General features: G+C 38.7%; 1 pseudogene; it reads left to right on the forward strand.

Annotated features, from left to right (window-relative positions):
• Positions 1 to 33407: 33407 nt before the first annotated feature.
• LOC149184316 (glucan endo-1,3-beta-glucosidase pseudogene) lies at positions 33408 to 34338 on the forward strand (annotated as a pseudogene).
• Positions 34339 to 72089: the final 37751 nt, after the last annotated feature.

Raw genomic sequence — 72089 nt, forward strand, 5'->3', positions numbered from 1 at the left:
AATGCTAGGAGAAGCCACCAAAAAATAGGACTGCAGTGTGTATAAGCCCATGCATGGAGACCATGACAAAAATCACGATGACAGAGTAAGGCCATGAGCCCGAACGAAAGCCAACAACCAGTTCAACAAAAGCATAAGCCCTAAGAAAGTGGATGGCATAGGCCATTTGCAGAAGCAGGAGAAATCGATAACATGAATCCAAAGAAAAATGTGGCCACACCCTAATTCCAAGTGAGCATCAAGGAAGCCATAAGCCAAAATTCAACTCGTGAAAGCGATGAGGAAGGTAGTTGCAAGAAGGAGAGATGAATCTAGCTAAAATATAGAGCAAAAGCGACATTAGTAACAACATGAATCAAAAAAAAATTGGCCAGAAAAATCCAAGCCAACACACAGATGGTCAACAACAAGAATAAGCGGAAGAGCCACGACAACTCTAAAAGACAAAGAAGAACCAACAAAGGCACAAACCAGGGAGGTGGTAGCTAGAACCCTAGCCAGCCCTCCCACTCCCTCAACTCCTCCAACCCCTCCTCATTTCCCTCCTTGATTGATCCTTTATCCACATCTACCATCTAATGCATCTCTGTTATTAAATTATGTTATTTAGTTATTCATTTTTTTATTTTGGTTATATATATGTGTTATTTTTCCTTTTTAACTTTTATTTTTAAATGTTTTTTTTAAGGTTTGTGGAACTACATCTTCATCATGCCCAATATATCACCCTAATCAGGGTGGGGAATTGAACCGATAACTTTAGATCAAGGAGTTAATTAACAGAGCACCCGATCACCTACTTCCAAGACGTCGTGGACTATTTTTGACATATTATTATTTTTGGGTTATATTTTTTTTGGTTTTTTAAATTAATTTATTAATTTATGTCTTGCTATAGAGGTCGTGTCGATGTTCAACTAGCAACGCGACTCTAATATATGTCAATTTGATAGCTAATTTTTTAGTTTTCATTACAAGGAATCAAGTTCACCTCCATTATGTCTTGACTTGATGGTTGATTTTTAAGTTTTCATTACAATGGATCAAGCATGCCCCCACTACGTGTCAATTTGATGGTTGACTTTTAATTTTTGTTGCAATGTGCCAAGTTGTCTTAGGCTATGTTACACAGTAATTTGTCACCATTGGTCACCGTCCCTATCGTCCTGTTTCCATACATTGGAGGACGCATTCCGGGACCTGTGAGCAGTGACATAACCCAAAAACACTTGCATTATGTTCCCCTAAGTATGTACTTCATGTTCCCTGAAGACACCTTCTGCAAATTCTCCCTGAAAAGTACTCTTTTTCCATTGGCGCAGGTCCACAAGTATCTTACCCGCGCCAATCACTGAGATCCTCAAAAGGCGGCGCGACCATGGGCACTGTCACAGAACAACACCCGCGCCAGCCCAGTTTGTTAATGATTTTTGCTAAACGCACGCCCATCTGTTTTTTCCCTTCAGATCACGAAGTCTTTTGAGGGAAAAATCCAGCTGATAGAGGTCGAGAGTCATCATCTATCCTTGATATCTATCCACAATGGCTTTTCAGAGATAATGCCAATCCACAATGGGTGTCCCGGTTCATCGAATCTTTCTCCCTTCTCCATCTATAAATATATGTCCTCATGCATTAGACAAGCTAGTTTTTAATTCTTGGAGGAATGCTAGTTGTGATTATGCTTGTCGTGAGTGATAGTGAAGCATAGAGAGGTTATTCTGCCGGAGAGGAGGTACATTACAAGACACATATAGTTGCTTGCCCAGCCAGAGGAGAGGTTCAACGTCAGAACCTTGGTTGTAACTTTTCCTGTCTATTATTTATTAATGAACGACTGCTATTATAGTTCCAATCTCATTGTCTATTATAGTGATGTTTGATTTATTTCCTTTCTGACTGAAATATAGTTGTGCCTTGGTGGATTTTATGCTTGTATTTTTTTCTTCCTTTGCATGTGCAGGTGTCCGTTTGCAAGGATCGCAAGGATTGTGACCTGCCGGAGCGAGGGAGCGAGAATACCAACTCTGCCTCGACTACAGCGTTGGATTCCAGGTTGGTCTTCTTAATTCACCTTTAATGTACAACTAGGAACTTGCGTGGCAGCGTGAATCGATTATGGCTAGTTCTGTTTTAGGCTAGTGGGATCGCCTCTGTCCGCAGAGGGGATTTACCTAACCAACAATTTGGCGACTCCACTGGGGAGAAGCTATTTGGAATTTGTCTTGCATGTTAATTTTCTCTTGCTTTCTTGAGTGAATGAGCTTTCTGGGTCAGTTTTGAGATTGTTATTTGTTGTTTGATCCATCTGAGCACTGTCGGCTCGACCTGGGGTCGTGTTATTTATTTTTTAGCCGGCAAGCTTAGTTGGTACGGTTTTTATTCTGACAGTCGTGCCAGTTGGCGCATGTTGCCCAACAGCAACTCGCGCCAATCTTTTGGTAGCGCAAGTTGCAGGCTGACAGTCGCGCCAGCCCTGTGAATTTTGCCTGTGTGTCGGTTGGAAGCTCTTTCGGCCCAGATTTTTATCTTTTTATATCTCTTACAACCTCTGGAAGTGTGTTGAACCTCTGTTTGACTGGTTTTGGCCTTTATCCTTCAGTTGTTTGATGATTTCTATTGATTTTCGTCTCATCCCTAGAACATCTAGTGGCTTCGCATGTCTAGCCTTCTGTGGGAAGTTTCGGTCTTTTGATTTTCTAGTCAACTTGTTTGTTGTGTTCTGCACCTATCTAGTGATTGTTAAAGCTTGGTCTTCTATGCTTTGGGTGATTCACTTCTAGCTTCTCTGGATTTTGCTCGACTTCATTTGAACTTAGATTACATGGTTCATTAAAAGTCTTTGTGTTTCTCCTTGCTTGGATAGTTCATCTTGGTGTTTCAGAATTGGTTCCATTTCATCAAGTGAACTTGGTTTGTTTATACTTGTGAATATCTCTTAAGATTTGTTTAAATGCATCATGCCATCTTAAAGGAAAGAAAAACAAAAGATCTTTTGCATCATATTAGTTAGCGTTTATTGTTATTTGTTGCTATTAAAAAGAAAAAGAAAAAATTCATTTCTTGTTATTAGCTGCATCAGGATCTTTGTTGTTTGCTGAGTGATCATTTCGTTTGTGTAAAGATCTCAACCCTCCTGTAGATAGAATTCATCGAATGAAATGGTATAGTTTTGGCATGTAGTTTGCATCTAAGAAGCTTTTGAGATATCACATGCGCTAGGACCAAAAAACTGAAACATAATTGAAGATAAACTTTAAAATAAACTCAATGAACATAACAACACATTGGAACCTAACGCAAACATTCTAGAGGTCTAGGTTAGAGACGTGTTCCGGCGTCTTTAAACCTGGTAGCTTACCGTTGAGTGGTTGGGTGATTCCTCCACGGTGAAACGATAGGTGCCAATACGGACTGAACTCCCACGTACCGTCGCGTATATACGGGAGACCCCACTAGGATATCATCCTTTATCCATAGGAAGCCGAGTCTGCCGCCTTACAAGCCGTAATGCACTAAACACAACATTCGGGAATATTGACTGCTGTACGGGAAGTCCTTGGTTTTCATCTGATTGCCAAGGTGTATAAGCAGTTTTACGGATTGTTTGGTAAGCCTCTTGCCTAGTTTTCCAGAGCAGTCACTTTTTATCCTTTTCGGACTCCCTAAAAGAAAAGGTGCCTGTGAGCGTCTTGTCACTTCGTGCTCATTAAATATTCGAAGGAGACTAGAGTCATCTTTTGTCCTTTTCTCGACTCTTAAAACATGAAAAGGTCAAGTCGTGTCTTTGCGTCTTAAAATTTATCTGGCTATGATAACATCTACCCAATTAGATTTTGTTTGCGATTAGCTTGAGTAGGATTATTTCTCGTTCAATGGAATCCTTCCCTGAGCCCACCGGCCAAGGTGTTCCCCTTGATGGAAACCCTCGTCCATTTCCTGCTGTTGGAAATGTCGGTGTTCAGTATATCGCAACTTTGTCTTTGCCTGGGTTAACCATCGGTTTGCCCGTGTGGTTGTTTTCAAACTCGGTGGTCTCGAGTGTGATAACTCCTGTTCCACCACCACCTCCTCCACCCGAACAACATCATGTTGATCCCAAGGTGGACCCCTTCCCTTCTTCGCCTATTGCTGCGTCCTCATCTTCTACTTCGCCTGGTGAAACTCTAGATTTAGGTAACCAGGTGGCTAAGAAGAAGAAGAAGAAGACCAAAAAGAAGAAGTCTCCCAAGGGAAAGGTTGCATCTACCCCGAGTATACCTCAAGTAAAGCCACCTTCTGCTCCTCCGCGGAAGGCTAAGTTTCCTTGCCAATTATGCAAGGAGGACCATTTTCTTACTGATTGTCCTGGTATTCCCAGGGTCCTAGATATATGGTCCCGTGACCTGACTCGCCCCTCGTCGTCGCAGATTGACGATACCTTATCAGCTGGTAAGGGAAAAGGGAAGGTTCGTTTCCCTTGTCGACTTTGTGAAGGTAATCATCTCCTTTGCCTTTGTCCACTTATGGATGAAGCCTCCCGTCTTTTGGAAAGTCTGTCAGCTCCCTTACCTCAACTACCTGCTGGACATCAGCGTCTTTTTGCAACTGCAGATCATCTCTCTGCTAACCAAGAGATCAAGCATGATTCCTCTTTGGTCCAGTCTTATCTTCCAGAACCTGGCTGTGCTCAGCCTGTTCCAGACCAGTCCCTGGTCGGAAAGAGTGTTGATTTACGTTCATCATCTATGCACCACTTTGTTCCGGGAGTGTTTATCATCAAGGATGAACCTTCTGAATCCAAACCAGACGAAAGTCCAAAGGTCCAGATGACAGTCGACCCGGTCTTTCAAGAGGTCTAGATGACAAGTGACCCGGTTTTGCCTTCAGAATCTGAATCCAAACCAGACGAAAGTCCAAAGGTCCAGATGACAAGTGACCCGGTCTTTCAAGAGGTCCAGATGACAAGTGACCCGGTTTTGCCTTCAGAAGTCCCATCCTCAGATGATATTATCACTGTAAAGAATGAAGACCACACCGCCCAAATTCTATTCATAAACACAGACTCTTATGATCAAGTGAGCATCCCTCTCATTCCTTCGCAACAGGAAGGAAATTCATCAGTCATATCCGGCCGTTTATCCGGTCCCACCTCCAAGCAACCTAGTTGTTTCCTTCAATTGGGATCAACTAGGCAATCCCCGGTTACCAGCTTCCATACCATTTCGAATTATAGTTCAAGTCTACCGAATGGTTATGGCCGGTACCATTATTGATGAGGGATCTCCTGTGAGCATCCTCTCTTCAACAGCTTGGGAAGCACTTGGTTCGCCACTGCTTCTACCTGAGATGAGAAACCTTACAGGTTTTCATCGAGAAACCATTCGACCTTTAGGAATTCTTCCCAATGTACCTATCACATTAGAAGGGAAGACCGTTCAAATGGGCATCATGGTAGTCCAAGGTCCGTTAGATTGCAATTTACTCCTTGGGTGAGACTATATTTATCGCATACGCACAATTGTGTCCTCACTCTTCAGAGTGATGTGTTTTCCGCACGAAGGAAGGACGATCAAGGTCGTAGACCAACTTTCGTTCCCCGGTTCACACTTCACATATAGTCATCTACCATTCCTAAATGGTCTTATTTCCACAGGGAATGCCTCAACATCCAGTCCGTCATCTTGATGATGGCAGCTGACCCGGGCGCGTGACTGAAGCCCGGGGGGCATGCATCCTCCTTTTTAAAATCGAGTCTTTCCAAGTGAACCTTCATTCCATCCACTCCGTGAATGCCATGAAGCTTGGGGGGCATGTACCTCGATTTGCATTATCATGCTGGGGGCATGCAAATTTTAGCAAGCATAGTTTTTTCGTTTCAAGCTTGTGTAAACATGAAACCGAATCCAAGCAAAGTTCTCCATGGTTCAAGCTTGTGTAAAAATGAACCCATACCTGATTTACATCCCGTGATTGCCTTTTATCTGCTAAATTCTGCTAGATGAGCCTTGGTTGTTTCATTCCATCGCCACCATCTCTTTGGCCGACCATATGCTTTCACTTGGTTGTTTATCCTTTCCTGAGGAACCGCAGCGATGAGTGGTTTTATTAGCCAGCCTCTTGACCATTACATGTTTTGAGCAGTTCCACCATTACCGGAACCAGTTGCTACTCTTTATACCACTCGTTCCTCTAGGACGAGTCTCCTTTAAGCTCTTTTCAGACTCGTAAAATATGAAAAGGTTGCCGAGTATTTTTCCTTTTGACTCGTTAAAGAGAATAAAAATGGAGGTCTGCTTTCAGCTCTTTTTCTGACCATTTAAAAAGGAAAAGATTGCTGAGTTACCCCTCTTGACTCGTTAAACGTTAATAAGGGGCGGTCGTTTTAAGTTCTTTTTGTCGACCGTTAAAACATAAAAAGATTACCGGGTTTTGTCGTTTCAAACTCGTTAATGGTCATGAAACGACGTGATTTCAACCGCTTTTTTACTTTTTTAGGTCGGAATCACTATTTATGAAAAGTACTCCTCGATCGTAATGGTCGGGCGGTTCTTTCGGGCATTATTTTATACTTTTTCGGGCCCGAGAGACACAACTTTACGAAAAAGGACACCCCTGGAGTTTCCTTTTCTGCTGTCTTTTCAAACTCTCTAAACATGAAAAGACGTCGATTTCTTCCTTTGTCAGACTCGTTAAAACCTGATGACATCGGATTTTGTCGAAATGACGTACCACAAGCATATGCTATCCCCATCAAGCTTGTTAAAAATAATTGGGGTACTCGCCAGAAATGGCAGGGGAAAAAAGGAACCATAGTTACCGTCGTGTCGGCAGTATGTCGCTCTTGAACATGGCACTTCTCTGCTTTCGTGTCCAGGGTGGGGATATCTCATCTCATATTTTTCACTTGCTTCCATGGACTTGGGTACCATATTTGACCTCTCATCTACTCATTGCCTCGTCATCATGACCTTTGATCCAACGATGTCAAATACTGCCAATTCCACTATCGTGCCGCCGATATGTTCAAGAGAAGTTGACCTCTAAAAAGAAACAACCTCCATCTGATAGTTCACATGATCTTGATTCACAACATTATCTCTTTGTCTCGTGTCGATGATGTGGGAAACATTATGGCCCACCTTCGATCAAGGTCACTTCCTGTCGACTTCAGCTCATTATCCAGGAAGCTGATCTAGAGACTCCCTTCTGGTGCCTTGGAGCCTGCATGCCTCAATGGCAGGTTCTTCGTGTTCGACGTGAGGTTTTCGTCATTGGCCTCCGATCGAATGATTCTACGGGTGTTCGACGCCAGCTCATTAATTCGCACGCCGTAGATTGTACCTATAGTACCTTGAGGGCCATTGTCATTATTGGTGGTACCTCTCGCGTCTGTTAACAGTTTCCACTATTGACTGGTAATCAGACGATGTTCATGCATGCTCGACTTCAGCTCATATATTCGCATGCTTGAACTTGTACTTTTGTTCGGGTCGAGATGGAGCGCAAGACCCTGGATTGTGTCTGTTGTAATCCAGGCGTGATTCTTGATACATGACTCATTCACTGGATGGCTGCGACCATACCTGAGTCAATTCATTGATCCTAACCAGATGGCTGCGTCCATACTATGGATCTAGATTATTTATGTACTCTCTTATGGATGGCTGCGACCATACCACGTACATCATGTAATTGAACTATCAGTCGTGTCTCTCAATGCAGAATCTCGGTGGCAGCTATATGTGTTCTTGTGTGTTCCTATAAAGCATTTCACCCCTCTCTCTCCCTCTCAGACTTCATGCTTTAGGGGGCATCTGTTACACAGTAATTTGTCACCATTGGTCACCATCCCTATCGCCCTGTTTCCATACATTGGAGGACGCATTCTGGGACCTGTGAGCAGTGACATAACCCAAAAACACTTGCATTATGTTCCCCTGAGTATGTACTTCATGTTCCCTGAAGACACCTTCTGCAAATTCTCCCTGAAAAGTACTCTTTTTCCATTGGCGCAGGTCCACAAGTATCTTACCCGCGCCAATCACTGAGATCCTCAAAAGAGGGCGCGACCATGGGCGCTCTGTCATAGAACAACACCCGCGCCAGCCCAGTTTGGTAATGATTTTTGCTAAACGCACGCCCATCTGTTTTTTCCCTTCAGATCACGAAGTCTTTTGAGGGAAAAATCCAGCTGATAGAGGTTGAGAGTCATCATCTATCCTTGATATCTATCCACAATGGCTTTTCAGAGATAATGTCAATCCACAATGGGTGTCCTGGTTCATCGAATCTTTCTCCCTTCTCCATCTATAAATATCTGTCCTCATGCATTAGACAAACTAGTTTTTAATTCTTGGAGGAATGCTAGTTGTGATTATGCTTGTCGTGAGTGATAGTGAAGCATAGAGAGGTTATTCTGCCGGAGAGGAGGTACATTGCAAGACACATATAGTTGCTCGCCCAGCCAGAGGAGAGGTTCAACGTCAGAACCTTGGTTGTAACTTTTCCTGTCTATTATTTATTAATGAACGACTGCTATTATAGTTCCAATCTCATTGTCTATTATAGTGATGTTTGATTTATTTCCTTTCTGACTGAAATATAGTTGTGCCTTGGTGGATTTTATGCTTGTATTTGTTTCTTCCTTTGCATGTGCAGGTGTTCGTTTGCAAGGATCACAAGGATTGTGACCTGCCGGAGCGAGGGAGCGGGAATACCAACTCTGCCTCGACTACAGCATTGGATTCCATGTTGGTCTTCTTAATTCACCTTTAATGTACAACTAGGAACTTGCGTGGCAGCGTGAATCGATTGTGGCTAGTTCTGTTTTAGGCTAGTGGGATCGCCTCTGTCCGCAGAGGGGATTTACCTAACCAACAGGCTAAGATTTTAAAAGAACTATATTTTTAGTATATGGTAGAAAGACCTTTTGATTTAGGTATTTATTATTAAGGTTTAATTTAGTCATGATATTTGATCTCGAAATATGTTGAAAATCTAAGGTTTGTTATAGCCATGATATTTATTTTAATTCCATGGATGAAAATGTTGAAATTTGAAGTTTTTTAGAGTCATGTAATTTTATCTCTAATGCCATGGTGGAAAAATTCCAAAGTTTTAACATTTTTCATATTCATGATATTTATCTTTGATGCCATGGTTGGAAATTGTTGGAATTTTTAGCTTTTATGGAGTCGTGATATTTTATCTTCACCGTATTGTTGAAACTACTGGGATTTTAATGAATTTTGAAGTCATGATATTTTATTTTTAATGTCAATTCTAACACATGTTGGAACTTTAGCCAAAAAAAAATTTGATGCCATATTTTGGTGTGACTTTTGATGTTTATTGCACAAAGATTTTAGTTTTTAATGTTATTGTTAACAAAATGAAATTTTAACCCAAAATAAAAGTGTTGATGCAATAAGTTGCAACCCAAAAGAGATGAGATTTTAACATCAAGTTACATCAACACTTTTCATTTTAGGGGGGTTTTGCATGTTTTTTGTGCAAAAAAAATGGTTTTTGCTTCCATTTTTAAGAAAATTGAAAATTTACCCTGAAGAAAGGAAACAAAAATTTTGTTCCAACATCAAAACTTTTTGTTTTCGAGCTCCTTTTTCATGTTTTTTGGGTTTCTTTGGCTAGAGTTCTCGTTTTTGGGTTTTAGTTCTCATTAAGTTGGTAACCTTGTTTTTGGTGCCCCTCGCCAAAAAAGGCCTTGTTGATGGTGCTGGATACCACCAATGATCCAGGATTTTAATGCTTATGGATGCATTGGAGTTAACATGAGTTACAACGCTTAAAAACCATAAAAACATAATTATGAAAAATGAAGACAAAGAGACATGATAAAAAAAATCATGACACAGAGATTTGATTACAGAGTTGTCCAATTTGTACTACATCTCCAATAATGGGGATGCCTTCTTTTATTAAGTTTCATGAAAAGATAGAAGTACAAGAAGATTTATACATAGCAATCCTTATACGTCCAATCTGGAAGATAGCTAGAAAATAGAGAGCCCATCTCTAGAAACATACAAAACCACTACGTTCTTAGAGAAAAATAGTGCAAAAATGCCTGTCTAAACACCCCATTCGGATAATCGGGCATTTTGTAGCCTACTCAGAACCTTTTGATCTCTGAGATAAGGTACCAACCACCTACTAGGAGTAGGTGCCACTACTATGCTCTTCAAACTTGCACTACTTTCTACTCTCCCCCCTTTCCTCAAACCTAAATAGTCATATTTATATGCTGGTGTGGTTGAATCCTTCATAACTTGGTAGTTTTAAAAACAAATGGCAAGTTTATCAAGTGGGATTGTCGGCAGACCAAGGATCTTGGGCTTGTATGATACAAGGTGACCAAACTCGAAAAAATGGTGAAAAACCCTTTTAACCATGCATACAACTCGATGGCAATACTTATTGGCCGAAAATTCTAGGTGTTTTAGATCCTCAACATACAAAAACCCATCGAGGAGCAATCCAATGGCCTATTTCTATTTTAGGCCTTAAACCGACAACCCTAACAAAGAATCAACATTCATTCAATCGGTGGACAGGGCAAGTCTAAAAAACAATACTCTGCACAATTAGCAATACACGATCCCGATGACTTTATCAAATGCAGTTCATAAAAATCCCACATCTAGCAGTCCATCACAATCAGCGCTTCCATCTGTGGATAGACCCAATTCTTCATAACACGGACCGACCGGGTTTTTTTTAATACAACTTATAAATATCACACTGGGCAGTCTTGTCGCAAATCGTAATCAATGATTACATTCAGACTGCTTCGTAAAAACAAATATTTTTATGCGATTGAAATATGCGATATGTATCACATCGCAACAAAGTCCTATTAGGGTTGATCCAAAACCTCTCCCAATATGCAATCACGATATGCGATATTGCATCACAACAGTGTACTTTCAAGGCTGATTTAGAACCTCCTATGATCTATGATTGTGATATGTGATATCACATCGCAAAAAAGTCTTGTCGGGGCTAATTTACCTTTCTGTTCTTCCTCCGTCCTATAATATGCGATATCACACTAGTAACCGGGAACGTGAGGGGCCGATTCTTACTTAAGCGCCCATCCTTTTAGTTGATAAGCGATATGTGGGGCTGAGTGGAACTACCACATGACGTGCCCTCATTCGTTGAAGCATTGCCATGTCATCTTCTTCTTTCCACTTGGACAACTCAAACTCAAACTTTGACTTTCTCTAAATTTTTCATTAGGACTCGAATTTGACTGTTGTTCATTGTGTTGGATTCAAGATGATGATCATTTCGATCCAGTGCTAAAACTACCTAGATTCTACCACTTTGAGTTTTGAGCCTCTTACCATGACACTGGTACTTTAGAGAGATCCCCTTTGATTAATTCTCTTGGATCCTCCTATATCAATCCTCCTCGATCAATCCTCCCCATTAAGAGAAGATTTTTTCCTCAAAAAGCATTAATTAATCTATAATTACTCTATACGTTGTCAGCACCACAAGTTTCCTAATAGGTCATCCTTCCTTCTACTTCACCTCTGTCCCTTGGAGCCATAAGCAATTAGCCAACAACTACATCCCCTGCAAACCTGTAGTACAATATCTTGCAAACTACATGTTTAGCTCTATGACCAAAATGAGACAAGCATTCCACAATTTCCATGAGTTTATAACATATACTCTATAGTCAAGTTTACATAAAAATGGAAACAATACTCCATATATCAAGACAAGGCCAAACATCATTGTTGATTCAACAAGTGATGGAAAACACATCATCATTGAACACATGATTTACACAAACAAGGCAAAACACTATTGTTGCTTCAACAAGTGATGGAAACAAATCATCACTTTCACAGTTCAAAAAGAAACACAAAATAAGTCCAAGCATCATTGTTGCTACAACAAATGATGGAAAACATATTATCACTTTTTCTATTTAAAATGAAACATAAGAAAAAATAAGGCCATGACATTCTACCACAACTAGAAGAACCATATCTCACTTATCAAAGTGAATGGATCATCTTCCCTGTGGCACATTCACTTGTCGAACAACTGTTTCTCCTGGTTTATGCTCAAATTCTCTTGTCCTTGTAATGTTGTTATGAATGGAGCCTCCAGCATGTGGCTATCTAATCACCACCTCTTTCAAAATGACTAAAATGAGCCTTCACCTTCGATATCTACTTGATCTTCTTCTTCTTTTCCTGTTGTTTAGAGGGTCTTCTACGCCTCACCCTTTTTTGCGTTGTAATAATATTCCAGCACTCAGCAAATAAATGGTTATGCAATCCACAAAAATTCCAAGTCCTCATGATCTACGTACATTATTAACAATGTGATTGTAATCAAAATGAACATTAAAATACTAAGACTGCTTATACCTTTTATTTCAGTCTCTGGTATGATCATGGGAATAAGAGCTTACCTCAGCCCTATCTATGCTACGCATACTGCCATATCTTGATGGTGATGTGTCCCCATCATCCTCTTTTCTCGACAGTATTAAAAATTTTGTGGAAGATTCTAAAATCTTTGAGCACTGTCCTTCAGTGCCCCCAAACCTTGTGAATCAAGGTCTTTGAACAACCTCCAATTGTTGAGTTATCCCTTGGCTGTTAACACCAAGTTCTTCTTCCTTATACCTCGTCCTGGTGAGTCTCACATTTGTCCCTAATATTTGTATCTCCACATCCAACAGAAATTAAACTATGTGGAGATGAAACTGAAGGTATTTTTACATACTTTACCTCCACTTTCGAGTTGGAAAGAACTGAGGAGGGATTCTCATCATCTATAATTGATGGTTCACTGGCAGTAATAGCGCATTTCTCAGCTTCCCTCTTGACATACCCAAGTCTTGTTCCACAACATAATTCTTCTTCTTTAATGCAATTTAAAATTCCTTGTCCATTAATGCCCAAGCCTTTTCATTCATATCCCATTCTATTCAACAGTTTGGAGCCAATTCATGTGGTATAATTTTCAAAAGCAGCAAATTCAGGATCAGGAATCGTTTTCAGTGTGGAAGAATTTACCTCACATGGATAATGTTGCAGCTTTTCGAAGGCTTCCTCCTTTGCTTGCAACAACCGTAGCAACCGATGTTACTCCTCTTTTTGTTGTTGTAGGACACCTTTTAATTCATCGAGCTCTCCATGAAGACTCTGGCCATTGTGCTTCAATTCCTCCAGGGCTTGATATGTGGTTCACAGCTGAAGTTGCAATCCCTGCCTCGCCTCACCTCTTTTCGTAGGAGCTTTCTTAACTCATCATTCTCCTCTTGAAGCCTCTGGTTAATTTCCCCATTCAATGAAGGTGATTATTGAAAAGAACTAGAAGAGGCAAATGATATATCACTCTCCAATCCTTGAGTCTCCTCCTCTTTACACCTCTCAGATGATGCATACATAATATCCACCATTTTGGACATACGTAGGAAAGCCTCACGCATTCTCTTGTCGCACTCCATGACTGCAGACTTAATCATTCATTCACAACTCTGTCATTCACACACACTCTAACAAAATTTCTATCGTATCTCTCACCCATGAGCCTCAATACTCGACATGTATCCCTTTTCTTTCTAAGATGATCATCCTTTGAAGTCTATCTTTGGTTAGTGCACTCATGCAATTCGCATCACTTAAGCCCTACTCTGATACCATCTTGATCCATGATTTTTCTGCTTATGGATGCATCAGAGTTAACATGAGTTACAACACTTAAAAACTATAAAAACTTAAGCATGAAAATTGAATACAAAGAGACACCATCACAAAATATCATCAAACATATATTTGATTACGGAGTTCGTCCAATTTGGACTACATCTCCGGACCCTGCTCAATGGTGGGGAGGCCTTCTTTTATTAGGTGGCATGAAAAGAAAGAAGTGCAAGCACATTTCTACATAACCATCCTTATACCTCAACTCTAGAAGATAGCTGGAAAATGGAGAGATGATCTCTAGAAACAGACAACACCACTTCCTTCCTGGTGAAAAACAGTGCAAAATCGCCTATCTGAACACCCCATTTCGATAATCGAGCCTTCTCCAACCTTCTCAAAACCCTTTTGTCTCTGAGATAAGGTCCTGACAACCTACCAGGAGCAGGTGTCACTGCTCTTCTCTACAAATCTACATTACTCTTTGCTCTTCCCCCTTTCTTCAAACCCAAATAGTTATATTTATATGCTAGTGTGGCCGAATCTTTCATAACTGGGTAGTTTTAAAATAAATCGACAATTTTATCAAGTGGGGTTGTCATGAGACCAAGGATCTTGGGCCTGTATGACACAAGGCAACTGATATTACAAAAATGACAAAAACCCCTTTTAATCATGGATACATCTCGATGGAAATACTTATCAGTGGACAACTCTCAGTGTTTTACATCCTCAACATAGTAAAACCCATTGGAGAGTATTCCAACAGCCTATCTCTGACATATGGTGATAGACACCTACCAAGAGCATGTGCCACTGGTCTTCTTTGCAAACCTGCGATGTGCTATGCTCTTCCCCCTTTCTTCAGACCCAAATAATCATATTTATATGCTGGTGTGGCTGAATCCTTCATAACTGGGCAATTTTAAAAAAATGGCAAGTTTATCAAGCGGAGTTGTCATGAGACCAATGATCTCATGCCTGTATGATACAAGCCAACTGACGTTACAAAAATGGTGAAAACCCCTTTTAATCATGCATACATCTCTACGTCAATAATTATTGGCGGACAACTCTCGGTGATTTACATCCTCAACATAGAAAAACCCATTGGAGAGAAGACCAATAGTCTATTCCTCTTTTAGGCCTTACGTTGGTGTCTCTAACAAAGAATCAATCTTCATTCCATCGGCGGATAGGCCAATTCTAAACAATAGCACTATGCGCAATTAATGATACAAAAACTCGACAACTTTATCAAGTGCAGTTCATAAAAATCTGGCATCAGGAAGTCCATCACAACTCACAATCGGTGGCTTCCATGGGTGGACAGAACCAAGTCTGCATAACATAGACTCATTGGGTTTATTGAATACAATTTATAAATATCGTGTCAAGACAGTCCTATCGCAAATCGCAATGATTACTACTGGATCCCTTCGCAAACACAAACCCTTTTACGCGATTGTGATATTCGATATGTATTGCATCACAACGAAGTCCTATCGGGTCGGCTCGAAAACCTCTCTTGATCTGGGATTGTGATATGCCATATTGCATCTCGATAGATTGCTACTAGGGTCGATTCAGAACGTCCTCCGATCTTTGATCGTGATATACAATATTGCATCGCAACAAAGTCCCGTTGGGGTTGATTTACCTTTCTATTCTTCCTTTGGCTTGTGATATGCAATATCACAATTGCAGCAGGGAACGTCGAGGGCTGGTTCTTCCTTAAGCACTCCTACGTTTTGCTGATAAGAAATATGTGGGGCCTAGTGGACCTACCATGTGGTGCACCCTCATTCACTAAAGCTTTGCTATGTCATCTTCTTCTTGCCACCTGGATAAGTCAAACTCAAATTTTTACTTATTCTAACTTTTTCATCTGTACTTGGATTTGAGTGTCATTTGGACCATTGGAATAAAGATGATGAGCACTTCAATATGATGCTAAGCCTTCCTAGATTTTTCCACTTTTAGTTTTCATCCTTTTACCATGCCACTGGTACTTTAGAGACATCCACCTGGATCAATCCTCCTGGGTCCTCCTGGATCAATCATCCCCACTAAGAGAAGTTTTTTGTCCTCCAAAAGCATTAATTAATCTGTAATTACTTTGAACTCTATTTGCATCGGAAGTATCCTAACAGGTCATCCTTCCTTCTCCTTCACCTCTGTCCTTCGGAGCAATAAGTGATGAGTTGACACTAGCATCTCCTGCAAACCTATAGTACAATATCATGCAAACTACATGTTTATCTCTATGACCAAAATGAGACAAGCATCTCATAGTTTCCAAGAGTTTATAACATATACTATGTGGTCAAGTTAACATAAAAATGGAAACAATACTCCAGCTATGAAGATGAAACGAAACATCATCTTTGCTTTAACAAGTGATGGAAAACACATCATCACTACAACACATGATTTACACAAACAAGGCCAAACACTATTGTTGCTTCAACAAGTGATGGAAACACATCATCACTTTCAAAGTTCAAAAAGAAACACAAAATAAGGCCAAGCATCATTTTTGCTGTAACAATTGATGGAAAACACATAAGCAATTTTACAATTTAAAATACAACATATGAAAAAATAAGGCCATGACATTCTACCGCACCTAGAAGAATCATATCTTACTTATCAAAGTGAATTGATTTTCTTCCCTATGATGCATTCACTAGTCAAACAATTGTTTCACCTAATTCATACTGAGATTCTCTTGTGCTTGCAATGTTGCTCTGTATGGAGCCTCCAACATGTGGCTCTCTAATTACCACCTCTATCACAATCACTACAATGAGCCTTCACCTTCCAGATCTGCTTGATCTTCTTCTTCTTCTTTGCCTGCCACTTAGAGGGTCTTCTATGCCTCACCTTTTCTGTACTATCATTCTCTTCCAACACTTAGCAAACAAATGGTTATGCAATCCACAAAAATTTCAAGTCCTTCTATGCCATGATCTATGTCCATTATTAACAATGTGATTGTAATCAAAATGAACATTAAAATACTAGAAATGGTTATACCTTTTCTATTGGTCCCTAGTATGATCATGGGAATAAGAGCTTTCCTTAGCCCCATCTATGTTATGCATACTGCCATAGGTTGATGGTGATGTGCCCCCACCATCCTCTTTCCTTGACATTCTTAACGATGTCATGGAAGCTTTTGACATCTTTGAGCATTGTCCTTTAGTGCACCCCATCCTTGTGAATCGAGGTCTTTGCTTAACCTCCAATGGCTAAGTTATCCCTTGGCTCTTAACACCAAGTTCTTCTTCTTTATACCTCGTCATGATAAGGAGTCCCACATTTCTCCTCGAAATTGGTATCTCCACATTTCCAACATAAATTAAACTATGTGAAGATGAAACTGAAGGGATTTCAACATATTTTATCTCCACTGTCCAGTTGGAAAGAACTAATGTGGGCTTCTCATCATCTATCATTGATGGTTTGCTAGCTATAATATCACATTTCTGAGCTTCCCTCCTGACATACCCAAGTCCCTTTCAACAGGGTAATTATTCTACTTTGATGCAATTGACAATGCGTTGGCCATTAATTCCCAAGCCTTTTCCTTCATACCCCATTCTTTTCAATAGTTTGGAGCCAATTCCTGTCATATGGTTTTCAAAAGCAGCAAATTCAACATCAGGAATTGTTTTCATTATGGAAGAATTTACCTCAAATGTATAGCGCTCCAGCTTTTCCAAGGCTTCCTCCTTTTCTTGCAATTGTTGCAGTACTCATTGTTCCTCCTCTTTCTCTTGTTGTAGGAGCCTTTTTAACTTAGCGAGCTTTTCTTGAAGACTTTTGTCACTGTACTTCAATTCTTATGGGGCCTCATCTGTGGTTAACAGATGAATCTACAATTGCTGCCTCTCCTCATTCTCTTTTCGCAAGAGCTTTCTTAATTCAATGTTCTCCTCTTGAAGCCTCTAGTTAATTTCCCCATTCAAGGAAGGTTATGATTGAAAAGAACAAGAAGACGTAGGTGATATATCTCTCTCTGATCCTTGAGGCTCCTCCTCTTTGTGCCTCTGAGATTTTGCATACATAATATCCACAATTTTGGACATACGTAGCAAAGCTTCACCCATTCGCTTGTCATGATCCATGACTGAACACTTAATCATTCACACACACTCTAATAGCAATTGTATCGTATCTCTCACCCATGAGCCTCAATACTCGCCATGTATCCATTTTTTTTAAGATGCTCATCCTTTGAAGCCTATCTCTAGCTAACACACTCATTCAATTTGCATCACTTAAGCCTTGCCCTCATACCATCTTGATCACAGATTCTTTCACTTATGGATGCATCTGAGTTAACGTGAGTTACAAAGATTTTATTACAGAGTTCATCCAATTTAGACTACATCTCTGGGCCTTGCTCAATAGTTGGGAGGCCTTCTTTAATTCAGTGGCAAGAAAAGAGAGAAGCACAAGAAAATTTCTACATAATCATCCTTATACCTCCAATTTGGAAGATAATTGGAAAACAGAGAGCCCAAATCTAGAAACAGACAACACCACTGCCTTCCTGGTGAAAATCAGTGCAAAAATACCTATTTGAACATCCCATTCGAATAATTGGGACTTCTAGAACCTTCTCAAAACCTTTTGATCTCTAAGCTAAGGTCCTAGACACACTTGCCAGGAGCAGGTGCCACTACGTTTCTCTGCAAACTTGTGCTTCTCTCTTCACTCCCCCCTTTATTCAAACCCAAATTGTCATATTTATACGCTAGTGTGGTCGAATCCTTCATAACCGGGCAGTTTAAAAAACAAATGGAAATTTTATCAAGCGGCGTTGTCATGAGACCAAGGATCTCGGGCTTGTATGATACAAGGCTACCGACATTACCAAAATTGAAAAAATCCATTTTAACCGTGAATACATCTCGGAAATAATAATTATCGGCAGACAACTCTCAATGTTTTACATCCTCAATATAGAAAAACCCATCGGAGAGGAGTCCAACAACCTACTTTTGTTTTAGGCCTCTAACCGGTGGCTCTAGCAAAGGATCAACGTTCATTCAATCGGCAGACATGCCAAGTATAAACAACAACACTCTGCACAATTAGCGATACATGTACCTGACATATTTATCAAATGCAGTTCATAAAAATCTTGCATCTGGAACTCCATCACAACTCGCAATCGGCGGCTTCCATCAGTGGATAGACCCAAGTCTGTATAACACAGACCCACCAGGTTTATTGAATACAACTTATAAATATCACGTTTGCGCAGTCCTATCGCAAATCACAATTGGTGATTATAGCGGACCACTTCGCAAACACAAACCCTTTTATGCAATTGTGATATGCGATATGTATCGCATTGCAAAAAAGTCTTGTCGTGGCCAATCCAAAACCTCTCCCGATTTGTGATTGCGATATGTGATATCACATCACAATAGAGTCCTCTCGGGGCTGATTCAAAACCTCATTTGATCTTCGATTGTGATATGCGATATCTCATCACAAAAAAGTCATGTCGGGGCCACTTTACCTTCTAGTCTTCCTCCATCCTTTGATATGCAATATTGCAATCGTAACAGGGAATGCCAAGGGATGATTCTTCCTTAAGTGATCCTCCTTTTCGGCGATAAGAGAGATGTGGGGCCTAGTGGATCTTCCATGTGGCATGCCCTCATTCGGCTATAGCATTCCATGTCATCTTCTTCTTGCCACCTTGACAAGTCTAACTCAAACTTTGAATTGCTCTAACTTTGTCATCTGGACATAGATTTGAGTGTTGTTCACACCATTGGAATTGGGACGACGAGCAATTTGATCTGATTCTAATCCTACCTAGATTCTTCCACTTTGAATTTTGATCCTTTACCATGCCATCGGTACTTTAGAGATATCCACCTTGATTAATTCTCCTAGATCCTCCTAGATAAACCAACATACAGGGGGGTCTCCCCATTCTGAAGTCTCAATTAGGCCTCACACCTTTTGCAATAGGATCCCCATCCAAGGTATCAATTCAACCACCATAACTATAAGGTTCATCTTGTTTCATTGAATAAGATAAGATATTATATACATAACGCTTGAACAAGCGAGTAAGGTGACATTGTGAAACACTAATTGTAATGTGTAAAAGGAGACTTTCAGGGGGGCGAGGTGGGGGGAGACAAAAGTGAGCCCCTATAAGGAAGTAACAGTACTAACCTACGAGAGACACACAGGCAAAGAAAGAGTTATTATTTGTCTAAAAAAATAGTTCATAGAGACACAATGATCATTAAACTAGATACAAACCAACTTCAATAAGATAAGCACCAAGGCCACCAAAATAGTTCAATTTCCTTTGTACATATGAGAAAAACATATACATAAAACATCTAAAGAATAGTCCTAAGACATTCACAATACATGCATGAAAATGTGTTGGCTCATTTAACTTCAATTATATGGTTAAATATCCAACTACATAGTTACAATGATGAGGCATTAGTTCTAGTAGTGGAATATTAATTCCCTTTGTGCTTCTCCAAGGAATAGTTTTCTGTCCTATGCTAGGTAGAGAATCCAAGACTAGATCTCCAAATATTAAGCCTCCAAAAGAGTGATGCTTGAGTTATGAGGTTACTTTTATAACAAGAGGAATGACCTTTCATCTCCCTTCCACACCTGGTTTACCCACATGACTCTTGGACTTCTAATATGTCCTTTCAACTTCTAAACATTTCTTGAAATTATAGATGACCTTTGGACTTCTCTACGTGACTTTTGGACTTCTTCATGTGACTTTCGTCGATATATGACTATGTGAATATTTATATTCCACATATTACTCTTGGAATTCCACAAATTAACTTTTTTCATTTTGTTCAAAATACATCATTACATTCCACATGCTGATGGGGCATGACACATGGACACACATTGACCATTATGATGACACTTGTACAAGTTACAACTTGACAATGATGACATGCACTTCATGATGAGGTGATAATTCCAAGTTGTCTTTCTTGTGCTTCATCTTCATGAAAGATCCACTTTTTTTCTTATATTCACCTACGAGAGGGTCTATAATCAATATTAGAATCCTCTAAGTCATCATGCAATGTCTTCTTTCTATGTCGGTCCATGGTCTGCTCCATGTCCCCATGATAACTCTCTTTAGTGCTTCTTCTCCGCAATTGTTTCTTTATGATTTCCCCTTGCTATTTTCTTTAATAATTATCTTTTCAGACTCATATGGTAGTCTTGCTAATGGAGATAATTCATGTTTATGAGAGATTTTTCGGCGAAAATCACATGGAATGCCATTTGTCGACGCATTTCGAACCAACTAGTGTGGTTCATCGTCAAGACAATTTGATAATTCATGTCAAGGAAAAATCATTCTTAAAACATCTATTCTATCCCTAGCTAGCTCATGGAATGTTGACTTATGATAGGCCCGTGAGAGGGTTAAAAAATAAGGCTTGATTAGGAGGGCACAGTCAAACTCATTAGTGGCTTAGGAAAGAACCACTATTCATTTTGATGGAGATGAAGTCAATGAAAGGGCAAGGCTCACAAGGGGCCTCCAAGGTGCACTTGTTTCCTCAAGCAAGAGAGAGAGAGAGAATTCAAGGGTGTAGGGTGCAGGTTTGAAAAGCGAAGGAGAATCATTCATTGCTTCAATGTGTTCTTATGCACTCAAGGGACAAAGGAGGGTGCAAGGGCACACACTAAATGAGTGAAGGGACCAGGATTCAAGCCTTCGCATTACACTTGTTCACTCAAGAGGAACTAGGAGGGAACATTTCCTTGAGTCAAAGGAGTGTGCTCAAATGAAGGCTTCCGGCTTTATGACTGCCATGTTCCCTAAGGGAAGAGGGAAGGATGAATTATTTCTCCTTCAATAATGTGACATGCCCCCCAAGTGAAGGATGAAGGCTTCATGCTTCGTGAGCACGCCATGCACCCTTTTTTAAGAGACACTGGATCTTTGCTTTTCAAAGGTGCACTTTGATGTTCTGAAATGCATTTTAAAAGGAGAGGAGGTCCTTATTCTTCCAAAATTAACCTTTGTTGTTCTGAAATGTGCTTTGTTGTTTCAAAGTGTGCTTCATTGTTCTGAAGTGCACATAGGCTTGGGAGGGCACAATATTCTCCAACAGTGACTGCTTTTTCATCTAGAATGCACTTTTCATTAAGGGAGGAAATAAAAGGTTGGGTCACTCATCCTAGGAATTAATAATTCACTTTGAGAGGGAACCAATCTTAGAAATTATTTAGCGCACAAGTATGGGGAAAATATACATCAATGGTTCTCATGAATAGGCAATGCTCATCACTTGGTGAAGGATTGAATCTTTCATAACTTGCACTAGGACGTAGGAAAACATGACGACGATGGTTGCAAAATGTGAATGACCTTTAAAGAGATACATGCCAAAGAGAAGATAACATGAAAAAGACACTTATTAAAGTGGAATAAATCAATAGTGATAGTTTTAAACATGAAAGTGATGCTTTTGAAGGAAAAGGTGCACAAAAGCGATAGTTAGGAAAACTCAATGAACTAAAAGTGCAATTGAAATAAAAGTGAGGGATACTGCCAACGTAAGTGTGTACCAACTATTGACATGAGTTGATCATTGCAGAAGAACTACCTTGATGGATGGTGTTATGCATGCTCAAGATTTCCTAAAGGAAGTGTTCTCATGAACCTCTTAAAGACTGAATGTGTGTGTAAGTGACATGACAGTTTAAAACTAGGAAGAATACTTAAATGCTTCACAAAATATCAAATGGCCATGGAGTAGCCATAAGACGATAGACCATAAGGTCCTCAAAAGGATCCAAAATTCAAGTGTGGGAAAAAATTTGGAGGGTTTTATTAACAACATCAATGGGCCCTCAAGAGGTTCCTGAGAGCCCACAATCGTGACATTGTTCTCTTGCAAAAAATGATTACATTAATAGAAAAGGCTTGGTCATTTTTTTCTCTCTATATAGGTGCCTTTTTTATATGATTTATTTTGGCATGGAGGCCTTCTTGGAAGGAAATTTCTTCCACTGCAAAAATGAATTATATTAGTGGAATTGGAAATCAAAGAGTTCAATATGGTATGAAAGGTCTTAAATGTTTATGGTCCATATGCAGAAAACAAGTCCTTTTGGAATTACATGCTAGTCTTTGGTATCATGTCTCACTCTCCTTTCATCCTTGGAGGTGACTTGAATTTCACTTTTTCCATAAGTGATGAAGGGGGAAAAATTCAAAGATCAGACCCTTTTGAAGCTTATTTATTAATTATTTTGAAGCCTTTCACCTAGTTGATGTAAAGTCCATCAAATTGCCTCCTACATGGTGGAATATTTAATCCACTAAGGAAGTTATCTAAAAAATATTTGATAGGTTTTTTCATCTCTAAATTCATAATTTCCACCTATAGGCTTCTTAATTCATGGGTGGATCTAAGTGGGATATTAAATCATTATTCAATTCTCCTAAGAATTGACACTTATAAGGATAAGCACCATTCAAATTCAACTGTTTTTGGTTTCAAGAAGATGGTTTTATTAAGTTTCTTGAAGACAAATAGACCCACCTTAAAGATGATGCGTTTATTCCATATACTCAACAATTCTCCAAAAATATTATATTTTTGAAGAGGAAAATGAAAATTTGGAGAAAATATTTTAAAGAGAAATAAGAGGTTTCTTTAAAAGAAGTTGAATATAAATTAAGCTCCATTTTCATTCAATTTTTCAAGTGTATTTTGAGAGGAAGATCTTGAATACTTAACATCACTATAAGTTTGCAAAAGAGTATTGTTGGCTTTGGAAGAGGAATTATGGTGATTAAAAAAGTAGAGCCATATGGATTGAAGAGGAGGGAAATAACACTAAATTATTCAACTAGTTTGCAAACTTTAGGAAAAATATCAAATTATATATGGGAAATTGAATATAGAGAAGGGAATATGGTAAAATATTTTAAAAATTATTAGTAAGAAGGTGTCCATTACTTCAAAAATATCTTTCCAAAATCTACAAGTTGTCCTATTGTCAAAGCTTTGGATGTGCTGAATCTATTCCCTCAAGCTATTTCAGATGAAAGGAATGATTTTTTTGGTGTGGAAGTAACTGAATCAGAGGTCTTGGGGGCTCCATCCTCCACAAAAAAATGTAATAGTGTTCGGACTAATGGATATACTATTGAATTATGACCTATTAAAAGAACACATCCTCAAGGTGGTGAGAGAGTCTCAATGTATGAGTTGCATAAAAGGTTCCTTAAATTTTACATTTATATTCCACATTCCAAAAGAGCAGGACACTCACTCTTTCAAGTATTATCACCCTATATCATGTTGTAATGTTGTCTATAAGTTCGTTACAACAATAATTTCAGTGAGATTAATGCCCAATCTGAGTTCTATTTTCTCAGAAGAACATTTTGATTTCCTTTAGAATAGGCAAATTCCTAATGCAGTGGACTTGGCCAAGGAATCTTTACATTAAAAAAATCTCAAAACATCCCTACCATAACATTGAAGATAGACTTATTCAAGGCCTATGATTGAGTTAGTTGAATTTTTATGAGACTATCTCATTCAGTTCAACATGAGTCTAAAAGATATTAACTGGATTATGGGATGTATATCTTGGTCAATTTTGTGATTCTCATAAACAAACACCCTTATAAATTTTTCAAGGTAATAATAGGCCTCAAACAAGGATTTTCATTGTTGCCTCTTCTTTTTCTTCTAATTGTGGAAGCCTCGAGTATGTTGATACAACATGATATATCTTCAAATGATGTGACGGGCGTCAAGATCTCCAATCTAGTGGCCATTTCACATCTCTTATTTGTTGACGATATGCTTATTTTTCCTGTAGCTTCATGTTCTAATATACCACATATAAAAATAAAACTCTATTTATTTAATCTCGTCACATACATGAAAATTAATGAAAGGAAATCTAGTGCTACCTCATGTCATTTTCTGCTCTTGTTAAGACTTTTCTTGATCAATCATTCTCTTTTCACTATACATATTTGCAAGAAGGTGTGAAATATATAGGATTCTTCCTTAAGCCTAATGCATATAAGGAGGAAGATTAGTTTTGCCTTATTAAGAAGATCGAGGCCAAAATCTCAATTTATGTGAACATAATTCTATCTAGTGGATGTTGATTAGTGCTCGTTAAATCAGTGCTTGAAAGAAACACAATGTGTTGCTATCCCAAGAAGTATCCTTCAAAAATTTGTAAACTCAACTTTAGATTCCAATGGGTTGACAACAAATCCTTGAAAGTTATCCCTTATTTCAAATGGACATCCATCACAATGCCAAAACGTTTACGAGGTTGGGGCTTGAAAATATAGATTTGTTTTGATAGTCTCTAGCGACAAAAAGTTTATGACTCCTTTTGAAATACAAATCCATATGGGGTATGGCTATGACGGACGTATATTTTGCTAGAAAACCAATAATTTATGGGATCTAGATGAGAGGGATTCTATTTCAAACTCCTCCATTGTTTGGAAGGCATTGACTAACACGTACAACATTATTAGTTGTTGGATAGCATGGAACATTAGGAATGGAAAAATAATAGAGTAGGACTCGATCAATGGGTAGGAGCTTGAGAGTATTATATACTCTTAGAAGGCACTATAGCTTCTCTTCATGAAGCCAATGTATTTTCTTGAGGAGATGCTTATGCTCAGCAAACCCAAGAATGGAGAATAAGTGGGTGGAAATAAGCAATGGACTTAGGACTCTTAGAGGAGGAATCCTAGCAATGGAATTCATATGTCAATCTACTCCTCTCATCCATGATTCATTGATCCAATAAAGATGAATATCACTTAATTTGGTAAAAAAATCCAACTTTTGGAGAGTTTAAAGCAAAGTTAGGATAGCGGCAGAGGTGAGGTTGATAAAATTTCTTGGGGCTGGAAATATCCTTGAAAAGAAAATTGTCCAAATCTTGTCTTGTAGTCGTCCCTTAGCAATATACTCCTTATGTGGGAAAATGGAATGAAAGGTGATACATTGGACCTAGTAGGTGTTCTCTTATGTAGATCATGGGAGGAAACCATATATCACTTATTTATTACATGTCATTTCTGTATTCAGGTATGGTCTTTGGCAAAAACCATTTTTACTCCTAGTATGTCCTAGATTGGGTCTCATACCAATTTGTTACTAAGTTGCGAGTTTTGCACTTCTTTTGTTCATTTTGTCTAGTGGGCCTCGAATTTAGGTATTTTCCAAGACAAACTGATATGGACCGAGATTGATATGGGAATTATTAATTCCACTTACAAGACATTAAAAAAGACAAAGAAAAAACACTACCACTGCAATCATGCTAGTAATTGATCAAGAAATCTAGCCCTAGATTCATGGATGGTGCCAGCCAAGGAAACCATCACATCCACAAAGTTGGAATAATTTTGTACATCAATAAACATAATTATATGCATATAAGGTACCTCTCCTAGGGGATCAAACAACAAAACAGAGTTTATAAAACTTTGGACACTAATATATGTTGCAAATTTCATGAATATAAAAAAGCTTCATGTTTTTAGAGATGATCATCTCGACATGGTTGCGCTCTCTCTTAAGCATATTTTAGAGAACATAAAAGATAGAAATACGTTAACTGCAATGGTTTACAGGCAAACATATCTACGAGAAACTCTATATAAAGGTTAACCCAATTTGACCATAATATCCATTTTTGTGATAAACTTTAGAAGTAGAACTTATCAAATCTTGCCAATGTATATTTTCAGCACACGGAGGATCATTAACACTTGCATCTCGTAAACATCAGCCCTTCTGTCAACGACCCTATCGAACCATCCGTTAACACACGTGGGATATAACCAGTGGCGCAATCCTATCAACTTATTCTATCCAGAAACAATCAGATATCTCTGTAAACTCGAAAGCGAAGTGCGTTACCGACATGATTAATACACGACCGGTGACCATATACATGAGCATGAGCATGGACACAAATTAAATGATGTGAAGCCTTAAAAATAGTAATGCTCCCTCATGAACGTAACACTAGAAACTTCAAAAGTAAATGATGAAAAGAGGTTGTATTCAATTGAAATATGATAACAGAGATATAACATAGGCACAATGTCAAGGTCGAGGCATATATTGCGGAATAGATTGAGCCTAACCTAGCCATGGAAATTCAACGCACAGATTGCGGCAATAGATAGAGCCAACCCTATATGTGGAAATTCATTAGTTGATGTTGAGCGCATAGAATATAGACACACAAATGTCGTTATACGCAAGTTAAGACTCGTCGCCGCGCGACTTCGTAGCTCCGGTAAGAATTTAACGTATCTCCGACAAGTTGGTGATTGGAACTGTATCAAGTCTATGCATTAGCCATGACAAAGAGTGCTGCGGCTCTTGTTTTTTCACATTATTAGTGAAACCTCATAGAGTTTTAGATTGGTAGGAGACGACAATGATCAACCAGTCAACGGTAGCAGGCTGCAACTCATCCCACACGGCACGGTATCAAACATGGCACTCTAGACATTGAATTGTGAATATTCAATGGCTGTGTAGAGCAGTCGAGCTTCCTATAAATGAACGTCCTCGCGGGAGAGTTTCTGAAGTCTCTCATTTCTTGTGAGAAATATGGCAGCGTCTGACCAAGAGATGAAGAGAATCCTGATTGGGTTGTTGAAATATTACTTTCAGCTGCAGCGTTTTTTTGGAAAAACGTCTCAGGACTCCCCGCACCGCTTTTCACGAAATGGTGGTAATTCTCTAGGGGCAGGTAACACATTCACTTGCTGACATGTGCCATGAGTCGTTTTGCAAAAACAGTTTTCTCAGTTGGTTTGACCGTGCGATATTGCCGTGCGATATGTTAGCGGGGGCATTTCTTTGGTCGAAGATCTAGTGTGAAGTAATTAATGAAATTTACTGCGGTTGGTAAATGTAGGTTAAGTTTTTAATTTTATTTTTTTTATCGCACAAGTAAAACGTATTGTTTTTTGGTTATGGAATGTAATATAATACGAAATACGCTGCAGTGTGAGAGAAAGAAGTGAAAAACAAAAAAATACACGAAGCAGTGTAAATTTTTCAGAGGAGACAGAGTGTTTTTGTAATGCACACCAGTGCACAGGCAGAGGGCTCCAGTGATTGTAGGAAGTTTTACACAGGCATGGCACGCTCTGATGTTTGTTTTTTATTTGCCGCTTCCATGAGCGAATTTTGTAACAGTCAGTTTTATTAATGAATAGAAGTCTTTTGTGTGTGTAAAACTCTGTCCTCTGGAAACATTTTTTTTTGTTTTCTCTGTGTTAAAAACAGAGCATTATTCTCTGTTCATTTTTGTTTGGAATTATGAGAAATTCCCAATATGGTATCGGAGCTTGTCCAGGATCTTTGAAGGTGTCAAAGAAGCTGAAGGAAGGATTTCTTGCTGCAGCAGCTTCTCCAGCAGAGTGAAGACTCAGTCAAGAAAGAATCCAAGCTATTTTTCAAGTTAGTTTTTGTCTTACTGTTGAGGACAGTGAGTTATTTTAAATACACAGTCAAATATTTTGAAACATAGTTAAGAGTGCAAGAATGGCTAAAGCACTAGCATGGTTATCTGTAATACTCAGCTCCCACAAGTTAATGGGAAAAACTATGACTATTGGACAATAACTATGAGAGCTTTGCTTGCTTCCCAAGACTTATGGGAATTCGTTGAGGATGGTTTTGAAGAACCAACAGATGAAAATGAGTTTAATAATTTAACTCAGGCAGAGAAAGATCTGTTGAAGAGCAATAAGAAGAAGGATTCTAAAGCCCTCTACTTTTTGTATCAAGGAGTGCATGAGAGTGTGTTTCCAAGGATAGCAACAGCCAAGAGATGCAAAGAAGCATGGAAAACTCTCAAGAGAGCCTATCAAGGCATGGAAAAAGTGAAGACAGCAAAACTACAGTTGCTAAGGAGAGATTTCGAAACTCTCTGCATGAAGGAGTCAGATAATATTGACTCATTCTTCACACATGTGATTGGTCTGGTCACACAGATAAGGTCTCATGGAGAGATTCTTGAAGAAAGGAGGATTGTGGAGAAACTATTGAGGATTCTACCCTCAAGGTTCGATGTGATTGTCACCACCATAAAAGAGACAAAGGATCTCACAAACTTCTCAGTTGATGAACTACATGCATCACTAATAACACATGAACAAAGATTGAGTAGAAATGAAAACTCATCTCTAGAACATGCCTTTAAGACCCAGATGTTCTTTGGAAAAGGAAGAGGTCAAGGCAGAGGAAACAAGAGAGGAAGAGGCAGAAGCCAAAATAGAGGTGGAAGAAACACTCTAGCAAATGCTCAAGGAAAAGGCAGCAATCCAAATCAGAACCAAGGCCAAGGAAGTAGCCAACCAAGTGGACAACATCATGCTTAAGGACAAAGGTATGATAAATCCAATGTCCAATGTCACTATTGTAAAAAATATGGGCATTACGTAAATGAATGTAGGAAGAAGCAACATGATATGAGTAATAGAACTAGTGCAAATTTAACTAGAGAAAATATCAACCAAGATAATTTGTTTTTAACCTATAATATGACTGAATCAAAGAGTGAAGATGTATGGTTCCTAGACTCCGGTTGCAGTAACCATATGACAGGAAACATAGCCCTATTTTCTATGTTAGATCAGAGTGTGAAGTCACAAGTCACACTAGGGACTGATAATAAAGTTTCTGTTATGGGAAAAGGAGAAGTAAATGTCTTAACAAAGAAAATTGAAAACAAAACCATATCAGATGTTTATTATGTTCCTGGAATGAAATGTAACCTCATAAATATTGGACAGCTTATTCAAAAGGGGTACAATGTTTTCTTTGTGGATGATGTATGCACCATCATGGATAAAACACCCAACAAACAATGTATTGCTGAAGTGAAGATGAAAAGGAACCGGATGTTCCCTCTAAAAATGAAAGAAGATTTAAAAAAAGGAGAAGAAATAGCAGCAGTGACACAAAAGGCTTTCCAAAGCGAACCAAAATATGAAAATTGGTTGTGGCACTTGAGATTTGGACATCTCAACTTTCAAGGTCTTAACTTGTTGAATAGAAAAGGAATGGTAAGAGGATTACCATTGATAGAGAAACCAAACAGCGTTTGTGAAGGTTGTATCTTGGAGAAACAACACAGAGAAAGTTTTCCATCTGGGAAAAGCATAAAGGCAAAAGCACCATTAGAGATTGTCCACTTAGATTTATGTGGACCGATGCAAACTCCATCACTTGCAGGAAACCACTATATACTAACATTTATTGATGATTTTACTAGAAAAACTTGGATTTATTTTCTGAAAAACAAAAGTAAAGTGTTTGAAATATTCTGCAATTTCATGGCACTTGTAGAAAACCAAAGTGGCCTGCATATCAAAGTTCTAAGAACTGATAGAGGAGGTGGATATATTTCCAAAGAATTTATACGTTTTTGTAAAGAAAATGGAATTCATAAGCAGTTTACCACTAGGTACACTTTGCAGCAAAATGGAGTTGTCGAAAGGAAGAATAGGACAATCATGGATATGGCGAGGAGTATGTTAAAGGCAAAGCATTTGCCAAACAATTATTGGACTAAAGCTATACACTGTGCAGTGTACATTTTGAATAGATGCCCTACAAAAGTAGTCATGAACAGAGTGCCGGAAGAAGCATAGAGTGGGACAAAGCAAGGAGTCACCCACATGAAATTTTTTGGATGTGTGACTTATGCACACATTCCAAATCAACTAAGGAAAAAGTTGGACAGCAAAGGGGAGAAATGTATTTTCATTGGATACAATGAGAAATCCAAAGCTTATAGGTTGTATAACCCATCCACCAAGAAGCTTATTGTGAGTAGAGATGTTCCATTCATTAAGGAGGAAGCTTGGGATGGAAGCATAGAGAAGACAGTGAATGTTAAAAACTCTTTGTCACATGATGAAGATGATGAGGAAATGGCTAAAACACATCCCCAAACAGCAGCACCAACACAAGGGCAGCAAGAGACACCCTTGAGGAGAAATGAAAGTGCTTCTCCAAGCACACCACAAGGAGGAAATTCAAGCTCTTCTTCAAGTACTTGTACACCAAATGAAAGAGGTAAGAAGTTCAAAAATTTAAGTGATATTTATGAACAAGAGGCAACAAATGAAGGTATGAACTCTTTGTTTGCTTTATATTGTCATGTTGATGACCATGTTCATTTCGAAGAAGCAATTAAGGATAGGAAATGGATAGAAGCTATGGATGAGGAGATCAATGCCATAGAAAGAAACAAGACATGGGATTTAGTTGAAATACCAAAAAGAAAAGAATTCATTTGAGTCAAATGGGTCTACAAGACCAAGAGTAATGCTGAAGGAAAAATAGAAAGACACAAGGCAAGACTTGTTTTCAAAGGATATAAGCAGTGGCATGGGAGAGACTATGAGGAAACTTTTTCACAGGTTGCTAGAATGGAAACTATAAGAGCAGTGCTATCCATAGCAGCACAAAACAAGTGGAAAGTTTACCAAATGGACGTGAAGTCAGCATTTCTAAATAGAGTGTTAATGGAAGAGGTTTACATTGAACAACCTCTAGGCTATGAAAAGAAAGGCCAAGAGCACAAAGTGTGCAGATTGAAGAAAGCTCTTTATGGGCTGAAGCAAGAACCAAGAGCATGTACAGTAGGATAGATTCCTATCTACTGGAAAATAGATTTGAAAAGTGTGAGGGAGAACCCACTCTCTACATCAAAGAAAAGGATGGTAAAATACTAATTTTTGTGTTATATGTTGATGATGTTATTTTCACAGGTAATGATGATTACCTTATTGAAAATTTCAAAACAGTCATAAAAGAAGAATTTGAAATGACTGACATGGGTTTGCTGAGATACTTCTTAGGAATAGAAGTAGAAAAAAATGGAAATGGGATTTTTATCTCGCAAGCGAAATATGTTAATGAAGTGTTGGAAAGATTTAATATGCAAGAGAGAAAAGCAGCAATCACCCCCACAGTGATGGGATTAAAACTCAGCAAAGAGGACAACAACAAGGATTTTGATCCTAGTTTATACAAGAGCATAGTTGGAAGCCTCATGTATTTGACTGCAACTAGGCCGGATATAATACATGTTGTTAGTTTGATTTCTAGATTCATGGAGAGGCCAAAAGAAGCACATTGGCAAGCAGCAAAAAGGATTCTGAGGTATGTTAAAAGTACTAGAAGGTTTGGCATTTTTTATACTATTTCAGAATGTTCAGATTTAATTGGATACACTGATAGTGATTCAGCTGGAAGTGTAGATGATTGGAAAATAACATTCGGTTATGTTTTCCACATGGGTTCAGGAGCCATTTCATGGGCTTCTAAAAAAATAGCCTATTGTAGCGTTATCTACAGCAGAGACAAAATATGTGGCAGCCACAACAACAGCATGTCAAGCAATTTGGATGAGAAGGATGTTGAGTTTATGCCAAGAGCAAGCAAAAGGAACTGTGATTTTTTGTGGCAATAGCTCAACTATTGCATTATCCAAGAATTCTGTGTTTCATAAGAGAAAGAAACACATTGACACAAAGTTTCATTACATCAGGGAATTGGTAAACAATGGAGAAATTGTTTTAGAACACTGCAGAACTCAGGAGCAGATTGCGGTATTCTGACCAAACCATTGGGGCAAAAAAGGTTTGAGTTTTTGAGGAAATGTCTGGGTATGACTAATAACCTAGCAGTTGAAATTAAAGGGGAGTGTTGACATATTACTTTCAACTGCAGCGTTTTTTTTGGAAAACCGTCTGAAGACTCCCCGCACCGCTTTTCACGAAATGGTGGTAATTCTCTCGGGGCAGCGAACACATTCACCTACTGACACGTGCCCTAAGTGGTTTTGCAAAAACAACTTTCCTGGCGCATAAAGTTCATATGGTTTGACCATGCGATATTGCCGTGCGATATGGTAGCGGTGGCACATTTTTTTTGTCGAAGATCTAGGGAATGGATCTCTCGAACCAGAGATGAAGGATAAGAAATTAATTTATCGCCATGTGAAGTAATTAATGAAATTTACTGTAGTTGGTAAATGTAGTTGAAGTTTTTAATTTATTTTTTTTACGGCACAAGTAAAACGTAACATTTCTTTGTTCTTGAATGTAATGTAATATGAAATACGCAGCAGCGCAAGAGAAAGAAGTGAAAAAAAAAATTACACACAGCAGTGTAAATTTTTCAGAGGAGACAGAGTGTTTTTGTAATGCACAGCAATGAAGAGACAGAGGGCTCCAGTGATTGCAGGAAGTTTTACATAGGCGTGGCATGCTCTGATGTTTGTTTTTTATTTGCAACTTCTGTGAGCAAATTTTGTAATAGACAGTTTTATTAATGAATAGAAGTTTTTTGTGCGTGTAAAACTCCATCTCCTGGAAAAATTTTTTTGTTTTCTCTGTGTTAAAAACAGAGCATTATTCTCTGTTTATTTTTTGTTTGGAATTATTAGAAATTCCCAACATGGGTTTATTGCCATCTTCTATTGTTCAATCGTCACTGGTAAATTAGCATCACCCAAATATTTTTTACTTTTTGAAATGCAATTGTTATTCAATGCTCAAAATCGATTGGGTTGTATTAAACTGATTATGTTTCAATTGATTGTGCAAATGGTGATAAAATAGGAGTGAACTACGCAATGCTCGGAGACAATCTGCCACCTGCAGACCAGGTGGTAACTTTGCTGAACGACCACAACATCGGGAAAATGAAGCTTTTTGATATAGACGGTGGTGCACTGAATGCTTTTGCAAATTCTGGGATGAATGTAATCGTGGGAGTCAGTAATAGCGATTTGCAGGCCATCTCCTCTAGCCAGGACTCAGCAAATGGTTGGGTTAATGACAATATTGTCCACTATTCCAGCACCAGTATCAAATATATATGCGGGGGGCAACGAGGTTTTTCCTAGCACGCAATACGTATCGTATCTTATTCCTAACATGAACAACATTCAAACCATGATACATAATGCAAATCTGCAGAACATCAAGGTCTCTACCCCTCATGCCTTCAATTTTATAGGAAACAGTTACCCGCCTTCAAAGGGAGCATTCAGTGATGATCTGAAGGATACAATGAGCTCCATACTCAAATTTATTTCAGATAACGGTGCTCCGTTCATGGCCAATGTGTATCCATATTTGAGTTACGTCGGCAAGAGCAACGACATTCATCTGGACTACGCTCTCTTTGAGCCCACGACTATGGCGGTGACAGACGGAGATCATAGCTACAGCAATTTGTTCGATGCGATGGTGGATTATGTTTTCTTCACAATGGAAGCCTTGGGATATTCCAACATCCTGGTCATTGTTACTGCAAGCAGATGGCCTTTTGCTAGGGCGGATGTGGCCACAACTGAGAATGCTCAGGCTTATAACAATAATCTCATCCAACATGTTTTATCAAATGCAGGGACACCCAAGAGGTTGGGTACGAACATCGAGACCTATATCTTCGCTCTTTTCAACGAAGACAAAAAAACTCGGGACGAGATAGAGCGTCACTTCGGGCTCTTCAACCCTGATCAAAGTCCTACATACTCTATCAACTTTTCTCCAAATTGAGCGTAACTCAATTCCCCAAATACCAAGTCGAAGAAAAAAATCCTTTATTATTTGTATGCAAAATGCTATGATATAAATCTATGGAGGATGCTACATAAATAAACATCCTCCCTCCATCTTAATAAAATGTGAATGCAAAGTGCCGAAGCCATCACAGAGTTACCTATCTTTTTTATTATGGAAGGACCACACCTTGAATTTCTAAAGAATATACACATGCATAATAGACGCAGTAAAGGCGGCCTTCCAAACAAGTAATTTTAAAGTTTGGAATGAATTACAAAACAAAACAGAAAAGATAAGAATATTTTAAATTACAAAACAATAATTATGGCTAAAACATAAATGAATATACTTATTTAGTTAGTTTATTGCTTGTTATATGGTAAAAATAATTAACTTTTACTCTCAAAGCCATAAAAAAATCTATATATCTATGCTAAGTAGCATAATTTTATATCAGTTTTAATGAGATAAATTAATTTATATTCTAATAAGTATTTTGATATATGATTTAAATAAATAGTTTGAATATTCAAGTTAATTAATATATTTCAATATGAACTTCATATGTATGCATATATCCATATTAATTGAGTTTAGCCTCAATGGTTAGGTGGAATAATTATTATCCTCTTTAAGTGGGTTCATTTTTTTCTCAGCTCATGTATTGTTGATATATTGATGCTCTCAAACAATGTAACTATTGCTCTCTAAGTGAGATTATACTAATGACTAGCCTAGTACCAACAACCACTTTCCTTCTATTAGCCCCAATGTTTTTTTGTCACTTCCTAATTATGATTAAGATGTTAATGTCACTTTTAACAAAGAAAATAGATTGTCTCTAAATTCAAAATAGATGTTTAGTTGGCTTATTATACAAATTTTAAGTGCTTATATATATATATAAATTTTTGGATTTTCTTAAAAATAATAAAATTTATTATAATTTAATTATTAATTTCATTACTTTTTGGTAATTACATTGCAACCGTCATTTAAAGTGTTTTAATAATCCTTACAACTCACATAATTCTCTACAATATCGGTAACTAATCCATAAACTATCATGGTTATTCTAGTGGAGACTTTGTCACAACATATATGATAAATTATATTTGAAAATTTGGCATCTAAACTATGAGGGTTTATCTCTTTAGATTTCTAGATTTGCAGATTATTGTTTATTATATATGCATGCAAATTAAAAATTATGCATAAAATAGAGAACAATGAAATAAAACTCACAAGTGATGATTTGACAAAAGATATAATTTAGGGAACCCCTTTCGGAGAAAACCCAGTTAGAAGGTGAGGACTCCATTCTCTCTTTCTCTTAGTAAAAAATGTCTATGAGTAGAAATAATAAGGTTTGTTGTCTATGGGATACTAATGTGAATAAATCCTCTCTGTGGGCTCTCTCCCTATCCCTCTCAACTACTTTGCTCAACTATTGAACAAATGCACTAAAAAAAAAAAAAAATCGAACCCCTTTTCCTTCTAGCGACTCGGTTATAACAAAACCCTATATCGTACTAGTGTTTAGGTTTGACTAACAAAACTCTTAACAAAAATTACAATATTGACTCTTCTAGAGTCTTACTCATCATGATCATGTTTCTAGCCCCTTTTCTATGAGTAATGGGGGATGATGTTGCATCCTCTCGAACTATAGTGGCAAGCTGAAGACAAACTTTTAAGTGGCATAAATTTTGCATATGGATAATAATTGAGGAAATTATTGCACCATTGGAAAGGTATCTATGTGTAGAATGGGAAAAAAAATGATGCACTAGGGAGGAAAATTTCTATCACAAAAAACGTTGTTTGATTCCTCAAAATGCTCCCAAAAGGTTTCATACCCCACTTTTCCAAACTGGGCCCCACTGGTAAAACTGGTCCTCTGAGCTCATTCCTCCACCTTTTCCACTCTAAAACCATAAAGATGGATGAAAAAAATATAATGATCGAATCCCTGTCGCACCTCACCATTTTCGAAGAGTTTTTGTCTCCAAAAGATTCTACTGAATAAGGTGAGAAAATGTTTCCTCCACCCTCTCTCAAGTGTACCATTTAGCCTTGGTTGGAAGTTGTCATCTCAACCAATATACCAACAGTCACGCTGCCACTATCTTCTAGTTCTAGACATCTTTTGCAAAATTGTTTGCTCTATCAACTATGCCCGAGTATTTGGTGCCCAATCCTCTACAAAAGGTAGGACATGTTCATATTCTCGATCTAGCATGGAATTCTCATAGAGTTTCAGATTCTCTACATTCACAATTGAATAAATGCACATGTATGAAGGTAGACTGGATCTATAGGTTTTATCTCCCACCTTTTTCGGTATCTCAAACTAACCATAACACAAAGCCTTGATTTTCTTACAAGCACTTTGTAGTGTCCCATTTTCAATTGTAACCATATTCTGTGTTCCACCTTAAAATACTTCTCTATTATGTGTTGATCAAGTTTGGCCATGTATTTTTTGTGTGACTTCTTCATTGTCCCTTCTACCTTTATATGAATTTCCTAATATATTTCTACACATTTTTCAACCCTCGAGTAATTGCTTATAAGATCCTCCCTTACTACCCATATGTAATATCGAAAGGGGAAGCTAGAAAATATCCAAAAAACGTTTCAAATGAGGTTCACCAATAGAAGTTTGAACTGCTTTGTTATAATAGTCCTTTATATGTATATCATATTTTCATCCTAGGTCTTCAAATAGTTATGATTATAACCATCCAAATTTCAACCAAATTCATGTTAACTACTTCTATCTTCCAGTAAATACTTGGATAGAATGTTGTAGACCTCTTCAACTTTGTGTTTATGATATCCCAGAATGTATTCTAAAATTCATTAAGAAATATCATGTCCCTATTTAAAGTGAATCTCCTTGATATCAAAACGTACACCCAAACCTATCCAAAGAATACATTTGTTGCTTCTTCCCCACCGATGGTCATTTTACAAGGCATTAGAAGACACATCCTGTTGTACATGTCAACTTCCATAAATAGGTGGTCATGCCCCTTCACAGTTCTTAGTAAACATCCCACAACATGTACGTTCTTCCCTAGGGATGAGTGGGTACCCTTTCCCCACTAAAAATTCTTTCCACTTATTATAATGGCATGGAGTGGTGTTGCTACCACTGAAAACAAGTATATGGATTTTCCCAAGTATTATGCTTCCCCAACAAAAATCCTAACATCGAAACCATTAGTAGGCACACGCCATTTCATGATAACCTCCATATTTGTAGAATCTATCTTCATGTATCCTACTCCTATCACATAGCCCAAATACACCAAAGAATGTTGTGCAAACTCACACTTCTTGAGATTTTTTAGGAGCTAGTGATTCCTTAATGTCTTTAACACCTGTGTAAAATGTTAGATGTACTCCTCCCACATAACATTGTATAACAATGTATCATCCAAATAGACAATAACAAATGAATCTATAAAAAGATGCAATATATCATTTATTAACCTCATAAACATAGTTGTTTCACCGCATACATCAAATGGTATTTCTAACCACTCATACAAACTGTGCTTAATTTTGAAGGTGGTTTTCTAGGTATCTTCTTCTTTGGCTTGAACTTGGTGATATCTAGACTTTAAGTCCAACTTGGTCAAGTATTTCACTTGTTACAATTGATCCAACTTATCATCTATCCTGGGAAGGGGATACCCATTCTTGAGCATGATCTTTTTCAACACCTTAATATATACACATCCGCTAAGTCTTATCCTTTTTTAGCACTATGATAATGGGTGACCCACATGGTGATGTACTCGATTGAATGAAATATCGTTCCAGTGACTGCTTCACCTCACTTGCTCATTTAATAGACTACCTATATAACTCAATGTTTGGTAATGGTGAGTCTGTCAATGGCTAGATATCGTGCTCCACTTCCATCTTAGGCAATAGCCCTTTAGGCTCTTGGAACACAATAATATATGCCTGTAACAACTCTTTTAGTTTTTTCTTTTGTTTCTTAGTAAAACCCTCTAGGGATGCCTTTCCTTTTGCTGACTCTTCTAAAGATTGATTTTATCTTAAAAATAGTAAAATATACTTCTTGCCATAATTGATCATTTTCTTGGCTTATTTAGCACTTACTAGCTGGCCTTTCCTTTCACTGACTTTTATAAAGATTGATTTTATCTTAAAAATAGTAAAACATACTTCTTGCTAGAATTTATCATTTTCTTGGCTTATTTAGCACTTACTAGCAAAATTATTGACTTGTCTTTGTGCGCATTAATGGTGAATGCTTTTCCATCCTTGACGAGATGATATTGGTTGGCTCTCAACATGAATATTTCATCTCACTTGTACATATAGGGACTTCCAAACACCACTCCACATACATCAAGGGGAACCACATCTAGTTGTAGTGGTTATAGTGGTTTTGGAGATCTTTGCACTGGTGTGTTGTGGATATCGTTTTTTATCTTTTATCCTTTTCCACTTCTTCGACTCTCCTTAGAAGTTTCCTTTTTATCCTTCTACTTCGATTTAATTGATTTAACTTTCTTTAGGCTTATGTTCTCTATGTATTGTGTATCTACAAAAGTCTCACCCATCAATCTAGGCTTGACAAACATTACTTGCTTTTGCATCTAGCTATGGAAAACCCCCAAATGTACCTTGAGGAGAAAATATGGGTTTTATGGGTAGATACTTATCATTATTTCCATGTTTCTAACAATTTTAGTGTACTCTTGTACACTTTTCCCTACTTTTACTTGAAGTAGTGCTACTAGATCCACTAGTACTCTACATACCCAATAGGGTAAAATTATGACTTTATGAGGCTTTTAAAGTCATCCCACTTAGTAACTAAATGATAGTTTCTATGTGGCTTTCCCACCAGGTCAGTGTATGGTGCTCTAATTTAAACCAGAAAAATGAAATCTTATGTTCTCTCTCTATATGATGAGCACTCTAACAATCATATAATTGCTACAACCAATGATTTACCTTCATAGCATGGATCTAATCTTGGTACAACATGATATCAACCTTTTCTTCCATATTGAATAGGGACTGTGAATTGTTTGCAACATTCAAGCTAGGTTGATATCTTTCAAGCTCTTTCTTGTGACTTGTGCTTTTTTTCTTCCCCATCTCCCAATCTCCCATATGATCATTCCTCTGCATTAGAACCTCAATCTTCTCTAAATAACCCAAGATTTTTTTTCAAGTCTGACATGGTAAGATTCACATTACGAATTATATCTACACCTTGTGCTTCTAGCCATGAAAAATTCTCCTTTGTAGGATCACAAAGGTTATTCATAGATTCCTCAATGATGACTAGATTTTTTTTACTATTGCCTTAGATGATCTATATCCCTTGCAAATCTCCATAATATACCCAATAAACTACTATGATACAATATCATCCATAAATTGTTATAGATATTTCCCTAAACAATTTTTCACAACAAATCTAATAAATTATACTTAAAAATATAAAGTGTAGACTATGATGTTTTATTTCTCTTTAGATTTCTGGATTTGTAGTAATTATTTATTTTGTATGCACACAAATTAAACATTATACATAAAATTAAGAACAACAAAATAAATACTCAAAATATACAGTTTGACACAATATGTAACCTAGGAAACCCTTTCAAAAGGAAACCCAAGTGGAAGTGAGGCCTCTCTGCACTCTCTCTCTAAATAGAATATGGATGTGAGTCGAAATAATTAAGGTCTATGGCCCATGGGCTCCTACAATGCACAAATACTCTTTGTGTGATCCCTCCCTATCCATCTCTATTACTATGCTTGTCTAAATAACAAATGCACTTGAAAATAATTTAGCCCCTTCTCCTCCTAGTGGCCTAATCAAGTGATCAGTATTTAGCTCAAAAATAAAAGAGCTCAAAATTTCTCAAAACCTAAACAAACGTATTTGTCTTAGTGATATGATCCCAATGCAACTTGTTTAACTCAAAATCGTGTTCCTATGAGGAAGATATTGTGTTCTATCTACTTTGCTAAATAGAGGAATTTTTGCAAAAAAAAGGTTTTGTCACTGAACAATTAACAATCTGTACTACTGACATGGTAGGTGATTGGGAAGGAAAAAGTGATGGTTCATGTCCAGTAAGGACTCACCAAGTGACGCGTTGTGGTTGGTTAATGGTTTTATGTTTTGCCTCGTTTTCATTGGTTGGAGGATGGACCAATGAGGAGGGGACATGTGGCAAGCTTGGAGGCTGCCACTTGTCCCTCCCCAAAGGTTTGGTATATCGACGCACAGTGTAGAATTTTTATGGACATGTCGACAGGCTTGAACCCTCAACCTTGCTCATGAATTTCCCACACCTTATCATTATACGACCACATTGTGACTTAACATTCAATGGTCACATATTATATTTGTTATGTTATGACTTGGCGGTTCGGGGGAGGAGGGAGCCAACCCAGCAGTCTAGCCCCCTCCCATGTGATCGTTACCACAAAATCAGAGGTTGGGTTAACTCATAACCATTGGAATGTATGCCACCATGTTTCCACTATTGCGAAGACCGCCAAGCTAATGATTGGCCTAACTATGCACTTAATGCGCTAATCAAGTTTTACACCTAATTAAACACAAGTTTATCCTTAATTAATGCGCAGTTAGTTTGGTGTCATATTGGGTGGAGCCCACAAATTTGGTGGTAACTCCTAATTTAGTGGAGTTAACTGAAGTTCCTCCAGCTTTAGTGGAGAATTCCTAGGATAAATTAATCTTTCCCTAACTTTTGCAAAATTCGACCAAATTGGGATCAAGAAAAGGCATTCCTAGCTGATTTTGATGCTTTGCACACATTGAAGCACGTTTCAAGAGTAATAGAGCATTGTAAACAACAATTTTTTCATTTTGAGATAATAGAGAGGCCAGAGCCATGGAAGCTAGACCAAGAAGATATAGCCCAAGAGGGTGAACTCCTTCATCAAAACATTGTTCTAACTGTTCATTTTGATGGTTTTCTATACATTTGTTTATTGTTGTTAAACACTTTACTTTCATGCTATTTTTCTCATGACTTTGACATAAAAGTTGACATAAATTTACCTATTCATTTGCAAACACCATAAAGGAAACCTATGCACATGAAGCAAATGATTAGCAGTTGTTTTTAATTATGAAGTTGAAATTAGAACAACAAAAGTAACATTCAACAACAGATCAAGTTGGTATTAGAGTCAAGGTTGTTTTCTTGATTGCTTGAGTTTTGTGCAAGCAGGTTTTAATGGTTGCAAATTTGTGATGCTTACAAGATTAAAGTTGCAGAGAGGAGAATGGAAAATATTGGTTGTAACTCCTGAGGTAATGCACAGAAGAAGGAGAGGCACAATGCCACAATCTCCACCCAAAGTTCCAATCCCAGCTGCACTTGAAGTACCTCAAGTTTTACCTTCAATTAAGATTGAGTAGGTACAAGAAGTACGAGAAGCTTAGCTTGAATCCAAAGCCATCATGTCTAGAGGAGGAGAGATTGAAAGTCTTTAGAAGAGGAAGCATTCAAGAAATATTTCTATGACTTAATTGACATGGTTAGAGTCATCTATGAAGAGAGGAATACTATAATGGCTGGAGAGAGTTCTAAGCCCCCACATTGAGAGGGAAGCTCAGGAGATGAAAAAGATGAAAAGAAGGATTCAAAGGGTAATGGAGGAAAGCCTCCTCCATCTCCACCATCTTCATCATCCAAATCATCTCAGACAAAATCATATTCCACTTCCACCACCAAAACTATTCATACTAACTCAAAAACCCCATAGCAAAAATCTCCCTTACTCAAATTAGACATTAAGTTTGAACTTCCCATGTACAATGGTGAGGTGTATTATCGTTCTGTATTTTTGAGGTTGTGGGAGTAAATACATTGGACAACATCAAAACCACCTTTGAAGCTAGGATCTAGCCCTCCTAGCTTCAAAGAGGGAACTCTCTTTATAATTTAGCTTGGTTTTTAAGTTGATTTTAGGCTAGTTATGATTGGTTGGTTGTTTGTTTGAATTTTTTTTATTGGTTGGTTGGTTGATTTGATTAAATTAATTTCTTTCCATTGGGCTATGAAGTCAAATTAAGATGGATGCTGCATCAAAAGGTTAAAGGAATAATCACAGGGAAAGCTAGTTACATTTACTGGATCTTTAAATTGAATTATGGAATGGAGAAAAGAGATGATTCAGTAGTGATTCAAAAGAATTTAAGAATTTCTAAATTAGACTTCACAAGAAAACATACAGATTATAAACATAGCCCAAATAAGGTGCTCAATAACATATGTTATTTTTCACATCTCATGTGTTACAATTATATTTCAGATGATAAACAGACAGAGAATAACAATGGAAACACAATTACACTAAGAAAAACATCACCAACATATTGCAACACAAGTATCATGTGAAGAGTCTTTTTATTAATGATGCTCCAATAGCATGGAAAAATCAAAGAATTTGATAAAAAAGGTTACAATGATTAGGAATAAAACCTCAATACTTCAACTGAATGAAGTATTTAAACATAATTTTCAAAAAAGATTACAATTAATGGGTCACTGACATGGCATTATATTATTAACTTCAAACTAACAAAAATTAAATAGTGCGACCAAAGGACGTGAATTGGCGAAGTGATTTGGACATCTGGCATTGCTTTGGTGGAGAAGAGTTGTTGAGAGGCCACTATTTGTGTGTCACGCTGGTGAAGCTGACCCTTTCTTTAATCCTAGAATTCACATAGTTTCTCCCACCGCTTGTCATCTCGAATGGAATTTTTTGTTACTTTGCAGTAGATCTCATCTACCTCAGTATACTGAGAGAATGTCGGTTTTACTACAAAATGTGTTTTATCTCATGCTAGATGAAACTCAGGTTGTTGATAGCTTCACAAAAATATATCCCTCTCATAGCACCTTTGATGTGGGAAGACTTGGCCGTATCCTTTGCAATGTCTTTCAACTTCTTCATATAGTCTTCCCTGATCATCATCTTATCATTGATCACAAATAAAGAAGGTAGGACTTTCTTATTTAATGCTTATATTCTGGTGAAAAACCTATTAACTACTACCTCCAAAGTGTGAATTTATCTGTCAATTGCACAACCAATTTATTTTTTGTCATAACTTTCTTTACTTCTAAGATTGTTTGTGTTCTTTCATCTATTCCAAAATCATTGAATTCAAATATTTTTTTAGTGTTGAGAAATTTGATGATGTGGTTGTCCGTGGTAGGCATTTCACCCAATTCATTATTGAGAGTGGAAATGGCCTACCTAGCTGTCCCCATCAACTCTTTCTGCTCAAATATAATTTGGATATAAGGTTAAATTTCATCCATTTCCTCAATGATGTTGTTCCATATAATTTCTTTGACTTGGGCCAATGTGTGGCCAATAGAGGTCTCAATTGCTAATTTAATCCATATTTCTACCTAGTTTTGACCTCTTTGTAGCTCTACTGCATGGAAAGTCTCAATATTTGTATTATGATCTTGTAGAAGATTTACTTGAGCCTACAATGTTTTGATTTATTCAGTTTGGAGAGGCATGTTCTACACTGCATTTCCTAACTAATCTGTAGCAGCCCTTGTTCTTGTTGTAGAAGATGTAGTTGTAGGAATGATTGTGATAGGCAGTGTTCCAAAGAGACAACAACCATTTTCGCAGTTTTCTCCTTTTATTTGATATATTTCTCATCTTTGTCTCCATTTGCTTCAACTGTGCACTTTGCTCCATGATGAGCTTCATCATGTTTGCTTTCTGTGACTTTGTTTCTTCAATGTCCTTAGCCAGAGTATCTTCTATGGGTGGTACTTTCAACTGCTTCCTTAGTGCTACTATGTTTGTATTATTTTTCCTTACAAGCTCTTCTACAACATTGATATTTGCAGGATCATAACCTACTTTTATCACCAAGTCCTTTGAAGCTTTGATCCTTGTGTCTTTGGCAAGTGCAAAGACCTTCTCCATCTTTAATTGTGATTGGACATTGGCTAATGTAACCTACAATTTTAGACAAACTCATAGCAGTTTTAGTGAGAGTAGATGAAATCAATTGTCCAGTTTTCTTCTACATCTCCATTTGGTCAATGAGATGTATGTCTTTCACTTCAAATTCAAATGATGTCTTCTTGTAGTCTGATGCTTCCTTGGGCTGCGAAATCTGTGCTTGGAGGAATACCATTTTCATTTTTCCTTTCTCTAAATCAATGGTTAGTAGCAGTCTACTTTGAGAGCTGGAATTTTTCTTCTAGAACAGATTATATGTGTTGATCTTCAGGGCCTCATTTCTCACTTAAATCTCTTTGAATATATCAAATATACGCTTTTCTATCTCGCTTGTGGTAGATGTGCTGGTCTGCATAACCTGTTGTTTATCTTGTGAAGTTGTCGAGGTAGTGGGAGAAAGTGTAGTGTGATCACCCACCAATGCGGAAATAAGTGGCTCTTTGGTGGTGATAACCTTCTCTTGCTCTGAATCCTTGAATAGGCTTAGTTTAGAATGTAACTTAGCCTTCTTTATGTACATGTTTTAAAGTCTTCACTAGAAATATCAGTCACTGAAGGTGACTCTTATTCTATGCTCCTCTTTGTTGATTTCTCCTTTGTGATAGGAGTTTACACTGTTGAAGTGGACACTAACTTCTCATCTACCTCTTGAAGAGTATTCTCAGTCCATTCTAGTTGCTTTTTATATCTTTCAATCTCTATTCTAGCTACGTGAAAATAATTAGTAGATTTCTTCTCTACCCTCAACTTGGAGATGACCCCTAGTGTATCATACGACCAAGTGAAACTAAGGCTGAATTGCATCTCTTTCAGTGATTTATCTGCTTCTTCCCTTGTTGCCCTGTTGTTGTAAATGAAAGGCCTTATTTGAGTTTTGATTTTGAATTGAGATTTCTTCTTGGAAGCTACAAAGTGAATTTCATCCATATTGAGCATTTTCCTGATGTATTCTAGAGAAAAAATCCTCATTGGGAGGAATTTTTGTAGCTTGTAAGGGGCTATATCACACCCAAATATCCTCTTGTGTCATTATTATAAAGATACCAATCCCTTGTCTTAACTTGGTCTTATAGCTATAAAACTTTCTTAATTTCCTCATTGATCCTTGGCTCTGTGTTGATGCTTAGGAGAGTGAGTGTTGGATGTAAAAACATCTCTATGAACTGTTTGTATGAAAATTCCTATTGTTCCTTCATTATCAGTGTAGTCTAGAAGATGACTGATTGTTGATTTCCTTCTTCATCCATCTTTTGTAAGGCAAGCTTGATGTTGTCTCCCTGAAAATATAAAAACATATAAACTAACACAAAAGCATATTGAATACTTCTTTAGTTTGGAATCTGATAAACTACTCATGGATAGAATCTGCAAGAAATTGGCCAAAGTTAAACAAGATGGAAGGCTTGGAATCTACAGAGAAAATGGAAAGAAATCCTATAATTACCTCATCTACGCACTGATTAGTGTAATAGCCAAGGAGGTAGGAGATGATTGTGATGATTTTCTTAGCTCTCTCAGGGAAAATAGAGGATGGATAGGGAGGATTCTTCTTGGGTAATAGGGCATCTTTATTCAAGAAAATCTCAAGGGTTTTGGCTCTCTTACCAAAGTCCAATTTTTGATATAATTCAACAAGTCATTCATAAGAATAAGGGGTGGCATTCTCTGTTGAGGGGCCCTCATCATTTGCTCTATAGCTTAGGGAGTGAGAGTGAACAAAATTTGTCTAGTGGGGGCAATAATAGCTCTTTGGATAGGCAGATAACATGCATGACATTTCTTAACAAATTCAGGGGTGTCGTGGGTAAAAGGAAAGATATTGTGGGGCTAATTGGATTACCACAGTTGAATATCATCAGATTTATATATAAACTTGTCCTCGAGCCAGTAATACATCTCAAAAAGATCAAATTCACAAAGAGTTTCATGAATTTTATAATCTCTGTCTACCAAAAGGATGCGGTGAAAATAAATTGGAGGGTGGATCAAAGGACCCAACGGTTCTTCTGGCCCCTTGTCTTTCAGACACATGATTGGATAAAGCTAAGGACAATGGTGAAATATAGATTACAAGTTTACATTGTGCAAAAAGGACTTGGAATCTGTAGACATGAAGACAAGGTACTGACCTGAAATTGAGTGAGAGGACAATGTCCCTAGCCGGGTGAAATTGTTGGAGTTCGCCCTAGGAAACCTGTAACAGGACAATGACAATGGCAATGTGAAAATTAGTAACCAGTGAATGGGCTAAAAGAGGGATTATATATTATTTTGTCTTTCCCGTTGATGGAGGCACGGGTCCATTGAATTAATGATTAAGAAAATTAATTGCCTAACGAATTAATTTTTGGGGGAGCAGATGTGATTGGCGTGATCAATGGATAGATGATGTGGTGACTAGAGGGAGTGCAACAGATAGAGCAGTGGTATCGGGAGGTGGAGAAACTGCTTTTCGAAAGGGGGGGGAGATTAATGGTTTTGGTGGAGGGGAGTGTGAAATCATGTGGTGTCGACATGTTGTGGTGGGCGCGGATTCTAATACCACCCATTTTGGACCCACCTTTGATGGTAAAGTTTGGATGGTGAGGGGAGGGGCGAAATGTATTGTGGGCCATCGTATGTTGAGAGGTGGGCATAGATTAGCGGAGAAGTGGTAGGATTTTAAGGTGATGTGACTAGGATTTCAGTGGGGTCAGAAGATAAGAATTTAATGCAGAGAAGGGAAACGATTTGAGTGTATGGTAGGGTAGGATATGAATGGAAATGTGAGTGGATGGGTGACTTTGCGGTATTGAAACTTAGGAATAGGGGATTAACATATCAGACTTTAGAGTAAAACTTCAATCCTTTTTCCTTTTCTCTACACATGAAATGTATTTGAAATTCATCTTAGAATAAAACTTTCATGCTTTTCCTCTAACCACAATAGTGCTTCTACCTACCCTTTCTCATTTCAATTCTTTTTATAAGCTAACATTTTCTCTTCTTGCTTTGTACGGTGCTTTTAAACTAGGAGACCCAAATCACTTTTCTTTTGTGAAAATCTACCTTATCCTATCACTTATCTCACTATTGAATCAGATTAATCTATTGAATCAATTTTATTTCTACCTAGCTACTGATTTACCAATATTAAATTGTTTGGTAAACCTTTATTCAGTAACCTATTTAACAAAAATTTAAATGTGTTCAGTCATGACTAAATTGTATGACCTAAACAGGATTTCAGTCATTGTGGCATTCAAAAAAAAATCACACAACCGTATTTGATACTGAATTAAAATAACTAAGTTATCAGTAGTGCCATTGATACTTGTAGCACTTTCAATATTATTTTCTATTTTTTCTTTTGTGGGGTTCTTATTTCCTTTTTTCTTATTTATTTTTTAACATACCCTCTTTTCATTTTCTTTTTTCATATTTTCGGAAATCATTTGAATATTAAAATTATGTACAATATGAAATCACAAATATTAAATAATCAATCACCTTGGGATCCTATAATTTATAGGACCCTAACAGCGACTCTAGCTGGGGATGGCACTTCTCCAAGTGAAGTATCAATAATATATGATGAGTAGCCTTGATTACTTCATGTATATAATGTCTTCATCTGATTTCTTTGTTCTTTAAGATACTATTGATAGCTCATCAATCCAGGCTTAAGGCTTTCACTGCGAGCTTCAACCTTTGTTAATAAGTTACCCAATCAAAACCATAAAGACTATGATATTTACAATGATGAAAGGAAAATATGTAGGTTAATAAAAGTAGTGTTTTAGCATCTTTCCATTGACAGGACCTCCAAGTATCTCTGCTCCATCTATGTCCTTAAGGTAGAATGCATTATTTCCCCTGAAAGCAAAATTAATATATGGCTTGTTCCAAAGATTATCAAACTTTCCATGTTTACCTTTGTCTTCTCTCCTTGAATCCCATCTCAAAACTTGGTCCCCAATGTTAAAGTCATCATCTTTTGTTCTTCTGTCAAAGATCTTTTTAACATTTTCTTGAATAACTTGGGTCTTGTTGTATACTTCCTCCCTAGACTACTGCAACTATATAGTTTGACTAATCCTTCTTTGTACATCATTTAGTTCATCTTGCACTTCATGAATGATCTTCATGACTGGAACTCCTAAGGAGGATGGAAAACCGACATCCATCCCATAGACCAATTGGTATGGTTACATTCCAATTGATTTTTTAGTAGTAAGTTTGTCATCCCAAAGTGCATTGACCAACTTGTTGTGCCAAGACTTTTTGTTGTCCTCTAACATCTTTTTGATGATGTTTACCAAACCTTTTTTTGAGGATTCAGCCAACCCATCACCCCATTACCCTGAGGGTAATAAGTTGTTGAATTTCCCAGAGTAATGTGGTATTTATGGTAAAATTCAACCATATTTTTAGATTTAAAGGCTGCAACATTATTAGCGATGAGTTTTCTAGGACAACCAAATATGGAGAGGATATTAGCCTCAAGGAATCTAATAATGACAACATCAATGGCATTTCTAGAAGGGGTGGCCTCTATCCACTTGGTAAAGTGGTCAATGGCTATAAGAATCCACTTATGTTGGGCAAAGGAAGAGGGATGAATTTCACCAATGAAATGTGATCCCCATTGCTAGAAAGGGCTTTCAACATAGATAGGATTTAAGGGTGGGGGAAAAATTTTCTCTTTCCCTAAAAAATATGGCATTTATGACATGAGGTTACTTGTTTGTGAATGTCAGGGAAAAGGTTACGCCAGTAGAAACCATCTCTAAAGATTTTATTGGCGGTAGTTTTCCAATAATGATGTCCACCACAGTCACCTACATGGAATTCCTGCATAACTTTATCTACATCATCCTTTAACAGGCATTTAAGTAAAATACCCCCAACATATTTCCAATACAAAACATTATCTATAATGGAAAACTTAATTGCTTTTAAATTCATAAATATTTCCTTCTTTTTCAAACCAGGAGGAGCATTTAAATTAAATAAAACATAAAGCAAGTCTGTATACCTGGGTGAGTTCATAAATGCCTCATAAATTTGTGAAGTCACTCATTCCTCTTGATTATTTAATGTATCAATCAAGTTAATGTCTGATGCATGGAAATTTCACTCAGCCATCAATTTAGCTAGTCCCTGACCTTTGATTAACTTGGTGAGCTTGATTTCTAAGTCATATTCCAGAATGAGAGCAATCCATTTGACTCACTTTCCATTAGGTCCATTCTATGTCAAAATTTCCTTAACTATTGCATTAGGTACATAAGCAATAATATGGGAAAGAAAAATATATACTCTAAAATATTTTATTGCTTTAACCAATGCAAAGGCCTACTTTTCCATAATATTGTATTTCAAAGATGCATCTCTTACTAAAGAATGCAATATGTTTTGCAAAGCCTTCATTGTTTTTTTGTAGTAAAACTACTGCAATAGTGTGTTCAGAAGCAAAAGACAAGATTATGAAATATTTGGTAAAATCTGGGTTGATCAACATTGGTGCCTTGGCCAATGCTTGTTTAACTAAGTCAAAGGCTCATTTAGCCTCAATACTCCACTTGATTTCAGAATCCTTTTTAAGCATGTTTGTTATGTTCCTAAGAATTTCTATGAGGTTAGGAATAAATCTCATTAGGAAATTGATTTTACCTATAAAATACTGAAGCTCTTTGATGTTTCTTGGATGACTAATTTTTAATGTTGCTTCAATTCTTCTGGGATCTATCCTAATTCCATCCTTGGAAATAATGTTATGAACAAGTTTTCCTTCCTCAAGGCCAAACATTGTCTTCTTAGGATTGAGTGAGATGCCAAACCTCCTACATTTTTCAAACACTCTTCTCAGATGTGCTAAATGTTCTTCGTCAGTTTTAGAATAGACTATAATGCCATCTAGATAAATCACAATAAAATGGGAAATTTCATCAGCTAAGGAGATATCCATTACTCTTTGGAAAGTTGCTCCAGCATTCATTAAGCCAAAGGGAATTTTCACGTACATGAAGGTTCCCCATGGTGTAGTGAAGGAATCTTTATCCTGGTCATCAAGGTGCACTAAGACTTGGTTGTAACATGAGAAACCATCTAACAAGGAAATCCTACCAGAGATTACCACCTTTTGCAATATATGATCCATTTTAGGTAACGGGTAATTTTCTTTAAGGGATAACTTATTTATATCTCTAAAATCAATACACAATCGATATCTCCAGTTTTCTTTCAAGTAGGTACAATGTTAGACAGCCATTTAGAGTACCTAAGAGGAGGTATAATTTTAGCATCCTTTTTACTTCTTTCTCAATCAAAGGGATTAGGAAAGGATTTAACCTACGAAGTTTTTTCTTAAATGGTTTTTGATCTTCCCTGATTGGATTTTATGGTGTATGATGCTAGTCTCATATGCTTTTAGATCCTCATAACTCCAGGCAAAGACATATGTGAACTCTTTTAAAAGGGATATGTATCATTGTTTTGTGATAATAGGAAGTGATTTTGAGAGTTTTATCATTTTAGGATTATGCTCACTACCTATATTGCATTCTTCTATGTCTGTCCCTGTGGGTTGCATTTTTTTATTTTTTTCCACGTCATTAAAATCGAAACGTTCTTATAATGGAACTAAACCCCTATGCAGAACATTATCCTTAAGCTCTATTACTTCAAATTCTTCTTTTTATGGATCTATTTCATGCAATTCTAATTTATCTCCATGTTTATTGACTAAAATATTTTCATCAGAATCATCAAGCTGCTTATCTGTACTAACATATTCAACAATCTGATTTTCTACTTCACACTCTAAATCTATGGTGTACTCTTCATACTCATCCTTGGATTGCAAAAGGCTTTAAATTTCTTTGTCACTTCCAAATACATGTGAATGTCTCATATTGTCAGGTAGAGCTGGACGATGATTAACCTCCATTATATATTGTTTGTTGGGGTGAGGCATTTTACATGTGCTATATGAAAAAGCTAAACCATTATCCAGGACATTTTGATTTCAGGGAATGACAATAAGATCATATTCTTCAAAAGGTCCTAGAAATTCAAGCACATCATTTTTTTAGGCTCTCAACCTATGATGTTTGGCAGCATACTCTCCCTTGATCTATCTTACAATTAATTCAGAATCCCCATGAACAACAATTCTTTTAGCACCTAACTTCTTCAATTATTGAAATCCTAAGAGAAGTGCCTCCCACTATATTATTGGTGCAATGAAAGTTGAGTTTATAAAAATGACCCTCTGCATGGTTGTTCCCTGGATTGGACACCCAAACACCTACCCCTAAACCCACTTTTCGACAAGAGACATCAAAGCTCGTGTTCCAAAAAGGTTCAATTTGAGTGTTTTCTTGCACAATTAGAGTTTGATTTTCATTTTTTTTACCAATATCATTTTCTTCTTGAGTAATATTTGCATCAATGCCTTCATCATTGTAAAGAATGAAGAGTCTAAGTTGGAATGAACAGAGTAGAGAGTGTAGTTTTGTGGTTTATCTTAACTGCTAACCATATACTTCATTAAAGTTTCCCTTTACAGTCTCCTCTGTTGACCAAACACTGGTATAGTGGCATAAGTCATGTATATTTGTAGGGTTCCTTGTAATTTTTCTCCCCATGATTGTGACAACAGTATGCCATACTTTGCGGGAATGTCAACAACCACTATATTCATCACTAGACTTTTAGCAGGGATTTGGGCTAAAGTAACACACAGGTTTTTGATAAGACCTAGGAACCTAATTGTTATAGACATATTTGGGAACATCAACCCCAACTCACATTTCGATGTATTAGGGTTCATCAACACCTAAAATAGTTGTTTTATGCCCTAAAGGAACTAAGTCATTTGAATGCCTCATTCCCAAAAAGTTCCATCTCAAAAATCATCTAGAAAGTGCATAAAATGAATCATTGCTGAAAGCCCTGTGTTAGTGTGTTATGCATTATAGGTACTACACTATCAAAGTGCTATGCATCATAATTTGGCCCTCTAGTAGGTGCGATGGGCGAGGTAGGACAAAATTTTGGGAGACTTTGAGAGTTGGTTGCTCATGGAAACTTATAGAAACTTTTCATGTGCCACTTGCCTCTCTAAGTTCGCCCAAGGATGACCAAGGGAATTAGGAAACCAACTCCAATTCCCCTCTTTCATGGAACCAAATCCTAAAAATAGAAATGCATTCATCATTCCCATTGATGACTCAACCTCCTACAATCATCTATAAAAGGATCTGTCATCCAAGAGATCAGAAGGCTGAATTATTCTAAGTTGTACGGAGGTGCTGCTAGTTTCAGTATTGAGGTGAGATTATTGTGTTATTGTTGGTATGATCTTGCTGATTCATGAGGTGAAGAAAGCTTGAAGCTAGGAAGATGGCACTGGATCAGACTTCTTATGGGTTGTAATTATCCTTGTTATTAATAATGTTCTTCGAGATTTTTCCCAATTGATTGTGTTAACTGTAAATGCATTCATTTGTTTATCATATTTCTCATTCTATGATGTTTATGCTGTGATAGATCATTATGCTTTGACAGGTCTTTGTTTCTGTAGCTATGTAGGTACTCTCCAAGCATGTTAAGTACGGGGAGGAGTTACAAGATCGACCAAAGGAGAAGGAGATCAAGCGAGGATTCAAGCGAAATTTACAGGTTGGTCTATCATAATCTCTTTCTTATCTATCACTCATAGGAAAGATAACGAATTTCTTTGACTGTTGTTTCTAGGTTAGCTACCAAACCTAGAGGGCTAGCATTTCTTAGAAATACTAGTTTTCCCATAAAAAAATTGGAAACTCCACTGGGGAACAATGATGTTTTTTTTTGCTATTTCTTGCTCTATGTTGAATTATAGAAACTATAGATAGAGTTTGAAGCTATCCAGGAAGCTTTCGAACCGCTTTTGTTCTGCAATTGCATAGTAGATGAATGCTACTTCAGTCAATCTCTGGTTTAGTTTATATCTTGAGCATGTGATTTGCAAAAGCATCAAAATGACATTTTTGGTAGCTTAGTAACCTCTTAGGACATTCCATCACACTTTGCTTATTATTTTTCATTAAAATAAATCTTAATCCATTGAAAATTGTTGCAAATTTGAGCCAAAAACACTTTCAGAATCGCTCCCTGGACCATCGCACTGTCTTGAACTAGAACCTGAGATGTATCTCAGTTTCCGAAAAGGAAAAGTGCTATGCATCGCATTGTCTATCACTAGAACCTGTGATGGATGACTGAAACTCAATTTTCACATCTAGGAGTTGATGTTTTTGACTAGTTTTCATTCCTGTTTGGTTGCTTGCTAAATTTGAACAATATCTCATCATTGAAGCCAACTTACATCACTTATATCAACCTCTATTTAGATTAGGATTGGTGAATGTTTTTGTGTGTTTGTTTTTCATTTACAATTCATTGTTAAAATTAGTGCTAATCAATTTGTCATTTCGATAGAAAAAGTGTCATAAAATCTTCAATTTTCATCGAAAAAGTGAAGTGTCGCAAAATCATCCTTCATAGCTTATTGATTAAACTATCTTGGTGCATTTGATTTGATTTGATTTTGTTCAAAGTGTCGAAAAGATATCTATTCAAATTTGAAAGTGTCACTTTGAGTCTTCCTTTCTCTCTTTGAAGAAAAAGTGTTGAAATTTGTCATTTTGTGTGAAACATTTTGAGTCATTGTTCAATTTAGTTTTCCTTCTTGAATCATTCACATTAAGGAGAGCTGAAAACAAATACATGCATTTTTCATTTTAGCATTTTGGTTTGTGTGGAAAAAGGATGATTTGAGCAAATCGCATTAGTGTGTGCGCTTTGGTGTTTGCTTAAAAGTGCTTCTATGCTCTATCCCTTGTAGTTAGGATTTTCATTGGTCAAAATAAACGAAAAGATTTCTTATCATTGTAGATGCATATTTAGGAATTTCAGATCACATTTCACGGTGAACCATCAAAGGCAAACTTTTAAGAAAGATCAACTTTAAAATGAACCTCAATTAACTTAAGATCGCTTTGGAATCTAACGTAACACATTTAGAGGTCTAGGCTGGAGATGTGTTCCAGTGTCATTAAACCTAGTGGCTATCATTTTCATTGATGGTTGGGTGATTCCTCCTCTTTGATACAACAAGTGCTAGCATGGACTTGTGCTCCCCATACCATCATGTATATATTGGGAGACCGCAAGAGGCTTAAATCCTTTATCCATAGGAAACCAAGTTTGCCGCCTTATTGATTGCAATGAATTGAACACAACATTCTGGAAGATTGACTGCCGTACATCAAGTCCTTGTTAACTTCTCTTTAATTTATCACCAAGGTATATATTGCAGTTTTGCAATTGATCTGGTAAACCTTTTTGTCTAGATTTTCCAAAGTAGTCACTTTCATTCCTTTTTTACTCTCTAAAAGAAAAGGTCCATTTGAGCACTTGTCCTTTCAAGCTCATTAAAAATTGAAGGCGACTAGAGTCATCTTTAGCCTTTTCTCGACTCTTTAGAATTGAAAAAGCAAATTTATTTCCAAAGTGTCGTTAAAATAAATTAACCACGAAATAACATCACTTTCCCTTAGTTGATTTTTAAGTTTATCAAGTAATCCACAATCATGGAAGAAAGTCAATCAAAACCTTGTCGTTCGCAGAGATTAATGAGTCAACTATCTTTGCCTCTAGAAGCGAAACCAATTCGGACAAAGCGGTCTCATTTAACTAAGTCTAGTTCATATGGGTTATTCAGAACACTCGTTTCAACATCTTCAGAGACTCCGATTACTCCAATTATTTCCTATACATCTACCTTTAAGGAGGAAGTTTCACAGTTACCAGAGGACGTTAGAACTAATCCTAATTTAACAATAAATACTTTTGAACCTGAAACAACTCCATATAGAGTTGGTCCAAAACCCATTCCAGTTCAAACTGAGGTTACATCGAAACCAGGAGTTGTTCAAGAACCTCCGTTTCAGACTGTAGTTCATTTACCTGAACATCTGGATTTTGAATTTCAGGATCCACAAGTTGTTACCCCTCTAGCATCTGTCACTACAGAAACTACACCTTCTTTGGCTCTAGAAATATTTTACGAACCTGACGATCAACCTCTTCCACCTGGTTTTATTGCTATAGAGGAGATAGTATAAGATCCCCCATCTGACACCCCATTTCATTTTGGAACTGGGATTAACCTTTATCCTTCTACTCCTGAGTTTTCTTCCTTTAATTCTTCTTCATCGCGAGTTCCTGTCAAATCATTAGGACAACTTTTGGACAAGTTAACCATGTCTGAATAACCATCAACATCTAGGAATGTATCATTTGATGCAGCTGCAGCAGAATCTTTTGTTGCCACACCTTCGATGTTTTCTAGTATACTTGAGTCACACTTGTACGGTGCACCATATGTTCCGGTTGGTTACCAATCACTAGCTGGAACCCACTCAGGGGTTGCTTTTTCACCATGGTAAACTCCCATTTACTCATCTATAATTCCATCTAGTTTTTCTCACATGGAAACTCAATAATTTGATCCTACATGTTAGTATCAATTTGGGAAAACCAGCTATCAAAGACCAATATATCTGTTAAACACTAGACTTCCATCATATGGAGAGTAGTATGCTTACTCACCATTTCCTCCTTTTTCTAGGGGACAACCATATGAGAGTTTCCCACAGTATTCAGGTCAAACTGGAGTTAGAGCTAGTGGTTTGCAACCAATATTTCCAGATCAACCAAGGGTTGTATATCCAACACAACCAATCTAACCTGTGTCAAATATTGCCACTACACCTGTTATTACAAATGTGCCATAGTCACAAGCACAACCTATTGTATCTCAATAGGTCACAACTATTCCTTCTTCCTCGCAACCTCAGGTTTCAAGGCAAAAGGTTCAAGTTTCTCAGGTTGTTATACAACAACCACTTGTTTCTAGGGCTCAACAACAACCTCAGGTTAGTGTTCCTTTATCTAGAATGACTCAGGCCACACATGGGTACAATTAATCTGCAACTTGGTCAATCTTCCAGTACTATACAATAGCAGTTGGTCCAACAACCATGGCTGTCGCAATATCAAAAACCTCAATTCCAGCAATCCCAACACTAGTTCGGACTTGGTTGACATGCTCAAACTGGTCTTGGTCAATATCAAGTTTACCAAGGATCTAGGCAACAAGGATTTGTAGGTTATGGACAACCATGTTTCGAAACTAGTTATCAACAACCACCCTATACTGATTATGTCCAACAACCTTACCAAGGTTACCAGATGTAGATGCCCTACACTAGTACGAAAATACCTATTGCACAAGCAATTCCATCCTATCTTGGGTATGCTCAACCTGACCTGAATCAACAATTGCCATTTGAAGAAACTCTTGAACTACCAGATTTGAACCGGCTCACTAATGATCCAATTGTATATTCCCCTTGGTGGCTGGGGATTCCACATAAATTTCCATCTGACATTCCAAAATTAAATGGAAATCTAGGAGAAGATGCATCAAATCAGGTAATGACTTTCCATATATGGTGTTCATCCAACACCCTGAATGATTATCCAATTAGACTTCGTCTTTTCCAAAGGATTCTTACTAGTCTAGCTGCAAAATGGTATATTGAATTACCTAGAGTTTCTTTTGATAACTTGACCATTCTAGCCACTACCTTTCTAACTCACTTTTAGTTACCTATCAAGTACGAAACTTGAACAGAACTTCTTACCAACTTTAAATAGACTACCTCCACTGACATATATGATCATATTCATGAGTGGCAATGTCATCGTCAAATGGTAAAGATGTATGTTATAGATTAGCTTTTAGCTATGTGGTTTATAAAGTCCTTACTGCCATCTATCATTGAGGATGTGGCGAAAGGAGGAGTTGTCACAGAAGAGAAAGTCATTGCTCATGCCAAATATTTGGATCTGATTTATACACAATCAAGCACGCTCTATGACAAAATTCTTGATGCACCTAGACCAGCTTTCACCATTCCACCGCCTCCAAAATCGAGTAGGGACTCTCATGTCGTTGATGGTGTGATCGGTTCCTCGAGCACACAAAGGATGAGAGGACCATCTGGTCAAGCCCTTGATGTTTCCAATCAAAATGCAAATTCATCTGAAAACACTCTTGCCTCTGAGATTGATGTTGTGTCATCTGACAAAGGCAAAAATCCAAAGCAACCAGGAGGCAAGAAGAAAGGGAAGGATAATAAGAAGAAACAAGAGAATTCCACTCCTAAAAAATCATCTAAAATCCCTACTGTGGCTAGGAAACCTAATTATCCATGTTTGATATGCAATGACGAGAATTTCACAAGAGATTTTCCACATTGATCTTTGGTCTCTAAACTTTTACAGGCTTCAAACACCTCAGCAGTGCTGACAGATCTTCTTCCGAACCTAGAAACACATTTGGTTTCCACTAATAATGCTTCCACCTCCCAAGTTCTTATGATATCCATCGTAAATAAGAAAAATGATGTTCTGGTATTGACAAGGAATAAAGATTACAGGAATCCTTCATTGTTGAATAACTAGGCTATAGATCAACCTAGTACATCGACCACGACTTCACCAGAAGTTGTTCTACCAATTATTCCTGAATTAACAATTAAGCCACCAAAGGGAGTTGTACACAAATTGACATTTAATCCTCGTGCTCGAGCAACCCAAAATTATAACATAGTGGAGGATCTTGCTCAATCTCCTTCCACTATGTCGACACTTGAGATATTGCAAAATTGTCCCTCCAAACTGCAGGCTTTGTTATCAGCAATAGGTGGGATCGATCTAGTGGATTCCAATCTTGTGGTCTTTAATCATACAGGATATACACCACAGTTACCAGCACAACTAGCTTTCCTTATACAGGTAAAAGCCCTCAATAAAAATGTTCATCGAACCATTATTGATGAGGGGGCATCTACCTGTATCATGTCAATGAGTTGCTGGAAAACTCTTGGTTCACCACCCTTGTCACGATTACCAAAAACACTAAAAGCTTTCAATGGACGAACATACACTCCATATGGGATTTTAAGTGGCTTGCAAGTAGAACTAGGGGGCAAAACAGTAGATATTGAAGTCGAGGTCGTTGATGGACTACTTGATTACAATATTTTACTGGGAAGACCTTGGGTATATGTTATGGATGCGGTTGTGTCCACACACTTTCGAATGATTGCATTTCCCTTCAAAGGTGGAATCGCAATCATCAACCGACTAGCCTTTTTTTCTAATAGTTCACAAGGTACAAGAAACATTCCATTGATACATGAAAATTCACAATCACCTCAAAATGTTGGAGTATGTCTCCTAAAAGATCCTTCCTTGATGGGTACTTTTAACCTACCATCACCATCTGGTCTTGTGGAAGTGGCAACAATGGAAACCTGCAACATGATCTTTTCTACATCATCTGAGTTTAAGAAGAGTTCCAACTATTTTGAGAGTTATGATAATGGTGAGGCGATGTCGCCAAGCCCCATCGAACCTTTGTAGCAATCAATTTATTGGGCTTGTTTGGTGAACCCAAATCCACACTCAACAGTTGTATGGGTACATAGGTCTTCAGAATATGGCAACTCTTCTGATCCTTGGTCACATATACATTCTACAAATGAAGGAATCATCCAATCAATGATGATAGGAGAGACGTCGTTGGAAGATTATCATCATCATTCCCACCTTCAAGATGACAATAAAGATTATTCAAAAGAACTCAATCACCCTTCAAATTTTTATTTTTGATCGAATTCTGTAAATAGAATCGATTCTGAGCAAAATCTGTCTAACATTGAAGAAACAATCTCCATAAATATTTTGACCAAACCCATTGTTCTAGAAAATATTGACGTCGGTAAATCTTGTTCTCCATCAGAGCCAGAAAAGTATTGTGCTATTTTTCACGAATTCAGAGATGTCTTTGCATGGTCTTATGAGGAAATGCAAGGCATTGACTCAAGCATTGTTGAACATGAGATCAAAATGTATCTCGATGTCAAACCAGTATGCCAATGGCTTTGAGCTATTCATCCTAAGAAAGTTGCTGCCATTAAAGCAAAGGTTGAAAAACTTTTGTGTGCTTGCTTCATTTTCCCTGTACCTCTCACTGATTGGTATCAAATATTGTTCCAGTGATGAAAAAACAAGGGATGATTAGAGTGCACATCTGTAAAGCCAGGCAGTAACTCCATTAGGCAGAAACACTGATTCATTTATTCCATCAGGTATGTTATTGTTATATACAAAAGGGTGTGATTGTTCAGTTCATCTCCTGATGACTGCTCACATTCCTAATTTAATTATTTACATGAATTCACCCAATCGTGAGGATTAGGTGTCAACATTCCCCCCTTAATCTGAAGGGATGTTGGTGAGACCAAGCATCGTTCTGAATCTTTCAAGCTTTTCTCTTCCAAGCGCTTTGGTGAAGATGTTTGCAATTTGCTCATTTGTGGAACAATGACAGAGATGGATTGTTTTGGCCTCAACATGATGTCGGATCAGATGATATTTAGTATTGATGTGATTTGTTTGATCATGGAACTTTGGGTTCTTGGCCAACTTTATTGTAGAGGTGTTGTCAATCATGAGTGGAGTTGATTGTACTTGTTTTACCTGCAAATATTCAAGAATTTTCCTGAGCCACAAAATTTCTTTTGTTGCTTCAGCTGCTGCCACGTATTCTGCTTCTGTTGTGGAATATGCTGGAATTGATTGTTTGCGTGATCTCTATGAGACATCTCCTGATCCAAGACTCATAGCATATCCTGAAGTAGATACCCCAGTTTCTTTGTCTCCATCGAAGTCTGAATCATAGTATCCGATCAAACTGAAGTCATCCACCTGTGTGTACTTGATTCCAAAGTCTTGAGTTCCCTTCAAGTACTTTAGAACTATTTTCTCAGAAAACCAATGTCCCTCACAAGGCTTCTGCATAAACCTGGAGAGGATTCCAACAGCAAATGAAATGTCTGGTCTGGTAGTAGTTAGGTAGTTGAGACTTCCTACAAGTTGTCTATACTTTGTTGCATCGTCAAATTCCTTTCCTTCAATAGATGTGAGCTTTAAGTTTTGTTCCATTGGAGTATTAAGAGCATTGCACTCTGTCATGCCAAACATGTTCAACAAATCTCCAATGTATTTCTTTTGAGAAAGAAATATGGACTTTGGTTGTTGGGTTACTTCAATGCCAAGATAGTAATGAACGTACCCAAATCAGTCATTTCAAAACTTTTCCCCAATTCCTTCTTTATGGATGCAATGTAGCTTTCATTTTTCCCTGTCATTAAAAGATCATCTACATATACCACAAGATATACAATTGTTTTGCCAACTTTCTTGACAAATAAGGTTGCATCATCAAGATCAAAATGATTGAAATTGAGTTTCAGAAGATGCTCAGTTAGTTTTTCATACCAGGCTCGCGGTGCTTGTTTGAGGCCATACAAGGACTTCACAAGTTTGCATACTTTATGTTCATGTCCTTTCATAGCAAATCCTTCAGGCTGGGACATAAAAACATTCTCTTTTAGATCTCCATTCAAGAAGGCAGTTTTTACATCCATTTGATGGACTTTCCAACCGTTCTGAGCTGCTAGTGAAAAGAGTGTCCAGATGGTGGCCCATTTTGTTGTGGGGGAAAATGTTTCCCCATAATCGACCCCTTCCTTATGTGTAAAACCTTTTGCCATAAGCCTATCTTTGTGCTTGTAAAGTGAGCCATCAGCTTTGGACTTGTTCTTGTAGACCCACTTGCAGCCAATTGATTTGGTTCCAAATGGAGGATCAACCAGCTTCCAAGTGTCGTTTTTTATGAGGGCATCATACTCCTTTTTCATCGCTTCTTTCCATTCATCATGAGAGGCAGCTTCTTTAAAGGAAGTTGGTTCAAAATCCGTAGACAAGTTTAATTCACAATCATAAGAAACGTCCATATCAACAAGTGAATTAGAGTCATCTACATCACCTCCATTTGTCCGGTTTGAATTTCTAGTTCTTGTTTTTCCAATTTCATCAGGATGAACACTTTCAAGTGTCTTTGTCAGCCACTTTGGGGGACCTTTATGAGATGGTCCAGGCTGCTCTGATGATTGAATTGGAACTGAATCAAGATTGAGTCTCCCAATTCTATCAATTACATCACTTAAAGCATCATCCGTTGTTGGAGTTTCATTCGGGGGAGAGTGTTCTTCAGAAGAAGATTCCACATGTTTCTTCTTCTATTCACCTCATGACAAGTGAGTGGTCAGATGCTTTTCTTACCTCAAGCTTTCCATCAAACATATGAATGGAGTGACCTTGCTAGCGGATGTGGACCAAGGACAACAAGTTTCTCTTGAGCTATGGGAGATATAGAACATGATCCAGAAGAAAGTCTGGAAGACCAGGCAGTTTAAGCCTGATTGTGCCAAGCCCTGATGGCTTGATTTTTGATTGATCTGCAAAGTATACTGCTCCATCAACATTGTCAGTGAAATCTTCAAAAAAAAAAATCTATGAGTCATGTGACAGGGTGCTCCTGAATCAAGCAACCAATCATTTTTCCAAGAAGCAAGTGAAGCATTAAACAAATCTTCATTTACTCCAATGTTACATTGTGCCTCAATATAGTGAGCGGATTCAGGTGCTTTACCTTTGTCTGTATCATCAGTTTTACCTTTCTGTTGGTTTCTTTTCTGCTCAATTTTGTCCCATGGTAGCTTGCATGTAGAGGCATCATGTGATCCATTTCTTTTGCAGCGAATGCAGTGCAGATCTACCTTTTCTCCTTGAGAATGTCTACCCCCCATACCTCTGAAATATCTTCCTCTTCCTCTTCGTCCACCTCTTCCTCTTTTAGAATCTTGAGCAGGATGCTTTTCTTTATGAGCAAGGCACATAGTCTCTTCAGAAGATTCAGGGGTTGTCTTCTTTCCAAAAGCTTTCTCTCTTTCAGCAAAATTTTTCACAAGAGATTCAAAGCTTATATCTTTGAGATTTCCATTTGCTTGCAATGACTCAAGATAATTGGAATAAGTAGGATAAATTGCCTTGAGAAAAAGCAATAAGAGGAATATCCAGCTCAACTTTAGTTGAATTGATATCATGCATTATAGACTTTACTTCAGATGCAAGAGCAAGAGGATCATTATTTTGCAGTTCAAGAGTGAAGAGTTTAATCATAAGTTGAACAACTTCAAGTGCAGAATGTGATTCATAGAGTTCTTTCAGCTTTTGTAAGGCTTCAAAGGCAGTTGAATCTGACAAAATATTGCAACTCACCTCTTCATTTACAGATGCTGTGATTAATGCATAAGATTTGTTGTTCTTGTTTTCCCAAATGACGAACTCTTTGTCTGAGGTAGGCTATACTGGGTCATTGTCTCCTTCTCCGACACACACTCCTTTCCACAACTCATTGAAGATGAGGGTGTGTTTTATCATCCGGGACCATTCAAGATAGTTCTCCTTGCCAGTGAGAACTATTCCCACCATAGATATGGTTGAATGCATTTTGAAAAAAAAAATACTTCTGCTGATAAAAAAATACTTTGTTGATAAAAAAATACTTTTGCTGATATATAGTAAAATGTACTCATAAAGGCATTCTCAAAATATTTCAAATCTCTTCCATATATACCAATATGGACGCCAATACCATGTAGTTAGCGTACCAAAAATAAGGGGCTCAATACAATTTCATGTGTTAAACAGAGTTAAGAGTACACATTTTTACATGTCAAAAATCTTCAAGTATATACCACAAAAACTTCAGAGTATATACCAGCGATAATGATATTATCTCAAACACAAAAAACAATTTGTGTTTAGATTAGCAAAACCCTGAAATAAAGCTCACTTCGCTGCACTAGTCCACAGATGGCACGAGAGAAAATTTGTTGTCAGATGGGAAAGCACAGCCTTCAATCTTCAATAGTGGCTTTCTCACTCATATATATATACCATCCAAAAAAAAACTTTCGAATATCCTTCTTCAACGCAGCAGATATTTTTTTTTCTTAAAGGCAGCAAATTAATCAACGCATATATTGTTTTAAATTTTACCACCATTCAAACATAGATCCACTTCAATCTCTCCACGACGAGACTCCAGAAAAATGCCAAAGATTACAGAGCGAGCAATCCAGGGCCAGACCGCTCAAAAATTCGACAAAAACACAATAAAATCACAGGCGAGTTTCCATACAAGCTAGAAATTCACAGATTTCAATCAAATCGGTGCACTAAATGCAGGAAAAAGAACCCAAAACTTCGAATTTTTTTAATACTTATACCGGTCGAGCTGCTTACAACCGATACACCTTGTTTCTGCGTGCAGTTTATGGTATAATATTCGATGTTCTAGAAAACGATATGCGTACCATGTCCAGAACACCACTTTCATTAGACATAGAAATCGTTACATAATCAAATAAACCACAGCGTTGTCAGAAAGTATACTCCTCCAGCATTAAACCATAGGCAGGTTAAACCACAACATTGTTCGAAGGATTCTCCACGTACTTGGGTTCACGCCTCTCTCGCACGCACTTGGATTCATGCCTCACCCCACAGGTTCAGCCGCTTTCACATGGAAACCGAACCTGAATGGTCTTTGATTAGAACAAGATGTACGCAGATGCATTGGAAAGAAAGGCGGGGGCGTAATGCATATTAGTTTTATGTTGCAACAGGACAATGTTAATTATCATGAAACGCTTAGCAGTTAGGACAGTATGGAGGAGCAACATGTTATGGACAGAGCAGTTCTGGAAGGGAATATGGTAGATGTTACGCAGTAATTTGTCACTGCCTCCTTGTCAGTCTCCCTACTGCATCATGAATTCAACATAACCATGCTCATGCTCTCTGAACTGGCCAAATGACCCACTTTGCCAAATTTTATTTCATCAGCACGACTGTTATTAAAATAACCGCGCTGACTGGCGGCTGGTAGTGTAACTGATGCGCTGCCAGCACGGAAGCACACAAGTTTTCCACGCTGGTCGAATTTCATGACCCAGCGCATCCTATGCTTGCATTAAGTCGCGTTGACACAGCCTTCTCCGTCGTTAAGATGCGACGTCAGCGCTCCAGTCCAGTTATGCACCCGCGTTGATCCTGTTTGGGTGAGTTTGTTCTAACAGCCAGCCTTCCAGATGACTCCAGACCTGGTTGTTGGCCTTGTGAATGTCGCCCTATCTTCTATGACATGTATGTTCGTCATTTGAGCGACCTGCCTTGGAGATAAGCTCATCCTCCCACCATTCATGGAGGCTCCTTCTCCTATTTAAACCTCCACCATTTCCATGAGCAGCTAGTTTGGATAGTTTGGATAGTGTGGAATTCATAGTGCTTAGAGTGCTGCTGCTGGTAGGTAGTTGGTGTGACAAGTGTGGATTTGCTAGAGGAAGCTTAAGGAAGGTATTGAGTATTGCTTGTGTGAGAGAGAGCTTTTGTTTTGGGAGATCTATCTCCAAGGGTGAATGCTTAAGAGACTTGCTGGCTGGACCCTCTAGAGAAGGACTCAGCGTCAAAACTTTGGTTGTACCTTTCTCTGTTATTGATTAATAATAGATGACTACTGTTATGGTTCCATTCTCATTTGTCTTTGTAATGGATAATGTGAATTACATCCTTTCTGACTGATGTATAATTGCATTTATTAGATTTCACGTTTGTGTTTGTGTTTCTCTTCGTGTGTGCAGGTATCTATCTACGGGGATCATGGAAGATCGTGACTGGCCAAGGCGAAGGAGCGAGAACGACATCTCTTCATCAGACAATAGCGTTGGAATCCAAGTAGGTGTTCATTGCCTATCTTTTATTTGCAATTAGGAACTTGCACAGTAGCATTGATTGATTGTTGCTAGACCCACTCTGGGCTAGTAGGGATCGCCTCTATCTGTAGAAGGGATTTACCTCTCCAACAATTTTGCGACTCCGCTGGGGAGCTGGCCTTTGTCTCTTTTTGTTCATTCTTGTTTTTGAGTTTGATTGTTTCTCTCTTTTCAAAATTGGGGATTAGTTCTCTGCTTTTAGACTTCCTGGTTCAGTCTGGGAGGTGTCTTAATTGTTTAAATAGTTCTTGCCTTGGTTTGGGAGTTTTTTGGCTTGATTCTGCCTATTTGTTAGCCTCAGCGTGGTTTATATCAAAACAGTCGCGCTGACAACGCATAGCTGTCTCTTTGACTTCGTGGTCATCACGCTTTTACGTAAAACAATCGCGACGGTTCTAAAATTGAACCGGCGCGCTTAAGTCATGCGCTTCCGCGCTGACAGCGCTTTGTTGCTACGCGTGACCTCTGGTCAGCGCATTGTTGCTGAGTGTTACCCGCGCTGATCTTGTAGAATTGAATTTGTTTCAATTTTGCCTCCTGAGCCTATTGGTTTGACTATCCCCTACTCTTTCTACCTGGTTTATGACTTGATTTTTATTGTTTGAATTGTGAAGCACTTGCTTGCGAAGTCTTGTCGAACGAATCTTGTTTTGTGTCCCGTGACCTAGTGCCATCATCCCGCTTTCATTGGATTGACCTTGTTTTATCACTCATTCACAAAGATTCGTTGCTGCTTGCCTTTGCTATTGCGGAAACCTTCCTCTTTTTGCTTTCTTTGCTTGGTTGTTTGAGGTGATTATCATTGAACCAGTCCTCGGATTGTTTCACTACCCAGACACGGATCACAGTTGCTTGGGTTCAATCGGCTATGTTCACGCTTGTTGTGTTTTTTCATTGAGTGATTTTATTTCTCTTTACTCGGTGTTGATGTCTCTCAAAATTCATTTTAAGTGCACAGTGCCATTGAAAAAGAAATCAAACTAATGTCTTTTGCATTCAATAGTTAATGAAAAGAAGAGCATTTCATTCATTTGTGTTCTCAAAAGAAAAATTTCATTTCTTTGTCATTAGCTGCATTAGATTGGTTGATCGATTGAGTTCATTTTGTTTGATTGAAAACTCTTAACCCTCTCATAGTTAGAATTCATCGAACGAAATGGTATTCTTTGGCATGTAGTTTGCATCTAGGTAATTGTGAGAGATCACACGATAAGGCCTGAAACCGAAACTTAATTCAAGATCAACCATAAAATAAACTGAATAAACCTAAAAACGCATTGGAACTTAACGCAAACATCTAGAGGTCTAGGCTAGAGACGTGTTCCGGCGTCTTTAAACATAGTCACTATTGTTTCACATTACGGTTGGGTGATTCCTCCTTCTGTGACTCGATAGTGGTCTAACACGGATTGTGCTCCCGCGTACCATTGCGTATATAGGGAGACCCCACTAGGCTTTTATCCTTGATCCATAGGAAGCCGAGTCTACCGCCCTGCGAACCGTAACGCACCGAACACAGCATTCGGGAAGATTGACTGCAGTATGGAAAGTCCTTGGTTCTCATACGATTGCCAAGGTGTATAAGCAGTTTTACGGATTGCTTGGTAAACCCTTTTCCTAGAATCTCCAGAGCAGTCACTTTTGATCCTTTTCGGACTCCCTAAAAGAAAAGGTGCTAGTGAGCGTCTTGTCACTTCGTGCTCATTAAACATTCGAAGGAGACTAGAGTCATCTTTTCATCCTTTTCTCGACTCTTGAAACATGAAAAGGTCAAGTTCAGTTCCTGTGTCTTAAAAATTTATTCGGCCACGATAACATTACCTGGTTAGTTCTTGTGTGTGTTAGCTTGAGTAGGGTCTTTATCGTTAGTTTCCTTTAGGTTTTATGTGGGGTTTGTCATCCTGGCTGACCCGTCAACTCCCGGTCCAAGTGATCAAGGTTCTCCATCTTCTGTTGCTCCTGAGGTACCAGTTGTAAGCGATACTCTTCCTGTTATCCCGAGTATCCAACCTATCAACGTACGTGCCCCGGGCGACGAGGATTACGAAGAAGATTGGAACCCTATCTGGGAGCCTGACGAGGACGATATTCCTGTTACCCCTCCTGGTTTTTCGTCTCTAATGTCTACTTCCCACATGGATGAGACATCTCCCAGCGCAAGTGAGACACCCGTGGTGTTGAATATTGAAACTCCCATTGCAGCTACTTCTCCACTCCCCCCACGATATCAGTCGATGAGGGATAGAATAGCTGCCAGGATGCCTACTACGACTATGTGGGATCCTCAGATCACTCCCACCACGAGACCCTTTGTTTCACAACCCCATACTGCACCTGTTACCTCAGTTCCCACGATTCCAACTGTTTGTGTAGCATACTCAACTCCGGTCGTCAGTGCCGTGACAGCGTCTTTATCTACAAACCCTGGTGCTAGTCCCTCTCACGGTCAAGTGAGCGATGGCCAGCCGAAACTTTCGTTTGGAGTCGTCAACCTTGCACAAAGTGCTCAACCCTCTTCTGGTCCTGTTCCAGGAGGGGGGCCGTATGATGCCCATGGGCAACCCATTGTGGACCCAAATACACAGAGTCCACTCTTTTATAACGATTCTACTGGCCAGTACCTCTAGTTTACTCAAACCACGCCTCTTCAACCTTTCATTGAAGTCTCGGTACCATTATCCATTACTTGGGATGCCGGTACTCATTCTTTTCATGGGGGCCAGGCAATTCTTGGACAACCTCAAGGACCACCTAATCTAGGCCAGCCACCTTATGTGCAAGCCCCCCAAGGGCAACCACTTTATGGCCAGTCTTACCCAGGACAATTTGGGGGCCCACAAGGACAACCCTACCCGGGACAACCTTCGGCCATTGGTGGTCCATCTTTTTCCTATCAGAGTCAACCTTCTGGTTATCCAGGGCAACCTGGTGCCCAGCAAGGTTACTCGTCTGGACAACCAGGACAGCCTTACATCCAACAAGGCCAACCTAGTTTCCAGCAGGGTTATCCCACTAGACAAGCTGGGCAAAATCATATTCCTCAAGGTCAACCAGCAGTCCAAAAGGGGTATCCTTCTGGGCAAGGTGGGCAACCCTACGTGCAGCAGGGCCAACCCACTGCTCAGTCTAGTAATCCTTCTGGGCAAGGGGGGAAACCCTACGTATAGCAGCGCCAACCCACTGCTCAGTCCATGCAACCTTCTGGGCAAGGGGGGAAACCCTACGTACAACAAGGCCAACCCACTGCTCAGCCAGTACAACCTTCCGGACAAACGGGCCAGCCTTCTATGCAGCAAGGCCAACCCACTATCCGCCTTAATCATCCATCTGGACAGGCTGGCCAACCGCAAGGTCAACCGGCCGTCCAGCCTGCTCGGCCATCTGTTCCGCAAGGACAACCCCTGGTTGCTCAAGGACAACCTGGCACCCAGCAAGTACGTCCTTCTGGGCAAACAGGTCTATCCCAAACTCAACCAGGCCAACCTTCCGGCCAGATGATCCAAGCCCAGCCGGTTCAAGGACATTATTCTGGGCCCCAAACTCAAACGGGTTATCAAATGCAAGGCGGGCCACGGCCCCAACCTTCCTACCAAGCGCAGCCTTCTTATCAGGCTCAGTATGGAGCCCGGAAAATGTATGGCTACCAGCAACCCCAGGGGAAAACTCAGTTTGCCCCTTATCAAAATTATCAACAGATGCAGGTCACTCCTTACCAAAATTATCAGTATGCTGCACCTGCGGGTCAAGTTGCTAATACATGGGGTGCTGGGGGGCAGACCCAGGGACAACTGTCTGCATATGGACAGAATCCGTATGGACAGAACCCCTACGGGCAAGGTCCCTATGGGCCAGGCCCTTTCGGGCCGGGTCCATCTGGACAGAGTCCATGGGGGCAACCACCACCTGGTTGGAACCCTAGTACTGCCTCGAATCCACAGCCACAAATGTCCTTTAACCCTCAGTTGCCATTCTTAGCGACGTTGGAACTTCCGGATGTGTCCAAGTTGATGAATGATCCCATTCTGCATAATCCGTATTGGCCACCAGTTCCAACTAAAATACCCGGTGATTGTCCAAAATTTGATGGCAAAGCTGGTGAAGATCCTCAAGCCCATGTCATGACCTATCACCCCTGGTGTTCATCGAACTCATGGCTTGATGACTCTATCCGTCTCCACGTCTTTCAAATAACTCTCACCGGCTCAGCCGCTAAGTGGTACATTGAGCTGAATCGCGACACGTTTCAAGATTTCAACTCGCTGGCTATGGAGTTCTTAACTCATTTTCAGTTACCCATTCGGTACGAGACGGGGACCCATCTCCTCACGTCTCTCAAACAGGACACGGCGACCCATATATCTGATCATATACATGAATGGAGAAGGCGTCGTCGCTTGATCAAATTATGGATTCCTGATCAACTCCTGACCGATTGGTTCACAACTTCCTTTGTCCCTGCAATTGCACGAGACATCGCCATGGGAGCTTGTGTAACTGAAGAGAAAGCGATCGCGCGAGCTCAGTACCTAGACTTAGTATACTCTCAGTCGGGTACTCTATATTATTATTTGCCAGACGCCCCGAGTCCTGGACAGCCCAAAGCTCCACCCAAACCATCTGTTGATGGAGTCATTGGCTCTGTAAATTCGTCATCGAAGAAATCAGCCGCGAACACTGGGAAGCAAAAACAGAACGCTTCTAATGGAAATACTCCTCAGGGCCAATCTAATCCTGGAAGTACCTCTGAGGTAAATGCCGTTCAGTCCACCGCGGCGGATAAATCCTCAAAAGGGAAAAAGAAAGGGAAAGCTAAAGATAAATCTGGACAGCCCAAGCAGGATTCCCCTAAGCCTTCACCCGAGGAAGGAGCTAAACGAAAACCTAAGTATCCTTGTCTCATCTGTGATGAGGATCACTACACTAAGGACTGCCCAAGGCGGTCCGAGGTTAGTCGGTTATTGAAAGGTGCTCCTGGGACTCCTGCCATGCTTAAAGAGCCTTTCCCTTCCCAGCAGACTCAAATGGTGGCAGACCCATCTCAACCCTCTTCCTCGTTCGGTTCTCAAGTGTTCATGGCTGGAACGATTCCCATCCATGTTTCAACTCGAGCGAAAGACTATCCATCTCATGCCGGGAAAGAGCCGGAGGTCCCCTCCAGCGCTCCTCCATCTAGTTCTGGTCCTCTCCACATCGAAAGGCCCAGCGCTGAGACGATCCCCCGACCCCCTCCAAAAGGTGTACTCAGGAAGTCATCCTACAACCCTAATGCTCGTGTTGCCCAGCACTATAGCATTGTTGAGGACTTAGCTCAGGCTCCGTCTGCTATGTCCGCTCTAGAATTCCTCCAGAGCTGCCCCTCCCAGAGGAAGTCCCTACTACCAGCTATTGGTGGCATCGACCCAGCAGATTCAGATTTTATTTCTTTTGATCTCGAGGGTTTTACACAGAGACTGCCTCACCAAGTCGCTTTCCTTATACAGGTCATCATCAATAGCAAAACGATTCATCGTACGGTTATTGATGAAGGTGCCTCAACCTCCATCATTTCCGTTGCTTGCTGGAAGGCGATTGGTTCCCCTACTTTGAGTCAGTCTCCTACGACGTTAGAAGCTTTCGATGGAAGAGAGTCCCGTCCTTATGGTATCCTCCAACGCTTGCCCATCTCTTTGGAAGGGAAGACCGTAGAAGTGGACGTCGAATTTGTTGACGCCAATCTTACTTACAACCTCCTCCTCGGACGGAGCTGGACATACGCCATGCAAGCTGTGGCTTCCTCCCTATTTCGTTTCATTCGTTTCCCTCACCAGGGGAAGATTGTCACGGTGGACCAGCTCTCCTTCTTCGCCTCTTCTTCTGAAGGTAATGTGACATTCGTGGAGCATACCTCTAAGTCACTCGAGAGCGTGGGTGCCGGACTTTTCAAAGATCCCACTTTAATGGGAGTCTTTCCCCTCCCACCTCCGAATCTCTCCCCTATTAATATGATCTTTGTGCGCTCTGATCCGTGGGTTCTTCCTCCTGCTAATCAGGAAGACTCTTGGGGTGATATGATGCCGTTGAGTCCTGCCGAACTCAACTACATCGAGATTGTTGCTGCATCGGCTCCCCTTGATGAACCTGCTCTCCCGAGCAGTGTTCCCGATTCATATGTTCATTTCCCTTGGCTAGGCGATGAAGCTACTTCGGATCCATTGAAGGAAATATTTCCTTCCGATGAAGCCATCGTAGAGACAATGTCTCTCGAAGATCTCCCTTGGTCAGATCACCACCACCGCTCTTCGTTTCTCCCTCCCCATCCGGAAATGACCGCATGTCTCGAGCGGTTTGCTTTGTGTGTCCCATCCCCACCCCTCCAAACACCCATTCAGCTTTATCAAGTGTCTTCAGAGGGCAATATGGGAAATATCACGCAAACCCAACCGATCGACATCTCTGTCAAACCAGGGATTGTCGAGCACATTCATATCGGAGTCACTTGCACTCCAGAGGAAGTTCAACTCTACACTGCTCTATTTCGCAAATTTCGTGATGTCTTCGCATGGTCCTATGAGGAAATGCCCGGCATCGACCCTAGTATAGTGGTGCACGAAATACCTACATATCCAGGTGCTAAGCCTGTTCGTCACCGCTTACGCCTTGTGCACCCCCGAAAGGCTGCAGCCATCAAGGCCGAAGTCGAAAAGCTTCTTAAAGCTGGTTTCATTTACCCCATTCCCCTTATGGATTGGGTGTCTAATATAGTCCCTGTGAATAAAAAGCAGGGCACTATCCGGGTCTGTGTTGACTACCGTGATATCAATCGTGCCTGTCCGAAGGATAACTTCCCTACGCCCTTCATCGATCAGCTTA

This window comes from Pinus tabuliformis, chromosome 3_2, assembly GCF_031772625.1.
Source record: "Pinus tabuliformis cultivar Carrire ecotype Pingquan chromosome 3_2, CPIR1, whole genome shotgun sequence".
Classification (NCBI taxonomy): Eukaryota; Viridiplantae; Streptophyta; class Pinopsida; order Pinales; family Pinaceae; genus Pinus; species Pinus tabuliformis.